The sequence below is a fragment of the Acartia tonsa genome, chromosome 2, assembly GCF_053477335.1.
Source record: "Acartia tonsa isolate MP-2025a chromosome 2, ASM5347733v1, whole genome shotgun sequence".
Classification (NCBI taxonomy): domain Eukaryota; kingdom Metazoa; phylum Arthropoda; class Copepoda; order Calanoida; family Acartiidae; genus Acartia; species Acartia tonsa.
This window is the reverse complement of record NC_137261.1, coordinates 47,914,935-47,987,023: the sequence shown is the minus strand read 5'-3', so window position 1 is coordinate 47,987,023 and position 72,089 is coordinate 47,914,935. Positions and strand designations below refer to the sequence as shown.

General features: G+C 33.7%; 1 protein-coding gene across 1 annotated transcript; it reads right to left on the bottom strand.

Annotated features, from left to right (window-relative positions):
• Positions 1–36,542: 36,542 nt before the first annotated feature.
• Positions 36,543–54,614, bottom strand: LOC145312034 (uncharacterized). Its single transcript, XM_080151136.1, has 6 exons — positions 54,465–54,614; positions 39,919–40,043; positions 39,188–39,290; positions 38,294–38,578; positions 37,462–37,520; positions 36,543–36,810 (listed from the first exon to the last, which is right to left on the bottom strand). Exons 1-6 carry the CDS (start codon positions 54,597–54,599, stop codon positions 36,678–36,680), a joined length of 840 nt encoding a protein of 279 aa, XP_080007262.1. The 5' UTR covers positions 54,600–54,614; the 3' UTR covers positions 36,543–36,677.
• Between the last annotated feature and the right edge of the window lie 17,475 nt (positions 54,615–72,089).

Genomic DNA, 72,089 nt, shown 5'->3' with positions numbered 1-72,089 from the left:
ATCTTAATATATGGAGTAGTAATGTAATAATTTACCTATAGTACTAGACTAGGCTAGGCTGCTTTTTATACTCAATTTATACTGTTTTTAAAAATACTCTAAGCACTTCTCAGTAATATGGCTAATTCTTGTTAAAGACGAAGAAAGTCCCTCAAAAAATTAGCATGTGACGACATAAAAATGAGGGATTATCCATCTTATTTTTAGGTTTTTTTGCTCTCCTTTATAGTGGAGCCTTTTATAGGCCCAGGATGATTTATAAATATTTTGTGAGAGGGTAACTCCACCCTCCTTAGAGAAATCAACCCTAAAAATTGCTCTCCCACTCAAAAAGAAAAATATATTGTAAATAAGGGGGGTGGTAAAATTCACCCTCCCCCCCCCCCTCCTTCCACTCCATCTCAACTGCCCCTAGAGGCTTCTAGAGCCGTAGAAGCTAGGAAATATAGTAAATTTGTTAGATAAAATAATCCAGAATTGACCTTGACTATTCAAGCATACCAACCTAATATTGTTTAATCAAATCAACTCATTCTATTGGTTCTATAACATACATACTCCATACTACAGTGTGTTTTTTTTATGAGAACTTTTTTGAAAGCAATTTAACCCCACTTATAGTTATCAGAATTTAATGATTAATGGCTTATTTTCTTCGTTTTTTAATGCAATTAATAAAACATTAAAAAAATATTTCAGTTTTTAATTTAAAAGTACAGTAAAATCTAACATTCAAAACTTAGGTGACAACATCAAAATGGTTTTAGCGCATTTTTCTTATGCTCAAATCTTCTACCCTTTGCAAGAAAAAAATTGGATTTTCAGTAGTCGACTTTGGGGGGCCAGTACTCCCTCCCTGATTGAGATATGACCTGCAAACTTTGATATATTCTAGTACATGTCCCCAATAGTATCTGTATCAATTGTTAGCTCTAGATCTCAACTTTGAAGCGTTTTGCAGCCACTCTTACTAAAGGTAGAAGATTTGAACATAAGAAAAATTCGCTAAAACCATTTTTAGATGTTGACACCTAAGTTTTGAATTTTACATTTTACTGTACTTTTTAAACAAAAATTGTAATATTTTTTTAATGTTCAATTAATTGCATTAAAAAATGAAGAAAATAAGCCATTAATCATTAAATTCTGATAACTATAAGTGAGGTTAAATTGCTTTTAAAAAAAGTTCTCATAAAAAAAACACACTGTATTATGCTTAATTCATATTAGGTAAAATTATTCCCCGGTTTAAACATCTAATGATTATTAATGTACAATACCTTTATATTAGTTTTCCTTTTCCTCTTGCTAGGATTCAAGTTTGGCTTTCTGGGGATGAATGATATTTGTCATAGGAAAAATTTGTCTTTTAATTAAATAAATACATGTTATTTTTCGAAGGGAAATCTTATAACTGCTCTAGAAAAACGGTAAAAATATAAAGAATCCTTATCTGAAGATAATTTTTCTTTTCATATTCAATTACGTGTATATTAATATACAGGGTGCACAAGAATAAATTTCCTATTTAATTACATGTATATTAATATACAGGGTGTAACAGAATAATTTAATATTCAATTACGTGTATATTAATATACAGGGTGCACCAGAATAAATTTCCTATTTAATTACATGTATATTAATATACAGGGTGTACCAGAATAATTTCATTTTCAATTACGTGTATATTAATATACATGGTGTACCAAAATAATTTTCTTATTTAATTAAGTGTGTATTAATATATTAATTATTCCTTGACCATTATAGCGCACTTGTAAAAGTTATTTAAAGAATAAATGTATAAGTATAGATGTATAACCCAGACAACTACCTGGTTCCAGTGGCGAGGACCTAATTCGTCTGCTAGCAAATTTTCCGCTCTTTTGTAGCTGCTTGGCAGCGTTAATATATTTTCCGACACTGATATTCAAAGACCCAATTGAAATTCGGCACAGGGTCCCCACTCCAAAAACATTAAGTTAGCTAACCCTTGCCCTCTTTATACTTTTAATTTAATGTTTGAAATTTTGAATAAAACTTTTGCCCCACCCTGTTAATATTCGTATATATGGTATTACTAAACCAGCACTGACAAAAACTGAAAAGGAATCAATTAGGGCATACAAAAAAACTTGATTATGAAAACATGGAATGCGATACCATACAGGGAGGATGGGGACATTGTGTTGTTTGATTATCACACTAGTCCCAAAATTTTCTTTATAGTTGGCTGGCTGAAGACTTTGGGGTCCTGCATTAAATTTTGATTGGTTGGTTAATTAAGTTAAGTGTCCAAACATTTAAACCAATAATTGTAATCTCCAGAAGGGATAGTTTAGTGTGCTATCATTGGATATGTATATCAATTTATCGGCCATTGTCTTATCCTTTTAGATCCCTGGATGCCAAGGAATGGACCAACAAGACGTAGACTGATATAAAAGTTGCATCAAAATCTTAACATTTTTTAAATTCATTTCTAACTTACATACCAAATGGTTAAAAAAACGACAAATTTATAATCAACATGCTTTAAAGAATGAATAAAGTAAAAGGTATTTAAAGCTTCGTATTATGGACAGCTTTCCGCAGAAAAAAATAAAAGTTTGTAACCAGGTTTGTTAACCCCGAGGGGCTAAAGGCCCGGTCTAACACAACTGGTATTAATTCAATTATTTCTATTTAGATATTCATGGAAAATTGTCTGTTATACGATTCTATACAAGATTTATTCAGCAGATATTATTCGGTTTGAAGCCATACTGGTAATGATTTGTTTTCTTCTAAAGGCTAAATGATACCAATGAAACTTTTTCGTTCTTTGGTCAGGTTTTAGGCCATAAAAGTTCCCCCCCAAACACTTTGAACCAGAAAATAGGCTTTGTGCGTTTAAAAATGTTAATTTTCTGATGTCAAGGTTATTTATTGATATAAAGTACATACATATATATTTTTTTACAAACACAAAAACGCACACATAATTATATATAAATACATACATGTGCTGCAGAAATATAGAATAAATACAAAGATGCCTACGTCCAAAAATTGCGAAGTATTTTGAGACAATAATCGAAAACAAATGGCATAATTTGATAAAGAGAGGAAAAGAGATTTTTAGAAAGTTGTACTATTTATATTTTCATTAGGTATACCTATATTTTTGGTAAGAAATACCAATATATTCTAGCCTGACCAATACTTACATTATTATTTTTATTTTAGTTAGGTATACCTATATTCTTGATAAGAAATACCAATATATTCTAGCCTGACCAATACTTACATTATTATTTATATTTTAGTTAGGTATACCTATATTCTTGATAAGAAATACCAATATATTCTAGCCTGACCAATACTTACATTATTATTTATATTTCAGTTAGGTATACCTATATTCTTGGTAAGAAATACCAATATATTCTGGCCTGACCAATACTTACATTAGTATTTATATTTCAGTTAGGTATACCTATATTCTTGGTAAGAAATACCAATATATTCTAGCCTGACCAATACTTACATTATTATTTATATTTTAGTTAGGTATACCTATATTCTTGGTAAGAAATACCAATATATTCTAGCCTGACCAATACTTACATTATTATTTATATTTTAGTTAGGTATACCTATATTCTTGGTAAGAAATACCAACATATTCTAGCCTGACCAATACTTACATTATTATTTATATTTTAGTTAGGTATACCTATATTCTTGGTAAGAAATACCAATATATTCTAGCCTGACCAATACTTACATTATTATCTATATTATAGTTAGGTATACCTATATTCTTGGTAAGAAATACCAATATATTCTAGCCTGACCAATACTTACATTATTATTTATATTTGAGTTAGGTATACCTATATTCTTGGTAAGAAATACCAATATATTCTAGCCTGACCAATACTTACATTATTATTATATTTTAGTTAGGTATACCTATATTCTTGGTAGGAAATACCAATATATTCTAGCCTGACCAATACTTACATCATTATTTGCAGTCATATGTGAAGTTTCAAATATTATTTTGACTCTGTAAATGTTCAAGTTAGGGCAATAAACGGCTAATTTTCGTTTTATTTGGGGTCCGTGGGAAAAAGTCTGATAATATCGGGTGTAAGGGGTTTATTATTATATTTCCATATACGAGTATATACTGACCCTTGTCCGAGAGGTGTGAAATAGTCCAAAATATAGGGGATATAAAATATTAAAATTCTGTAATATCTCACTACCCTTCTGGACAGAATATAAAATATTTTTTAGCTAAATATCATGTGATTTGCATGATTAGGAATCACGGAACCTTGGCATATTTTCTAGAACTTTCTTGGCTTTTTTTGTAGCTTAACGTTAATTAAAAAATACCGAAATTATAAGAAGCAAAAAGCGGTGCATATTTTCTAACCCTGTCGGGTAATCATTAAAATTTACTTTACCTAACCTAACCTAATCTTCATAAGCTACTGTGAACGTACGATGAAGCCCGCAACTTCGTTTTTCTTTCCATGATCCTAATTTTCTACTAATACTCCATTTGCAAAATATGCGAATTTCCCAAAACTGCTTCTGATAAAAATTGTTTTAATACTTCTTTTTTATATAAAATAAATATGATTGATATTATTTTGTTTTATTATCTTGATTAATAGCTTTACTAGGGTGATAACAGATATAGTTCAAGGAGCTAAAGGTATAAGACAATGAGCGATAAATTGATGTCTATCCCCAATGATGATACACAAAATTACCCCTTCTGTAGATTAGATTTAGCGGTTGAAACGTTTGGACACTCAATTTAATGAAACAACTAATCAAAATTCAATAAAACTCTAAAGTTGTTAAGCCAACGAATAAGAAAACGCTATTATAAAACTTTGGGAACTTGTGTTATTTTTTTGCTAAAATTATTAATCTTATTATACAATTTTGATTCGACATTTATACATTTATGTTCCGATTTTTCAGTTCATATACTATACAAGTGTTAATGTCCGTTTGTCCTACCGTTTCAGTGCTTCGCTTTTATGGATGTTGTCATCCTTGTTATTTTAGTAATCGTGGGAAAATGTGGAAATTTGACTTTAATACGAAGCTAAACATGATTTTTCAGTATGGCTTAGAACCGGTTCTTATCCAGCGGAAATAAATTGGTTTGGAAGTCATACTGGAATAGTTATTTATTGCATTGTATTATAGACAGCTGTCCACGGATATTAAAATGGAAAATTATACAATTAAAACCAGTTTTGTGGGCTCCAAATGGCCGAAGGCCTGTGCTAAAAAAACTGACATTATTCTTTAGGATTTTTATTTTAGTAATTGTGGGAAAATGTCTGTAATAGAGAAAGTAGAGAAACAGGTGCATATATATTGTTAATGAATTCTGGCGTGGGGGGGGGGGGGTTACAATGATGCATCAGATTCAGAAGTAGCTAATATACCAACCAAAGGTTTTTTTATAATATCTATATGTGATACTTAATTTTTCAAAATATTGCTTGACTTTGGTGTATCAATGATCAGAAATAGCTATTTATTTATCTAATATACCAAACAAAATTTTTTTTTATAATAATTAATATAATATCTATATCAGTTACTTAAGTTCTCAAATTTAAAATATAGCTTGAATTTTCTAAAGAATAATTCTTACAACATTTCTGTACGAACACCTTGGCTGACCGTAATATCATGTTACCAGTTACTTACCACCCCCCCCCCCCCCCCCCATATTCCGAGGGTTAATCCCCATAAATCATACATTTAAATAAATACAGGAGACTTTATAATAATAATACTCGAGTCCCCTCCCTCCTCTTTACTACTTACTAGTAATATAAATAAAGACATCTTCTTAGCTTTAACTTTACCAATTCCGAGCCTAACCAAGGAGAGCGCAAAATCTGTCGGACGACACGAAACAAACAGACCAATGAGAGTTCGAGTTGGGTGGGTTAGCGGAGATTGTTAAATAACAAATTAGCTGTAATAAATAATAGGTTTATTTCATATTGTTCAAACAAAATTGAAAATACAAATAAACCTTAAAAATATTCCTCACCCCCCCCCCCCTTCATATTTATATTTGACTTACAACTTTGGATGGAAGAAAATAATACCCTTTAGGATTTAACTTTCACTTGACCTATACTGAACTCCCCCCCCCCCCCCCCCATCTCTTTTAGCAAAAGTTGACCGATGATCATTCATCATATATCATACATCATAATAGGGGGAGGGGAGGGATCTTTTACTTAGAAAAAAATAACATCCTATTATATAAAGAAGTTGGAGTTTTTTGTCTTAAGCTTTAGATTTCAATAACTGCTAAACAGATTGGGTTCTCTATTCTAGGTAAGCTTCACATAATTTTTGTGATGGTTTTATGCTGTTATATTTTCATATTTAAGGTTTACGATGGTTTTAAGCTATTATTTAGTTCTTTTTTTGCCCCTTCGAATAAAGAGCCTCTAGATGCTAGGGGCGTAGCTGCTAGTATACATATAATAGGATACTAGTTCAGATATTTTTTAAGCTACTGACCCAAAAAAAAACAAAAATAACAACACAGCACAAATTTTGCCGTTGAATGTGTGCGTCTGTTTTGATCTAGCTGAACTTTACAGGTTAGCTTCTAATAGGTAAAACCCTCTCAATATTTTTTACCATTCTTACATAAAGATCATAATAGAAATTCTTTACTGTCCCCAGGGAGGAGGGTGTATTAGACGATAAATTAAATTGGTACCCAAAGTTTTAAAATTACTTTATTTTATTGGTTGGCGCAAAACTTTGGGTACTTTTATTGTATTTTCATTGGTTGGTTTAAGACTATCAGTGTCCACACTTTTCAACCAATAATCTTAATCTACATATGGGGTAATTTTGTTTATCATTACTGGGGATGTACCAGGGGCATCCAAGCTTATTTTTTTTTTTGGGGGGGGGGAGGGTAAATATTTTTTTTAATGGGAGGTTATTTTTAACATATGGTTTTGTTTTCAATTCTAAATATACTACAAACTACGCTTGAAGTTAACCAGTATTTCTTGTAAAAAAAAGTAACAGGATGTCTTTATAACTTATTGTTTCTTTGGATCGATATGATTTTAACCCTATTTTATGGGGGGGGGGGGGGTTGAAAATGTATGAAATCTGAGTACTTAGCTTAAAAACTTTGGGTATAAAATGTAAATGTATTTATCAACTCTGTGATCGTTGCTTAAAGATTATGTGACAATTTAAAACACAATAAAGTTAAGTGTCCAGACATTTTAAACTTAAATTGTAATCTAATGAGGGGTATTTTTGTTTATCATCAAAGTTCCCTTCCTGGGCCCAGCTGAGTAAACAACTGCAACATGCAACATAAGTATTTTATAATATAGCTCTATCAATATCCAGGGAGGGAGGGGACAATGGGCTGTTCATCTCACTAATCATATATTCGTTGGCTTTACAAATTTGGGGACTTTTATTAAGTTTTGAATTTTGATTGGTTTGTTCATTAAGTTGGGTGTCCAACGTTTCAACCACTATAGTAGTAAAAAAAGGGTAAATTTGTGTATTAATATTAGCGATGTACATCAATTTATCGGCCATTGTCTTATCAATTTAGATCTCTGATCAATATCCTTGTCAACATGCAATTTTATTGGTTTATATCGACTACAAGAAGAGAAAAATTTCCTGGGTATGAATCATAGATTATTTGTGTGTGTGTCCATTCCATTTTAGAGGCGCTACTACAACGGAAATATTATTACTTGGATGCTGCATCATATTTTCATGTATTCTGATAAAGTGAAACTCATAGCTGGCTAAAATAACCATACCCCCCACCCCCCAATCTACCCACTCCCCTTCTACTAGATAAACTAATGAACAATAAACGAGTTCTGTGTTAGCAAGCTAAATTAACTACAAATTTTCTTTCTCAGTATATCCATGTATATATTTCATATTATTTCATTGTTTGTCCATTTTTAAAAACCCGGAAGGCAAGTAGGGATTGAATGGACTGTAAAGTGTAAATTATACTGGTACCCAACGTTTTATAATCACGTTTTCTCATTCGTTTGCTTGGACTTATAAATGTATTATTTTTGACAAAATCATACGTCATTTTTTTTTGTAAAATTGTTAAATACAGAATACTGTTTAAAGGACATACCTAACCGTAATTGACGGACATACCGACTCTAATCATAGAAAAGCTCTGCTTTATTAAAAGTAAGGTTTCAAGTTGCCCTTGCTCAAATCAAAACCTCAACTTCTTTTCTATTATAAGAGTCGGTCCGTACGTCTGTAACAGTTAGCTCTTTTCGTTATCAGAATGTCCGTATGTCCATTTCAAACATGTTGATTTTCAAGTTTTTCAACATCAAATTTTTATGCATTATAATTATCTGAATGATATGATTTTTGGAATACAGATTCCTAGAACAACAATGTATAATGTTATTCAGTTCTGACACTCTACAGGTGTTAATGTTTGTTTGTCCTACTATTTCAGAGCTTCCCTTTCATGGATGTTGTCATTCTGTTTTTATAACTTTTATAAATGCTCAAATTAAAATTAAAATTTAGAAAGCGTAACAACTCTATAATCGTTACCAGAATGTCCGTACAACTATTTTAAACATTTTATTACTATTTTATTACATACAAAATGATATTTTATTTTTCTAAAAAAATAGCTGTTTTAAGGCATACAAAAATTATTGCATGAGAATACTGAAGGGGTTGGAAAGACAAAAGTATAAGTACAGATTCTATATATAACATATCTCCGCCCATTTCCCTATCCAATTTAAATTTTAGCTAACAAAAAATAGCTATTTGTTCTGAACGGACGGAACGATCCTAATCATAGAAAGCTTCGCTTTAAAAAAAAGAACTGATAGATTAAGAAAGTGGAACAACTTTATAATATTAACTTATAATTCTGTTTATACTTTATTCTGATTATTCAGTTCTGACAATCTACAAGTGTTACTGTTTGTTTGTACTACTGATTCGCTTTTATGGATGTTGTCATCCTTGTTGATAAACCCTCTGATTTCCTTTATTTGGCTAAAGTTAAACAGAGTTGCCCCCCCCCCCATATCCAATTGAATATGATTTACTACTATTTTCTGCCAAAATAAAGGTAAAAGGTAAAACATGGACAATAATAGTTATTTCTTTCATTGTATTATAAACGGCTTTCCGCGGATATAGAATGTACAATTATAAGATTAAAACCAGTTTTTTTGGCCCCGAGGTGCCGAAGAAAAAAACTAATTCTATATTCTAATCTCCCTCCCCCCCCCCCCATAAAAAAAGTTGCTCTTAAGAATTCATTTGTAGTTCAGGAAGGGAGCAGAGAAAATAAGAACGGCTTGTTTTTTTCCTATGCCTTGTAAAGTAAATCATATTCAATTGAATATGGGAGGGGGGGGGGGGGGTTAAAAAACCCTGTGAACACACCCCACCCCCCATAATCCTATACAATAGGAAGTTTAAATATGAGCATTTATAGAAACAACAAGGATGACAACATCCATAAAAGCGAAGCGCTGAACTGGTAGGACAAACGGACATTAACACTTATATAGTGTCAAAATTGAATAATCAGATTCTAAATGTATAAGAGTCGATGCAAAATTGATTATAGAGTTGCTACGCTTTCTAAATCTTACCTAATTACTGCAGGAATCACTATGCAAAGTTTGAAATCGATAGGACAGTTCTAACATGCCTAAATTAACGAAAAAAGCTATCTGTTACGGACGGACGTACGGAGTGACGGACGGACGTATGGACGGACCGACCCTAATTATAGAAAAGCTTCGCTTTTAAAAATTAACTTTTATGTGAGACAATGTTAGATATACCTTTGTAAGAATGTGTTTCTAAGGACCAATTTTTAAAAGCGAAGCTTTTCTATAATCAAGGCCGCTCCGTCTGTACATCTGGAACTGATAGATTTTTTAGAATTTGGGCATGTTAGTATTGTTCTATTGTACAATTTAGAAAGCATAGCAACTCCAAATATTCACTTATAATTTTGTTTTTACTTAAAAATTTATATTCTGATTATTCAGTTATAACAACAGACAAAATACAAGTGTTAATGTTTGTTTGTACTACTATTTTGCTTTTAAGGAAGTTATCATCCTTGTTTTTTATCTCTCATTTTATTCTTAATCCTCTCCCTCTCCCATATGTTGACCCGTTTAAGATGACCCCTTCTTAAGTTTCATCATTTATGCATCATTGTAAAACAACCCCCCCCCCCCCCTCGCCGGAATTCATTAAGAATATGATATCCTGGACCGGCTTTGTAAAGTCACAGGACACGTATGATATCTATGTTTATAGCCCCCCCCCCCCCAAGGAGTGGAATAAATAAAGTATAGCCGTTTCCTAGTTTAATTTTGATAAGACAATGGCTGATAAATTGGTGTATTAAAGGATGCAAACTTTTTTATTTTAATATCCGTGGAAAATTATGGAAAATGCAGCGGATATTAATTGGTTTCAAAGCCATACTAGAAAAGCTTTTCTTTCATTCAGGGTTCGGCAGCCATAGTCTCTGTGGCTTTTCATATTGAAAAAAAGGCAAACAACAAGTCAAGTCATGACTAACTTTTAAAATCATTGGAAGAAACATTCAAAAAAAATACACTTAATTAAAGAAAAAAGTTACACTTACATGACAACATACAATGGCCGATAAATGATGAGACACAGTCTTGCCCCATCTGTAGATAAAATTAGAGGTTGAAAAGTTTAGACACTGAACTAAATGAACAAACCAATCAAAATTCAATAAAAGTCCCTAAGATCTAAAGCCAACGAAAACATAATTAACAAGGATGACAACATCCATAAAAGCACTGAAACGGTAGGACAAAAAGACATTAACACTTGTATAGTGTCAGAACTGAATAATCAGAATATAAATGTATAAGAGTCGAAGCAAAATTGAACGGAATAAGGAAAAATAGATTATATTTATTTCAGTACTTACGAGATTTAGTGAATATACATCAAAAATATATTCACCAAACCTTATTCTAATTTAGCGGGTATTGAAATATTAAAACATATTTTTTAATATTTGTTGACCATCTGAGAAGGTAACAAGATATTACCCTCTGTTAATATATATTAGTATATTCAGATTTTCAATTTAGATATTCCCCTTCTATGTGTTAGGATATATGCAGAAAGGTGTGAAGTTTGGACTTCCGGGGTACATGGGATATTAAGAAATTTTAATATATTTACGGGAAAATAATATTTACAAAATATTGATAAACAGTAATATTTCACTACGAAATCACCCTAGTTTTGATTTATTTAATATTTTTCAAGAAATATTCAAACTTCAAATATGATTGAAATTTATTTGTATTTTAGTTAGGTATACCTATATTCTTGGTAAGAAATACTAATATATTCTAGCCTGACCAATACTTACATTATTATTTATATTTTAGTTAGGTATACCTATATTCTTGGTAAGAAATACCAACATATTCTAGCCTGACCAATACTTACATTATTATTATATTTTAGTTAGGTATACCTATATTCTTGGTAAGAAATACCAACATATTCTAGCCTGACCAATACTTACATTATTATTTATATTTTAGTTAGGTATACCTATATTCTTGGTAAGAAATACCAATATATTCTAGCCTGACCAATACTTACATTATTATCTATATTATAGTTAGGTATACCTATATTCTTGGTAAGAAATACCAATATATTCTAGCCTGACCAATACTTACATTATTATTATATTTTAGTTAGGTATACCTATATTCTTGGTAGGAAATACCAATATATTCTAGCCTGACCAATACTTACATCATTATTTGTATTTTAGTTAGGTATACCTATATTCTTGGTAAGAAATACCAATATATTCTAGCCTGACCAATACTTACATTATTATTTATATTTTAGTTAGGTATACCTATATTCTTGGTAAGAAATATCAATATATTCTAGCCTGACCAATACTTACATTATTTTTATTTCTATTAGGTATACCTATATTCTTGATAAGAAATACCAATATATTCTAGCCTGACCAATACTTACATTATTATTATATTTTAGTTAGGTATACCTATATTCTTGGTAAGAAATACCAATATATTCTAGCCTGACCAATACTTACATTATTATTATATTTTAGTTAGGTATACCTATATTCTTGGTAAGAAATACCAATATATTCTAGCCTGACCAATACTTACATTATTATTTATATTTTAGTTAGGTATACCTATATTCTTGGTAAGAAATACTAATATATTCTAGCCTGACCAATACTTACATTATTATTTATATTTTAGTTAGGTATACCTATATTCTTGGTAAGAAATACCAACATATTCTAGCCTGACCAATACTTACATTATTATTTATATTATAGTTAGGTATACCTATATTCTTGGTAAGAAATACCAATATATTCTAGCCTGACCAATACTTACATTATTATTTATATTTTAGTTAGGTATACCTATATTCTTGGTAAGAAATACCAATATATTCTAGCCTGACCAATACTTACATTATTATTCTCATCTCTATTTCTCATTACCTACACACAAAGAATGTAGTATGACTGCTAGAGGCATGAATAATTCCTATTTATCCTCTGCATTTATAGTAGTGGAACTGTATATTTGTGGAACCAAAGAATTGGGCCATGTTAGAGTACAGAATCTGGTGCATTAAGTATAAATGTATAAGTATATGCGTATAATCCAGACAACTACCTGGCCCATGAATTGGAGCACCTATCGTCTGTTAGCAAATTACTTTCTGTTCTTTTGTAGGGACTCGGATGTGTATATATTAGCTGACCTAATACAAAATCTGGATAGGGTCCCAGCGCTTTTTTATTCTTTTACTTAAATAATTTGACTTTAATTACATTGGTAACAAAAAATTTTTGCACTTTTGTTGAATTTTGATTGGTTCGATCCAATTTAGTAGAGTTCAAACTTATCAACCAATAATTAAAAAAAAACAATATTAGAATCTTAGATTTAAGTATTTAGCCTCCCTAAAAGCAGAATTTATCATCAAAATTTTTTCTTTAGGTTTAGGGAAGGTATAATACTAAATACCAGCTGTCAATTTTAACCTATAAGGTTTAATAAAACCAAAACCATAATGTTACTTAAAATGTTCCAGGACAAACACAAGAGTGACAAAATGTTTTTTTAATTAAGTATTTCTATACAGGTTAGGCTAGGTTAAGATATAAGTATACAAATAAGCCCCCCGCAAGGGTTAGGCATTTAAAAGCTATAAGACTGTTTTAAATAGTTTTTTCCAATCCGACGTTTGGGACTACTTCGTTTGTCCTAGGACCACTTAAAATATTATAGAAAGATTTTTTGTACTTTGAACTGAACCAATTCTGAGGTACCCATCTGTACATGTTAGACCTTGACAATATAATACTTTTTGAACTAATAAAAATATAACAGAAAGATCAAATACATGAAAAGTGTAATAAGTTACATTAATATCTAACAACTTATATATTTTGTTATCACCAAAAATGGATGTAGAATATACGGTGATATTATGACAGGGGAAATTTGTCATCAATTTAGCTTGCTAACATGAAAATTATTTATGGGTCAGTAACAGTTCATTCAACCAGTAGAATGGGACACTTTATTAGAGTACAAGATAACTTGTGTAAGATCCAAGTAATGAAGATGATTAAATTCCCTCCACAGATTATGACGTCATACGATAGAATATCCAATGAGAGGCCAGCATAAATTTTATCATTGGTCAATTACAGTGTATACTGGCCTCTCATTGGCTAACCTATCGTATAATGTCATAATCTGTGGAGGGACTTTAATCATCTTCCAAGTAATAATCAACCCATTCCAGAAAAACTCATGTGGTAGTTACATTACATAAATGTCAATTTACAAGATCTAAAATGCATATTCACTAATTGTAATTTTAGCCAGCTGCAAGTTTCACTTTTTTGAAAACATGATTAATAACATATCCATTGTACTATCCAACTACACCCTACAATTACCCTTATTCACGATATGAATAATAATCACGCATATTAAAAGCAATGCACCAAGAGGGAAAAACTTGTAACCTATGCAGCTTTTTACCTTATAAGTCTAAGCATTAGAATATATAATTAATGGTAATGTATTAGATTAGGGAATAGATGGAATATTGTTTCTCAAGAAAAAGAGTTTCACCCGAGAAAAAAAAAAATTTTCTTCGTTGTAAATAAGGAGCGCAGTAACAACAAGCCAACAATGTTTTCTATTCGGTCGATGAGAATACCAATGCTACAATGTTGGAAATTTTCTTTCGTGTAATAAAGTTCGGTAGTTTTTGTAAAGAGATACTGCGTAGATTGTATATGTAGGTTGCGTAGGTTGTTTTATTCTACAGTAGTTTGACAGTACATACATTAATGTCTTAATTATAAAATTGTGCGCTCCAATGAAGATTATCTTTAAACCAGTTTTGTTGGCCCTGACTTGTATTCATTTTTATGTTTTTTATTTTGATATTCGTATAAAATTGTTTGTGATACAATGATATACATAATTTCAAGTATGACTGAGAACCGGTTCTAATCCAGCAGTTATTTATCGGATACAAAGCCATACCAGAAAAATAATTATCTTAAAATTCCATATCCCCGTTGCACCTGCCGTTTTGGTGCAGGTACTCAGACAACGGTCTGTGTAGATTCTAGTTGACCTTTTAATTAACATTTATCCTTAATACTATTAAATAAACAAACAATGATATCAGAAAAGCCCAGATACTATATTATATATATACTAGCGGTTTCGCCCCTAGCCTCTAGGGGCTTTGTCCCAAGAGATAATTGAATTTAAAAATATGTACCACTGGTGCTGCCAACACTAATTTTAAAAAAATGAAGGAGATTTTTTGTTTTTGGGAGAGTTGGGGGTGTCCCACCACCCAAAAATAGCCTAAAACCAATACAGGACCAGTAGGTATATTCCCTGAAGAGTATAATCCGATCGGTTAAGTGGTTACCGAGATCTTAAGTTTTGAACCAATCAATCAAATTCAATAAAAGCACCCAAAATTTTTGAGCCAACGCATGAAGTATTTTATTTGTAAAACTTTGGCCACCCAATGTCCCCTTTCTCCCTGGTAAACCGCATATTCACCCCTCCAGAATATTCTTTTCACCCTTCCATGTCTTTTATCTATAATCAGTACATACAAAGTTCATAATTAGGTTAGCATGCTCAAGTAAGAAGAAATCTTTTAAAACACTATTTTACCTGTGATGTAAATAAGTAGGATGTAAAACTGTCTGATCTCGGTTACCATTGGACCGTTTGGGCTCTGTTTTTCTTAATGAATAAACATTCTACAAGTAATTTTATTCTACAATATTCGTTGACATAGACTTCCAAGGTTAGGAGTAAAGGGGTGTTTACCCCCTTAAACTTTTAAACCCCTCATTCCCTCCCCCTCCCCTCTTCAAAAGAAAAGGCTTTGGCGATCCAGGGTTTAATTACCTCAAAAAATTACCAGCTGTTCAAATTCATTAAAACGAATTACTAAGGAGAAACTAATTCAAATGGGTAAAATTAAAATGACAATTAAGCATTTTTTACCCTTTTTCTACTAAACCTGAAAACCACATACACACTCCTATACATTAGGGATAGGGGAGTGGAACAAAGAAAAATAAAATAGAATCAAAGTTGTGTAGATTTTTTACAAAAAAGAATGAATGATAATTACGTAAAAAAGTGATTATATTTCATTTTTTTTCTTTTCTCATACTTTTAAAGGCAGTATATTCAACATTTCAAATTTTATGGTACATCTAAACAGAGGCGAACGTATGGATCTACTCTACCAACAAAATTGGCAAAGGTTTAAACCACCCTAAATCAAACTAAAAGGCATCCACCTACCTCCCTATAATTTTAAATAGGTGCAAACTTAAATTGCACTCCCCTTGTTGATATCATTTTAATCTGCTACACCTCCCTCCTAGGACGTCCAAGCCTTTTTTAAGGGAGGGTAGAAAGAGGGATCTAAAAGGTTAAGGAGGTAATTGTATTTTTTTAATTTTAAGGGAGGTAAATACCCTTTTACACACACCCTTGGACGTCTTTGCCTCCCTCTATTGGGGTTCAAGGGGGGTGTCACTGTCCAAATTTTCTGGTTCTGTGCACTAATAATGATAAGATATTATTCTATTATACTTTTTGTTCCATGTCTGGATGAGGGTGAAAATCAAAGGATAACTTTTCTATTATAGAATCTACATATATTATACCGATGGACGGGGACACTTCTTTATTAACTATTTTAAACAGCCCATCTATCTTAAAATTAAGGCCTGGCCTAAATACTTTACTGCATAATTTGATTTATATTTTTCTAATTAAGCATCCTGAATTTAAGCAATTTTATGACAAATTTAAATCGATATTTTATTACAGACTTTGCAATGTTATTTTCTTTCATCAAGTATTACAATCTATAATTGTTTTTGTTCGTTTGGCCGAGTGTTTTATTTGTTGATATTGTATCTTATTACTCTGCAAGGGGGGGGGGGGTTATTAAAAACCCCACCCTTCCTTAAGGTTTTTCTCTTTTAGTTCAGTTGTTCGTAAGGTGGAGTTTACTATAAAAATGTGTTAACCATTTTACTCTTTTATTTACTCTTATTTGTGAGTTGATATAAGAAACAAGAGAAATTAGAAGTCCCACAAACCTGGCATGATATAAATTGATTAAAATGACTGAGAACTGTCCCCTTTCCTAAATATACCAACCTAACTATAAGCTTTCTATGTATATCTTATTCATGTATTATATTATACTTTCCATTGAGCTCTTTTGCATATTTATGTATGTATTACATTGTTTTTTACTAGTTGATTCGCCCCTAGTCTCTAAGGGAGGGCGAAAAGGGTCAGTAAAATAATTTGAAACCATCTGAGGACATAGATAAAGCTTCCCTGAAGAGGAGTAAGATTCTATCGTAAAATAAATAAAGTTTTAGAATTTTTTAAAGCTTAGCTCTTCATTAATTCTAAATTTTCGTCCGAGCATCAAATCCATAGCTACTTTGACCGTTGTTGGTATTGATTAAATGGAATTATGAATTCCTTTAGGGGAAATTGAAAATTATTAGCTATTCAAGATAGACAGACATAAGTGAAATAAAATAATAATAAAGTATTCATCGAGCCTAAAATTGTATCTGTTTGTCCGTCTAACATTAATGGTATGAAAATTATCTTGTTTCACGATAAATGTAGTTTGTTTCAGCTAATATATATATAATTGATATTTGTTTATCAGTTTGTTTGTTTTGATTTTCATAAAATAAGTGGTGGAAATTGCGAACTTGTTCTGTCATTGGTGGCATAAAATTACTGGGGGGGAAGTTTAAAGATGATAGAAACCAAATAAATATACACAAAAATAATTTCCACCAATAAATATAATCCACCGAAGGAAGATTTTTTGCTTAGATACTTATTGATGTTGTTATCCTTGTTTATCAAATAAGTTTGATAAAACTTAGAAGACAATCAGTAAAAAGTATATTTCAGGGCTCGTCTGCAGCGCTTCAGTTGCTACTAAGCCTTAAATTTAAACCCATTTGGACGCTTTGAATTTATTTATAAACAGAAAAATTCCTTTATTTGGGTCAATTTTAGACTCGAAAATGGTGATTTCCGTAAAGCTTACAGGCGGCTGCCTAGCCCTGATAAAATTGGGCCAACCAAATAGTTGTTGCTTTTTAACAACAAAACCATAAGAACAAAGTCTAATAAATCATCCCAATGAGAACAAGGAAATACATGGATGGGACAATAGGTCATTAATTGATACATCTTACACATGAAATAATATATTTGAATAATTGCATGTAAATGGAAAAGGATTAGTGTGTGGGTTAGATTAACGTCCATAGCCCCACCCCTGACTGACAAAATCGTAAGATTTTGAAAAGGAAAAAGATGATTTTAATTACAGTTGTGTGTCAGGGCTGAAACAAAGGGAAAGTTTTCTCCTTTAATTAATTATAGTTTCAGATTGCATTCTATTTCAACATTAATACAGAAATATAAAGGAATAAGACAATGGCCGATAAATTGGTGTACATCCCCAATTAGGATACAAAAAATTACCCCTTCTGTAGATTACAATTAATGGTTGAAATGTTTAGACACTCAACTTAAAGGGCAAATATAGGTAGAATATGATATGGGATTAAAATTTAGGTGCAATTCTATACTTTTAGAATATCTATGCCAAATTTTCAAAATCAAAAAAAAACTTAAGTAGATATTGCAATTTTTGTGTTCACTTCAACATATAAAAAATCAGATGAACAACAAAATCGGCTTTTTTATCCTTTATAGGACTTTTTTTTGACTATTTTGCTTAAGTTTGATTGACTATTACATTGGCATGCATCTTAAATGATAATTTAAATGTTTATTTTTTTAGATTATATACTATTTTATTCAATTTTTAAAAAGCCTAAAAATAATTTGCGTATTTGTGCGTCATGAGTATTGACTAGGGTAAATAATATGTTTTAAAGTTTATTTTCTGTACAAAGATCATTGATTAATTCTGGATGATATAAATACCCTAAAGTACGCATTTTACAACACACACACACTCGAAGACACACGAATCGGTTGCAAAATTTTCTCCAGAAAAAAGTACAATGTTCACCTATTATTTTTGTCCCCTTTAAATTAATTATAACAATTACAATATAATTTTCATACTGACATGAAATAAAATTTATATACTTTATACTTTGGTGGGGAATATTGTTAAGGAAGTAAAAATCCAAGTTAAAAAAAATACATTGATAACTGGTTTCCACATTTCATTTAACCCATTAGTGCCAAGCGCCACTTTTATGGGCCGATCGAGCTGAAAATCTCAGGGAAGCTTTATATGGTAAAAACGGAATTCTAATTTTTTTGTTTTGCTCTAGTGGCGTGCACAGGAAAGTTGCAAAAAAAACCCGGTTTGGCCTGGCTATAAATACCAACCAGGCATTATGACCCCTTTTGGGCGGTTTCCCCGGGCATTAAAAACCGGTTTTGTAGTAAAAACCCGTTTTTTTTTACCAAAAATCAAAAAATGTAATTTTTGAACGCCCAAAGTGAGATGAACACTTTTTAGAACTTTGATACGATCCGTAATTGAAAACTACACAACCTCATGTAATCTATAGAGCTACAAGTAATATACGAAGCGATTTATTTCAAATTAGTGTTTCGGCTATAGGTACCACCCTTTTCGGTTAAAAAAACCCGGTTTAAAAGACACACACTACAAAAAAAGAACATATAAAATTTGGGTGTTACATATCAGAAAACGAGCATAAAACTATTGGGTGACACATATAAAGATTACTAAGGTTATTAGGGTAGCTCAAACCCTTACTAATGACGTAAACTGTTATTTTTATTGGTTGAAAAGTTAAAACCGGGTAATAAAAACTGGTAATTAAAACTGTCGGGTATTTATGGCCAAGCCGAACCGGGTCATAATAGGGCGTAAAAAAACGATGAAAAAACCATATAAAAAATGATAATTTGAATAAAACGAATTCACAAATAGATGTACCTGTCAATAAACATTAGATTTCACGAAAAAAATCAGCGACTTTACTATAAAAACAAAAAAGTTAGAAGGGGTATTTTGAATTTTCATGATTTTCAAATTTTGTTGATCTATACCAGCAAACAGAAGTAAGCTAAACTGCCTGCTCCAGGGGGAAATGAAAGCCAGGGTAGTAGAGGAGGGATTCATACTGAGAATGATGCAATTATGATGCCGGAAACCGTTTTTTTTTCTATTTTTCGGAACTGGGATTTAATGCCCGGTTCGGCACTAATGGGTTAACGAAAGCTTTTTAATTCAACCTTCCTAAGAATCCTTGTGTGATGCTAGGGTGTTCTTAGGGAACCACACTAATTACATAAAATTATCTTCAGATGTCCAGGTTTTAAGCTATAACAGACTTATACAACTGAATATGTAAATATTTTTAAGTTATTTATAATCTATGGAATGGCACGGTTTTTTTGAGCCCATATCATATTCAACCTATATTCGCCCTTTAAATAATCAACCAATCAAAATTTTAAAAAGTATCAAAGTTGTTAAGCCAACTAATAATTTTTTTGGGGATTAGTGCAATAAACAGCCCAATATCCCCTCCCTCCCTGACATTAATATTTACAAAATAGCTTATATAGCAATGAAAAACAAATTATTTTGTCATAGACGTCCAAGAGTGGGAGTAAAGGGGTGTTTATCCCCCTCAAACTTTGAAACCTCTCATTATAAAAAGCTTGGACGTCCCTGTATTCTGTAGATGAACATCCTGGTTTTAATACAAAACAAGGACGATACGTTCAATAGCAAAGCTGTTTACAAAAATATTTTTTTTTTATTTACGGTAATGGGTCTTCTTAAATTAAGGAATCTACACAGAAAAAAATCAAACTTTTTTAGCAAATGGGAACATTTTTTTCCGTTGACCAATTAATATCCGCTGGATTAGAATTGGTTCTTAGCCATACTGAAAAATTATGCACTGCAGCGTATTACAGACAATTTCTATGAAAACAACACAAATCATTAAACTTTTTTCCAGTATGGCTTCAAATCCGATAAAAGCCACTAAAAAGCTTCGTTCGTATTACAGTAAAAATCATACAATTAATGCCTGTTTTGTTATCTCTGGACTTCGGCCCCATGGGGCTAACAAACCTGGTTTTAATTTTTTAAACATTCAGTTAGAAATCTTTCTTAACAAAATTTAAAGAAAAAAGTATAATTTATCATTCCGAAATATGTTTCAGTAAAAATAATCATTATCAATCGCATCTCTTAGTAAAGTGGATCAAGCAAATGTAGCTTGGCCAGTTTAAGTTTAATATCCACGGAAAGCTGTCTATAATATAATGCCATAAAAAACTAATAATTGACCTAGAAAAACGAACAAACTATATTTGCAGAATAGCTGTGCTACCAAAAAAAAGCAATTAACCTTCATATTTGATAATGTATGGATAAGTATGTCTAAATTAGATTCCAACAATATATTGTATTCCCACATACAATAAAGTGTAAATATATTGTATAATAGGCGTACCATAAGGGTTACAAAATGGGCATGCTAACGAAATGTATATAGGATATACGTGGATATATTGACAATTTAGATTGCTATTATGGACCTCATTTATTGGTCAGTTCGTTCTATCAGTAGAAGGGGAGGGGATTCAGTAAAGTGGGTGGATGGGGGGGGGGGGGGTGTATCAAGCTAGCAGCGACCATCACTTTATCAGAGTACTTGAAAATATGGTGTGACATCCAAGTAATATTAAATCGATTGCTAAAGAAGAAGGAGTTCACACGTACACCCTTTTAAACTTGTGTGATGCTGGTTTTCTATTCAAATGAGATCACAGTCACAAGCCATTGTTATAATCTATAAGAAAAAGTAGAACGATGTATGTCTATATGTCCGTCTAAAGCGTACGATCTTGGTAACCGCTGAACTGAAAAGGCTGTACTCTTCAAGAAATCTATCTACTTGTCCTTCGGTGGATGGTATTAAGCTATTTTCATGGGGGTTGAGATATCCCAAAACACCCCCCCCCCCTTTAAAAAATATACCCCCCCCCCCTAAACAAAAAAAATATTTAAACAAAAACAATAATATAGATTGATGAAGTTATGATGAACTAAATTATCCCTTTAGTAGATTAAAATTTCTGTTTGAAAAGTTTTGATCTTGCTAGCTGTAACCAACCATGATATAATAAAAGTACCCAAAGAATTTAGCCAATTAATTAGGTATCAGTCTAATTTACAGTCCAATATCATTATCTCCCCCCCCCCTAAGAAAAAAAAACTTTTTGTTGATCATATATATGAAGAAAAATTGTTGAAACTAAATAACCAGAAAATGTCAGTTCGGACCAATAGTGCTACTTACACCAAAAGGAATATTTTAATTAAGGAATAAAAGCTGAAACCCAATGTAAAAAGTCATCATCATTGCTGAATATTTCTTTTTAGAACATTGGCCACGCACAATGGTTCTCCAATCTTCTTTAGATTCGGCACGATTTGAGGCATCGCTGAGATATGAGATTTTCTAACCTTCCAGTTCTCGTAGGAGTTCCCTCCTCCAGGTTGTTTTTGGTCTACCTAGTTTTCTCTTTCCTTGAAGATTCTACGTCAAGGCTGGATTGGTTAGAGCCATATCCTTTCCTTAATGTGTGCCTGGGTCATCTCCATTTTCAATGCGCTCTAAAAGTTCAGTATTCGGAATCTTGTAGTATTTTTAGAGGTATTTTTCCCATACAAACAAAACTTCTGTGCACACCCTTGTGTGTAAATACATACTTAATATTCAATTACTACCTATCTCCTCTTTCTCTATAAAATACCAACAGAAAAAGTCCGAAGTACATGTAGAAACTCAGACCCTGAATTTGCCTGTCGATAGTTTGCAGTTTTCTAGTTCTAGAAAATCTTTAATAATTCTTGGTCAGTTGTTACTAGCGAAAATTTAATATGATAAGTAATTACCAGTGATCTAAAGGGATAAGACAATTGACAATAAATTTGTGTACATCCCCAATGATGATACACAAAAGATTACAGTAGTGTTTTTAATATTTTTACACTCAACTCAATAAACCAACCAATCAAAACTCACTAAAGTCTCCAAAGTTGTTAAGCAAACGAACAAGAAAACGTTATTACAAAACTTTAGGGACTAGTGTAATAAACAGCTCATTGTCCCCTCCCTTAAAGGGAGTGTGAACGTAAAAATTTCTCATCTGATTATCAAATCTTAACATTTTATAAGCACATTTCACTACACTGATCAACCAAAAACGTCCTATTAACAAAAATATCCAGCAATAATGCCTTGATTTTATGGTATTTTGGGAGGGGAAAAGGAAAAAACAGGGAAAATCTAAACGTTTTTGTTTCTTATAATGTTTGTAGGGATATATAGTTGAAACAATTTACTTACTGTTAAGGATTTATTTTATGATATAAAATTGCCAATTAGTTTTTTTTAATTATGTAGAAATTAGGTAATAAAGATCTATTTTAAATTCGTATTATTGACAAAAAAATACCTCACTGTCTAAAAGGGTGGAATCTCAGAGGTTATTAAAAAAAATAATATCCTTTTTTATTGTATTGGACACTAAATAACCCACTTGGAGAATTAGTTTACACTTTTATCAGACTGTTTATAAAGAAATATTGAACCTTTATTATTTACAAATTTGTAATTAAAGGTGGGCGAGATATGGGCCATCTAAAGTTACTTGGATACTAATAGAAAACCTGTTTCTAGCTTTGTTATTGTATTTGGTATTCAATAAAAAATATTGCTTATTTTATCAATTTCTAAGTAACTATACAATGGTTTAAAGCATGGATTGTGTTAAAAGTAAGCTTAACTGTTGGGAAAAATAGAGAACTATGTCAAAAAGTTTAGTTTTAGCTATAGAAGGAAAAAAAGACAATTAACTGCACATTTATATAGTCCGAAAATTTTTTCCCAAATCTTGGACATAGTAAAAATCGGCGGAAAAAACCGTTTTTTTAAGGAAACGAGAGACAGTTTTGCCCTATCTATGAGATTGTATGAATGAGATGATGTTAAGGTTTGATAATCTGATGAGAAATTTTCTCGTTCACAGTCCCTTTAAACATATTTATTTACGCAGCTACTCTATAATTAATAATGCTAGTCCAATATATCTGAAGGATGAATTAATGGATATAGAATTAATGGATATAGAATATGTGGATATATTGACTAACCAGTAGTGGTCAGTTCGTTCACTCAGTGGGAGAGGAGGGGATAAGTTAAAGAGAGTGGATGGAGGGGGGGGGGTCGTTATCTTTGCCAGCTGCGAGTATCACATTCTCAGAGTACATGAAAATCTGCTGCAACATCCAAGAAATAATATATCGATTGTTAAAAAAATTGAAGGTTATTGTTCGTAAAGGTGTGCAATGACTTCCACACATGTATTACAAATTCAAATCAGCAAATCAGCATATTACTTCTTTGCTCACTCTTATATTAAAATACACCTTTCTATTTGTTTATAATGCCCCTAGAGACCTTTCAAGGAAAGAATTTAAGAGTAAGTTAACCCTTCACTTTCAATTTAATCAATAACAAAAAAAATTAAGATTTTTTCCTCGGGTTGATTCATCCACCAAAATAGTTTTATTAATGAAATGGTTTTACTGTTCAGGGGAACCATACATGCCCTGCAGTGGTTAGTTTAGCGAAATCCCTCGCTACATACTAGGGTTGGGCCATTTTCAATATCCGGCCGGATACCGGATATTGAAACTATCCGGCCGGATATCCGGCTCTATATTTTTTATACTTTACACCAAAAATCTCTGCTTTTTAAAATTTTAAATGGCTATAATTTTCTTATTATTGAAGCTAGAAGAACATTTTTTCTGAACAAGTTTACCTTTATGTAAATTTATATAAGATTTCTGAAGAAATTTTTTTTTGCTACTTTAGTATCTGGTAATTTGGCCGGTTATCCGGCCGGATATCCGGTAATTTGGCCGGATAACCGGATATGTGCCGGATATCCGGCGTTAGCCGGATATCCGGCGTTTGAAATCAGCCGGATATCCGGTATCCGGCCAAAAAAGTATCCGGCCCAACCCTACTACATACTACAAACCCACGCAGACAGATAGACATTCTTTTACTTTTATGAAATAATCACAATAAAAGGATTGTGCTTTTTCAGTAGCGAAGCTAATCTAAAATACAATTAGTCCATAACGCTACAGGGGAAATATAATTTTCTCGGCTGCCATTTAAGATCAACATCTGAATTTTTTAGTGAACATGCGCATCTAATCTATACATCGTTTGTCTGTGTCTGTCAACCACGCTTCAAAAGATGTAAAGGTTATTTTTAAGGTTTAATGATTTTCTTGAAGTTTTTCTCTATTTTTTAAATTGTTATGAGAACTGAGCATCTGCTCTATAACATACTATGTCTGTTTGTCCCTTCCATGATTTTTGTTCTTCGCTACTTATAGATTTTATTATCCTTGTTGTGAATATGAATCACTTTGCGGATGATATGCACAACCGAGTCCTGAATAGTTTTTGTGTTAAGGTATTGCCTTTTATTTCAGGTATAAGAGAGATGCGATGAAAAGTTCGTAATATCCTCTTAGAATTTTTTTCTTCAATTTTGAAAATTTGAGTCCCCTCACCCCCCCCCCCCCCCCGACAACGAACAACTCTGGCCGCAGCGCTCGGCTCCTTAGCCTGCATAGCCGCAGCGCTCGCCCCCCTTGCCGATGCTGATTTCAAAGAACTAATACAAAATTGGGTCAGGGTTCTCGCCCTGTGGAGAAGGTTAAATAAAGCATATGCCCCCTCTATTCCTTTACTAAACCAATAAATTTGAAATTTGTTAACCCATTATCCGTGGTTCAAAATACCGCAGTTCTATTTATCTTTAGTCTTGACCAATAATACAATAATGACTAGTATATGTATTATTCCCAGGCTATACTCACATCAGGGATAGAGAGGGATATATATTATACATGGTAGATATATTATAATAATAATAACTTTCCTCAATAGGAATTAAGAAAATCACTAAAACTTGAAAATCTAGGACCCCAAATAACAGACAGATGGACAAAACAATGCATAGATTAGATAGGCGTGTGTCATAGGAATCTTAACTAAAAATTTCAGCTGTCTATCTTGAATAGGAGCCTAGAAAACCACATTTCCCCCATAGCGTTACGGACGGACTGGCTGAAAGACAGATAAGGTTAATTATACAGTAGCTATGCTACTAAAAAAAATTATTCGCCGGATATTTGTTAAAAAAAGTTATGTATGAATAGAGATAGAGAAAAGTGTCTTAATAAGAGCTAAGCAAACAATCCATTTGTAGATAATTTTTTATGGAATTCCTTTCTATTGGATATCATAACTAATCCAAAGCTTTTTAATCATTTTGCTCGATTCGCATGTCAGTACGCTAGAAGACAAAAAATAAAATAAACACCTTTAACTGATTTACCTTAGATTTTATAGTAAAAGAAAAATTTTACTACACTTGGAGCTAGTACTATTCAATTTTATTGTACAATAAAAATGTATAAAGTAAAGAAAACAAAAGTCTAGGAAATTTGTGTGTGTGTGTATGTGTGTGAGCTAATTTAGTATAAAATGAAATCTAAATGCCTATTCTTTGTAATTGTGCACAGGAACCAACGTCCATGCAGACTTACACAAGTAAATGCATTATAGCGTAGCTACTAAAGAAAAAAATAGAGGGGCATATGAGCTATATGTAACTCTTCCAACAAGGCGGAGACCCTGTCCCGATCTTGTATTGGGTCTTTAAAATCAGCTAATAGCATTGGAAATGTAAAGACAGACGAGTTCCAACATGAGAGCACAAGCTAGCATACAAAAAAGGTTATCCACCACTTGGGCCTGGTAGTTATCTGGATTATACATCTATACTTATACATTTATTGTGTAGCTAATCTGTTCATCTATGAGATGGGTAATCTATCTGTATTGGTAGATCGTAAAATAAAATCAATTTGGCAAAATCATATTCACTCGCTTACATATGGTAGTAACAATAGTGAAAAAACAGTTTTGTTAGTTAAAGTTATTTTATGTTGTTTTACATGACGTATACTCTCTAAGAAATGCACAAAATTAGATCTCATCTAAATAACAAACATTTTTACTTTTCACAAATACAGCAGCTAGGTACACAAATAGACTGTAGTTTATTAGTTAGTTATTCAAAATTGTAAAACCTTTACTTTCACAAATATAACAGTTAGGTACACAAGTAAACTGCTGTTTATAACAGTTTTGAACTAATTAACAAACCTTTTACCTTTTACAAATACAATTGTTAAATACACAATTAGACTATTGTGTTTTAGTAGGGTATTCAACTTTCATACAAATATATCAGTTAGATACACAAATAGACTTGTTTTTATAAGTGGTTATTCAACTATCAACTAAATAACACCCTTTCCTCAAATACATCAGTTAGATACACAAATAGACTGATGTTAATTAGTTGGTTATCTAACTATCATAATAATAAACATTTTTACTTTTGACAAATTCAATGTCAGATACATGAATAGACTGTTACGTATTGGTTAGATATTTCTCTTCTTATCAACAATTTAATAAGTTAGATACTCAAACAGAATACTGTGTACATTGAAGAGAACTACTAATATATCCTCTAAGTAAAAACCTGTTTTACTAAACGTACTCTTTATATAGATCACTATGAAAAGACAGTTGAGATTAAAAGTAGGTTCTTTCTCCTGTGGGGTGGAAAGCATTAATCAATTTTGCTAAACTAAGTCTATTAGCTTTATCCAAAAAAAAATCAAAAGAGGGTAGTAATACATACCCCATAAAAAGTTAACAACTCGGGGATACTTTAGTCCAATCATTTCTACCGCCAAAACATTTAAGCTCTATCCACTATTTTATCCCAATCATAATTTTTTTATCCCATCCACTTTTTAAAAGTTTGTTTGTTTCTTTGCCCTTCCAATACACAGTGATACATTCATGTGTCTAACTGTATAAAATAAACAAGGGCGAAAACTTACAAATTAATTTGCAACAAATAAATGTAAATTAAGAAAATAGAGTACTAAAAATAATAATTAAATTTGTAAGTAGGGCAGCAATATAATAAGCTAAACAAGCAATATTTCAGAGGTATTTTGAATATATGACTGTTTAAGATGCCTTATATTGAAATTTATAGAAAAAAAGTACCTTAATTATAGAGAAGCTGCGGTTCAAAATCAAATAGAAACATAATAATCAAAATATAGTAAAATATGTACAGTTGGACCCCATATCAATGGATATACTCCACCTCACCGCCTGTTTTAAACACTTTTTATGAAAACTAAAATTTAAAAAAAAAAGATAATTTTGCACATATTATGCTGTGCAGTTTTCAGAAAGACAAACAAATGTTGATTGCGACAGGAAAACATTGAAAATTTTACTTTTCATATTTTTGCAACAATATCACCCAGGTATAGATCAATGAAATACAATTTATCTTCTTCCTATTATTTTTAAATATTGATCCTTGATTTGATATCTTATATTACACAATTCACTGGAAAGTATCAGGATTTAAGTTTTTCTTGAGTCTAAAAAATATAATTGAATAGTTATTTCTCGCATCGTATTATAAACGGCTTTCCGCTGATATAGAATGTACAATTATAAGATTAAAACCAGTTTTTTAGCCGGACATTTTTTTATATTCGTAGAAAACTGGTTATAATTCTATGCTAGACATAGTTTTTTCGTATGGAGGAGAACCGGTTCTTATCCACCGGATTCGAATGAATACGAGAAAAAGTTTTATTTTGTTTAAATGTGCTTAACAAGTAGGTTTTGAAAACAAGATATTTAAGCTACCCGAAACTGATTTTCATTTCAACCTAGGAAATACATTGTTTGTTAACAAAAGCAACTTATTTTTTTGTTTAATGTGCAAAAAAATTGGATAAGAAATGTTTCAATTTTGTTTTTGTGTATTGCAATTACTTGTAGATAGTGTTTTCCAGACATATGAAGAATAATAACCAACAGGTTGAAAAATCAACCCACTACACCCAGACAAGTTATCTGATCTAAAACATATCATAACCTAGGACCATGGTTCCTACTGCTGATATATCAGGCACATGCTATCAAAAGTAAGAGTGGATAAATTTATAAGGCAGCTCATTAATATATATAAAGGTCGAACAATGAATGGGGGGTGTTGAAATCCCTCAACATCTCCCAAATGCACATCACTGATTTGATTTTATCTACGCCAAATAGTTTTGACAGAGGCCTAAAACATTTAGCCAAGGCAAGACCTTGAAGCTTAGTTTATATTTAGAAAATAAAGTTTGAATTAACTCTCTACTCTACTTCATACTTTAGATATGTGCAGGGATACAGGGATAGGAGCGTGCGATATGGGGGTTGTAAAAGGTGTCAACAACCCTCTTTTCAAAAGCGAAGCTTTTCTATAATTAGGGTCGGGCGGTTTTTTCGTTAATTTAGGCATGTTAGAATTGTCCTATCGATTTCAAATTTTGCATGGTGATTCCTTTAATAGTTAGGTACGATTTAGAAAGCGTAGCAACTCTATAATCATCACCAAAATGTCCGTACGTCCATTTTAAACATGTTGATTTTTTAACTTTTTTAACAACAAATTTTTATGTGATCTAATCATCCGATTGATCTGATTTTTGGTATATTGATTCCTGGGACAACAAAGTATGATGTAATAAGCGAAGCAACTCTATAATCAAGTCCTAAAAATGTAAGTATGTCCATAAACATTATCCTGAATCAAGCAGTTTTTCAACAAATTTACTTACAATTTTGCTTTGACTCTTATACATTTATATTATGATTATTCAGTTCTGACAATATACAAGTGTTAATGTCTGTTTGTTCTACCGTTTCAGTGCTTCGCTTTTATGGATGTTGTCATCCTTGTTATATAGTAATTTTGGTAGGGCTACCTTCCAAATTTTTTCATCGGTCATGTCACTGGATACAACAGTTGATTTAAGAGCTGTGGAATCTTTGGAGATATAAGGAGAAGAATTTAAAATCCGCGGAAAGTAGTCTCTAATACGATGCAACAACTAGCGACTTTTTTTTATATTGTTTATTATTACGATCATAGAAATGATTTTTGAGTAAGGATGAAAACCGGTTTCTAGGTATAAAGGCAGAATTTCGCACTATGTAGCTATGGAGAAAATTAATCTATAACTCAGTATTTCCTTAATCTGTGACTGTAAAGATTTATACTTCTCTAAATGCTCTGAACTTTTCAAGTTTTGGTCCTCCATTTAACCTTCTAAAAATACACTTAAAATAATACTTTAGATCGAAACTGTGGGAATAGTCCCTTAAGGGGTGATTTAATGGCTTTTAATAGGTTACTTTAGGTTAGGTTAGGTTATATTGGGTTAGGTGATTGCCCCGCAGGATTAGGCAATTGGCCCCGCAGGGTTAGAAAGGGACTATACACCAGATTTGTTTTCGGAGAAAATGTTGAGACTATTTTGTTTTTCTCTTTTTAAAAGCGAAGCTTTTCTATAATAAGTGTCAGTACGTTAGAGTTGTCCCATCGATTTCAAACTTTACATGTTGATTCCTGTGGTGATTAGGTAGATTTTAAAAGCTTGGCAATTAGAAATAGGAGAAAAGCTACTGTGAAAATACGAAGAATCGCCCCTTAAGGAGCGTTGCCACGAAAGGGACTATACCCAAAACTTGTTATGTTGCATATAGAAACTAACGTCATAATGGCCTGCCTTTGATCAATTAAAATGGCACTTTAAAGAGCTTCCTTTAGATTTTGTCTTTCCAATTAACAAAATATACCATCTATTTTCGAGATCTAAATGAACAAACACACACAAATTCAGCTACTGTGATTCTTATTATAATTTAGTAAGTATAAATCATCTAAATAATACTTGGTGGAAATGAAAATATGTACAATGATAGAAATATATTTTCTACAGTTAACTAATACAGTAAGGTGCATGGTTAGATTGATGTAAATTAGTATAGGTTAGGTAATATTTTTCTTATCTCTACATGTACTTGACTATTTAAATGAATATATTATTACTTTCATTTTACACCAGGTTTCATGTACTCTAATAAAGTAAAACAAGCAAAGGCTAAAAAAACGATTTCCTCCTTTCGCCATTTTACCACATTCCCTCCCCTCCTACCGGATGAACGAACTGACCAATAAACAAGTTACATGTTAGCAAGCTTTATTATTGACGACAATTTTTCCCCTGTACTAATCTCCACTATTAAGGGGTCTTTATGTTGATCTAAGGAAAATCAAATTGGACTTCTTATGCAGTTTATGTTAAGGACACAACATATATCTGTATAATTTCAATGAATCGTATAATGTCATCTATGCCCAAATACAGACATCTATTATTTAACTCAACTATAGAAGATAGTTTTGCTGTAGGCCTTTCAAAATATTTCCATCTCTTTCTCTCTTCAAAACTATCATTTTCACGGTTTCCATTTTCTAAAAATAATTTAAGTCATAACATATTTTTGAATAAATGGGTAACAAATTTTTTTTAAAAATAGTCCAATTTAAGATTTAAAAAAATGATATTATTTGCATGAATGAGATAAAAATAACAATTAAAATTGAAACAATAAGCCTACCAAATTTTACGATAAATCTCAATTTAAATGTTTGTTTTCATGGTAGATTCAGTCTTTTTTGGACATCTTGAGTTTGGTTGTTGTTTGTTGATGTAGTGGTATGTATTTACAGGTGTGCCCCCACTTCAGTTGTTGTGTGTTGATGTAGTGGTATGTATTCACAGGTGTGCCCCCACTTCCGTTGTTGTGTGTTAATGTAGTGGTATGTATTCACAGGTGTGCCACCACTTCCGTTGTTGTGTGTTGATGTAGTGGTATGTATTCACAGGTGTGCCCCCACTTCTCTGTTGTGCGTGATGTAGTGGTATGTATTCACAGGTGTGCCCCCACTTCCGTTGTTGTGTGTTGATGTAGTTTAATGTATTCACAGGTGTGCCCCCACTTCCGTTGTTGTGTGTTGATGTAGTGGTATGTATTCACATGTGTACCCCCACTTCCGTTGTTGTGTGTTGATGTAGTGGTATGTATTCACAGGTGTACCCCCACTTCCGTTGTTGTGTGTTGATGTAGTGGTATGTATTCACAGGTGTACCCCCACTTCCGTTGTTGTATGTTGATGTAGTGGTATGTATTCACAGGTGTGCCCCCACTTCCTCTGTTGTGTGTTGATGTAGTGGTATGTATTCACAGGTGTGCCCCCCACTTCCGTTGTTGTTTGTTGATGTAGTGGTATGTATTCACAGGTGTGCCCCCACTTCCATTGTTCCATGCCCCATCAAAAACTCTAAACATGGGGTGTATCTCCAAGATTTTAACTACTAAAAACTAATTTTTTTAGCTAATATCGATATTTTCAGTCATGAAACTTTTGCAGAAGGTAAGATACACTGAATTCACATTCAGGTATAATATTGGAAAAGTAATATTGAATCCACCTGCCCCCTCCTCCCCCACATTAACCCCCTCTGCAAATATATATATACCTTTGCAGCCCTGGCCCTGCAAATATATTTATATACATCCTCCCCCCCCCCCCCCTTATTCAAATCTATATACACCCCATGCAAATTTTCCCATCACCCCCACACAGATGTATATTAGCGGAGGATATGATAAATATTACCCTAACTAAATAAGTACCAAATCTTTCCAAAAAAAATAATGGTGCTTATAATTGTTTTTCTCGTATTCACTCGAATCCGGTGGATAGGAACCGGTTCTCATCCATACGAAAAAACTATGTCTAGCATCGTATTATATCCAGTTTTCTACGAATATAGAAATTTACAATCATAAGATTAAAACCAGTTTTTTTAGCCGGTGCCTCCGGCACCTCGGGGCTAAAAAAACTAGTTTTAATCTTATAATTGTACATTCTATATCCGCGGAAAGCCGTTTATAATACGATACGAGAAATAACTATTATCGCATCGTCTTATAGACAGCTTTCCTCACATATTGAATTTTAAAAAAATACGATTAAAACCAGTTTCGTTAGCTGGTATTAGCTTTATGATTTTCATTTTAATATTTCTAAAAATTGTCTATGATACGATGCTATACATATTTTTTTTAGATAGCTGATCAGAACCGATACAAATCCAGCGGATATTACTTAGTTTCAAAGTCATTATAGAAAACCAATGTCTTTATTCCCTACGCTGGGAAATCCCTATACTCATAAATGTTCAAAACGGCTAAATGGCAACAACTCAATGCAATTCACAAACAAAATTAGAAAGGTTCAATGGTCTCATTATTTAAAGTTTATTAATTTGTTGGCCATTAGGTTTAAATATTCCAACTTCATATTTATTTCCACTGTGTACTTTGCCCACCAACCAAACTTGTTCATTTAAATAAATTTTGCAGATGAAAATATCAATACATGAATACATATGTATATTCAAGATAAATGACGAGAATTTACAGATACCTACCCTGGGCATACATTCATATGGTAAGATCCATGAAGCATCAACTGTCTTAGTATCTAGCTCAACTCATAAGCATGCATACGTCAAAACCAGGGAAATTGGCCGATAAATTGGTGCACATCTCCAAATGATGATACACAATATTACAACTACAGTAAGTTAAAATTTGTGGTTAAAACGTTTTAACCATCAACTTAATGAACCAATCAATCAAAATTCACTAAAGTCCCCAGAGTTATCAAGCCAACAAATAAGAAAACGTATAAAACTTTGGGGACTAGTGTAATAAACAGTCAATGTCCATACCAAGGTTGTGCAATCAAAGGAATGTTGCCTCTATTGTATATAGTACACTTATATATGTATTTATTAGCTGCAGTAGTAAATAGTAATCATTTCATGGATCTTACTGGACAGCTATTGTATATAGTACACTTATATATGTATTTATTAGCTCCAGTAGTAAACAGTAATTATTTCATGGATCTTACTGTACAGATATTGTATATAGTGCACTCATATATGTATTTATTAGCTCCAGTAGTAAACAGTAATTATTTCATGGATCTTACTGGACAGCTATTGTATTTAGTGCACTCATATAAGTATTTATTAGCTCCAGTAGTAAACAGTAATTATTTCATGGATCTAACTGTACAGATATTGTATATAGTGCACTCATATATATATTTATTAGCTCCAGTAGTAAACAGTAATTATTTCATGGATCTTACTGGACAGCTATTGTATTTAGTGCACTCATATATGTATTTATTAGCTGCAGTAGTAAATAGTAATCATTTCATCGATCCTACTGGACAGCTATTGTATATAGTACACTTATATATGTATTTATTAGCTCCAGTAGTAAACAGTAATTATTTCATGGATCTTACTGTACATATATTGTTGTATTTAGTGCACTCATATATGTATTTATTAGCTCCAGTAGTAAACAGTAATTATTTCATGGTTCTTACTGTACAGATATTGTATATAGTGCACTCATATATGTATTTATTAGCTCCAGTAGTAAACAGTAATTATTTCATGTATCTTACTGTACAGATATTGTATATAGTGCACTCATATATGTATTTATTAGGTCCAGTAGTAAACAGTAATTATTTCATGTATCTTACTGTACAGATATTGTATATAGTGCACTCATATATGTATTTATTAGGTCCAGTAGTAAATAGTAACTATTTCATGGATCTTACTGTACAGATATTGTATATAGTGCACTCATATATGTATTTATGTGTATACATTTATATCCATTCAAAATTTGACTTATATGCTTTTATATATTTACTTTAAACCTAAAATTTAAAACGTTTTGTGAATTTAATGAAACAGTGGGTGTATTGGTTGGATGGTTAGGGTGCTCTAAAACAGTCATGGGGGCAGATTGTTTCATATTATTACTGGTGGTTTCGCCCCCTATTTAAAGGGGCAGATATGGGCCTTAAGCCTTAAATCTAAAAGTGAAATAGCCTAAAATCATAACAGGACCTATGTGAAGCTTACCTAAAAAGAGAACCATATCGGCCGTGTAGTTGAGATCTTAAGCTTCAGAGAAATAAACTACATTATATAATAGGACTAGCAGCTACGTCCCTAGCATATAAGGTGGTATTCGAAGAGAAAGACTTAAATCTTAAAACCATATAGCATAAAACCCTATATAGGACCTAAGTAAAGCTTACAAAAATCAAGTTTCTAAGCAAAAAAAAACTAAAATAGAATATATATATATATATATATTTACAATTATAATAAATTTCTTGAAGAATAATAATAATATGGCAAGAATAAATAAATCACATAAATTATAATAATATAAATTTTAGTCTTAAATAGACAGGAATATTTCATCAGAAAATAAAACTTTTTGCCCTTAACTTTTTTTGCCAGCATAATAACTAAATAAAAATGATAGGATGTCTTTACGATTAGTTTATGTTCAAAATAATCGCCCTAACCACTGAACCAGTATGACTCTACTTTACAGGAGTGCTTCTTATATATACCAACAAAGGTTTCTATCTAATCTAGGGAGATGTACCTCCAACATAAAAAAAAATCGTCCCTAAAAAACTCATTCCCATACAATAGTGTACTGAAGAAATTAATAAATTTTGTCCTAATGATGATCATATTACCTGAAAAAAAATTGATGCATGACATTTTTAGATGAAATATACCTATACGAATTTAACCTTTAAAAAAATGTCTTTTTTTTTTAAAAAGCAAAATATAAACTGAGCTATTTTGTTAATATACAACCATTAATAAGCGAATTAGTTCATTTTAACATGTATGAGGAAGGAAGAGGACAATGGACGTTAAATAAATCTTCCAACCAAACATTTTGTATTAGTTTGGTAGCTTAAAATTATAAATTTAAAACAACGACTTTACAGGTTTGAAATACTAAAAGTGAACCTATTCTATATTTATAGAGAAGGCAAATTTACCGTACATTGTCCTATGCCTGACAATAACACAGTATCAAAGTGGCAGGGGCCGTGATTCAGAAAATTAATTTCTTATAAAAACTTTTTTAAAACTTTGATATATTTGTGGTTAAATATTTTGTACTGAAATAAAGAGAAGTGGGTAAGAAGGGGGGAGGAGAAGAAAGGGGGTTGTGTGGAATTTTTGTGGTTTAATATTTTGTCCTGAAACTAAAGAGAAGTGGGTAAGAAAGGGGGGGGGGTGAAGAGGAATTGGGTTGTGGGAAAATTCCACAAAGAATCCTGGTCCCTTGTACCTCCATAGTAGATACAATTTTTTATAACACATTTTTAGGTTTAATTGTATGTTGCATAACGTTTTTATATGTTGCATAGCTTATAATATCTAGAGCAAGACAAATCATTAACATTTCAAATTTTGTCGATGTTTCAATTATTTTTGGAAATATTCAATTTCTTCAAGTTTTCAAAATGATTTAAATTGTTAAATATCTGCCCTGTTCATTTTTGCATAGATATGTATTTTTTTAATAAATGCAAGTGAACATAAAATATGATAGTTATTTATAGCATCGTATTATAGACAATTTTTCGCGTATAAAAAATGAAAAATGATTACAGTAAAACCAGTTTTGTTACCACCAAGGGGCAGAATGGCCGATTCATGTTAGGATTTTTATTTTAATATTCGTGGGAAATTGTCTATAATACGACGTTATACATGACTTTTCAGTATGACTAAGAACCGGTTCTAATCCACCGGATATTAATCGGTTTCTAAGCCATACTTGAAAAATGTTTCTAAGATAGGGAACTTGATTACGCGCTCCAAACTATTTCATGTGAAACAGAATATCACAGGTTCGTCGTTCTGTCAGAGATAAATTTGGTCAGAATTTTCTTAAACTTTCTCCTGTTCTCTGGCGAATCAAACACACTGTTGTTGAGAATTATGCCGGCTAGGAACTGGCGGGTAGAATCCTCGTCTAGTAAGAAATAATTTTCTCTTTTTATTTATATGTTTTATTAAAATTTCTGGTAAACTGGTTTTCAAAAACATTTTGTAAAGTATCAACAATGCTTTGAGTTTAAGAAGTTTATATTGACTGTGTAACATTAAATAATAGACCTATTACCCTATATGATCCATCAAAAACAATAATACGTCCAACTTAAAAAAGATCTTTATATAGAGTAACATATAATCCATTTCAATAATACGAGCGACAAAATTTTAGACTATAAAATTTCCCAAAAACTTGACTTATCCTAAGAAATTCAGCAGATGGTTGAAATGAAAAAAATACTGCCCTTTTGAACCAAAATGTGTTCACGTTCTAATCAATTATATACGCGGATTTTTCATGTGTGGCTTTGTTGCTTTTAGTAGAAAAATCAGGGAGGGAAGGGACAATGGGCTGTTTATTGTCCCCAAAGTTTTATAATAACGTTTTCTAATTCGCTGGCTTCATAACTTTGTGAACTTTTATTGAACTTGGATTAATTGGTTCATTAAGTGTCCAAACATTCAAGAAATAGTTGTAAACTACAGAAGGGGTAATTTTTGTAATGCAAATTGTTTTATCAGCCATTTTCTTATCCCTTTAGATCCCTGGGAAAAAGATAAAATTCTCTTCCTTGATCAGATGTTGGTTTGGAGAAAGTATTGGCCAGATTTCTTTCAGCTGCTACAGGAATCTAAACAAATAAATTCTTTTTCAGTATGGCTTCCAAACCGATTTAAATCTGCTGGATAAGAACCGGTATTGCAACGTATTACAGTCAATTTTTTACGAATATCAAAATAAAATTATAAAAATAAATCCAGTTATGTTAGCCCTTCGACCCCTTGGGTTTAACAAAACTGGTTTCAATCTTATAATTATCATTTAAATATCCCCGGAAAGCTGTCTATAATACGATGCGACAAATGACTATATGTATCTTTGAATTTTAAAATTATGAAATAAAAGTAAAACAAGAGTATATAAAAATAGTCTTATATTCTATTTATTATTTTCATGTTTATGTAATTTATGCAGCTTAAACTATCCTAAAATTTGTATATTTTAAAACTATATACATCAAGCGATTTTACAGGAATACTAAATAACTTTGTGACTTTGCAATTGTATTACATATTATCCAACAGACAAATATACAATATTAATTTAGCTTTTAACAGAAAATTAATCGCTTATGGATTGGAGTAAAAGAAGAGAGGGGGAAGGGGTTAAAAAAACTGTATATCCCTACCCCGACGACCCTGTGCCGACTTATAATATTGTCTTATTCAACCAATAGCGTCAGGAATATTAAAACATCTAAGTCGCTACAAAAGAGCAGAAAGCAATTTGCTGGCAGTAGAAAAAGGTCCCCAATAGGGGGATCCAGGTAGTTGTCTGGGTTATTTATAGATTTATTGCTTATAGCAATAAATTAAATGAAAGTACAGAGCTCGATGGTTTTACCTTAATTTCATTATCTTCATTCTTTTGACCATTTTCATGACCATTCTTGTCGCCAAGATCGTTTTTATGACCATTCTTTTCATTGTCCTCATGCTTATGACCATTACTATCATGATCTTCATTCTTGTGACCATTTGTATCAGATTGGTTCTTGTGACCGCTCTTGTGTCCGTTTTTGTGATGACCATTTGTGCTTTCATCTTCTGTCTTTTCATCATTTTCTTTGCCATTACCATTTTCAGTTGCTTCTTTCTTCCTCTTAAATTTGGGATAACTCACTTTAGCCTAAATAATTTTTATTTTAGATTTCATAGGTGTACCATGTTTAAAGTAAAGGATTAGAGGGAACAAGGGTTAAAAAAATTATGTTCACGGGGTGGAGACCCTGTGCCGACTTTCAATTGGGTCTTTGTATATCAGCCAATAGCGTTGGAAATATTAACACAGCCAAGTCGCTGCAAAAGAGCAGAAAGCAATTTGCCAGCAGACGAAATAAAGTTCCCAACAGTGAGGCCAGATAGTTGTCTGGGTTATGCATCTATACTTATAAATTTATTATACTATGAACAGTTTCAACTATGTAGTGACAAGCCCTGACAATAAAAAAAAGTAAATATCCTAAATCCTAGAAATGTAGGTTACACTAATCGATATACTATCACTTGGATGTTGCAACAAATTTCCATGTAATCTAATAAAGTGAAATTCGCAGAAGGTTAAAATAACGATAACCCTTATCCACCCCCTTTATCCCATCCCTTCCCACCTTACTGAATTAACTATTTAACCAATATATGAGCTTAATGTTATTAACCTGAATTTATGACAATTTTTCCCCAGTCATAATATGCAAGTATATTCTATATCCATTGGTCAAGATAACAATTATTTTACCTGCTGTTTAGAAGTATAAGTAGTTTCTTTGTCATGTTTAATCATGGGATTGTGGGCTGTGCAAGACTTCTGATGCCGTTCCAAAGAAGCAGGCAGAAAAGTTCTAGGCAAAATTGTTTACACAAAATAATAATCTAAAATGCTTGCTTGAATTTTAAATCATTTAAAAAAAACTATACAGAGTGTTCATAAAAAATTGTAATTTCAGGTTTTTGAACCAACCAGAAGTAGTTTGAAAAAGACTGAAAACACATTTTTTAGGAACACCGTGTATTAATAAGAGATCAAGGAATATGTAACTAATTCTCCTTTTTAATTTAGAAGAAACCCACTGTTATTTCTAACAAATGGCGAAGAGAATCCTTAGACAAAAGTAACAGGATCTTTGTGTGTCTGTGTGTACCTAAGGATCTCGATAACCGCTGAACTGATTGATATAGTTCTACTTTACATTGTAGCTTCACATAGGTCCTGGAAAGGTTTATAACATTTTGGGGGGATTTTACAATTACCTTCCCGAGAGAAATCGCTCCTCGAAAAAAATTTCTCCCCCAAAAAAAATTTTTTTTAAAGAAATGGTGGATGGTTTACTACCAATCCCCCCCTCCCTCCATTTTTATTCTTCTTAAAACTAAAATATCAACCCCCCTCCATCTCAAGTGCGAAGTCGCTAGTAAAGGATAAAGGGAAATAAACTTTATCCTGTCAATTGACTTTAGTTAAAAAATTACCTTTTGCAATGTTCGCAGGGCACAAGAGCAACATCATTCCAATCCTTGAGAGCAGCTGCATTGAATTTATTCAGCTCGTCACCTTTAATCTCGCCCTTGATCACCCTTTCAAGATCTACGGGAGCCTGAAAATATATTTGGTTCATTCTATTTTATTAGATGGCTAAGCATAAGAAATTGATGTCCCTATAATTTTAATTTCTTAAACAATTTAGGCAGATAGATAAGAATAAGGATTACAATATCAATAAGTGGCTAAGCAAAAAAAATCATGCATGGTTAAACGGACAAAGTGGGTTATAGAGCAGACGTTTAGGTATCACAAAAAAGAGAGATAATATTTGATTATCAAAAATTAAAAACAATCCCATCTTATTTACAAGTATAAATAGAACAAAATAATATTAGTAAGACCTATCCCTACCCCTAGCTCTATCCTTGAGAAACCTATCCTATCTTATTTACCCGTAAATATAGAAGAAAATAATATCAGTAAGACCTATCCCTACCCCTAGCTCTATCCTTGGGAAACCTATCCTATCTTATTTACCCATAAATATAGAAGAAAATAATCTTACTAAGACCTATCCCTACTCCTAGCTCTATCCTTGAGAAACCTATCCTATCTTATTTACCCATAAATATAGAAGAAAATAATATTAGTAAGACCTATCCCTACCCCTAGTTCCTTGAGAAACCTATCCTATATTATTTACCTATAACTATAGAAGAAAATAATATTAGTAAGACCTATCCCTACCCCTAGTTCCTTGAGAAACCTATCCTATATTATTTACCTATAACTATAGAAGAAAATAATATTAGTAAGACCTATCCCTACCCCTAGGTCTATCCTTGAGAAACCTATCCTATATTATTTACCTATAACTATAGTAGAAAATAATATTAGTAAGACCTATCCCTACCCCTAGCTTTATCCTTGAGAAACCTATCCTGTCTTATTTACCCGTAAATATAGAAGAAAAAATCTTAAAAGGTTTGCATTGTTTGAAGAAAATACAAGAATAAACATATCCATTAGTACTGCCAAACTTTGTCAAATTTGAAACTTGTAAAATAAAAAAATTTGGATGTATATGTTTTAGTCTGTCTGTTGGTTTCTGTATTTAATATCTAGTCACCTGTTTACCACGAGATAAACAAACCGACATCAAGGAATACATGTTATAACATAGCTTTACTACTTACTTTAAACAACAGCCAAATTAATTTTAAAAACTAAATGTTTTAGGTTTCGTGATTTTATCTGTCTTAGGGTTTTTTTTCTTAACAGTAATGAAGACCTTTTTATCTGGCCCCTCATATATTTATTGTGCTTGTTAGTTATACTTATTCCTGATAAAACCTACTTTACTAAATGTTATTCTAAGCAACCACGAAAGTATTTTACACACACACGAAGGACCAACGAACCATCACAGATGTATTGTAGCGTTGCTTCGCTACTAAAACTACTTTACTTGAGGGGATATTCCAAGGTTTGTGCACATTTTAGGTATTGATTTATTTTATACTAGGCATTACATGAATATTTGGATTTTAACATTTATTTATTTCATCATTTGCTTTAGAAGAATATTTTTAATATTTTTTTTTTTTGGTGGAGCAGCTCATAGTGTCTTCAAAAAAAGAGGACAAAGGTTCCAACGCAGAACTATGCTAATTGAAGTCATATTCCCTTCTAAAATGACGTCAATTGGGATAGTTTGGCCAGGTGTTGTAACATTTGTAAACTATAAGCTGTTTTATTTTTTAAAGTTTTTGAAGACTATTTTGTGTTCAATGTTGATTTATGTGTGTCAAATATCATTTTTTTGGTTCAAACTGAATTTTTAGAAAATTACCGAAAAAACTAAATTTTCTATATTTCACATATTTTTTTAATTAAGGTACTCTTTAAATATGATAAACAATTATTTGTTAGAATGAAGGATCTTCACTTATAATTTAATGAATTAATTTAGCTGTACTTTTACTAGCTACTATTTTTAACTAAAGAACACAGTCATCGTTATTTATATAAATTCTTTAGTCCTAGTTTAAAAGCGTTTCATTAAAAATCCTATTGAAACAGCATAAATTACAATGGGTCAATTACAATGTATACTGGCCTATCATTGGTCATTTGTATAGTAAGATGTCATTTTTTATTGGACACTATACGCTGTTTCAAGCCTATTTACATAGACGACACAACTATGATTTTTAAAATTTATATTATGCTGCTAAAATGAACCAACCAGGTGTCTTCTTTCTAAAAGACATCCAATGATATGTTAGAATTTTGACAAGAAAGTATGTGATTGGTTAATTAGAAAATTATCCCTAATTCAGTGAAGAGGGGGGGGGGGGTGAAGTTAAAGATCCCTCCTTAGGTTTTTGCCTCTCATTTTAATTGTATAAAAAGTATAGTTACTTTGAACGCCACACCTTCCACAGAAAAAGCGAATTTTTAAGAGCCACCCCCCCCCCCCCTACCCCATTTATAATTGGCCATAATTATCTTGTTAATAATAAATTTTAGCCTAGTACAAAAGTAAACTCTAAGCAGGAAAAGATTTGGAATGCATTTATTTCAGAATATCAGTTTATTTTTGGATGTGCGAGAAACTGGCAAAACAAGGATAATAGTGGACAAGAGTATCGCAGCTAGAACAAGCCAATTATATTTTTATTAAATTCATCAGTAGGGTCTTTTTGTCAGTCCGTCAGTAACGGGTAGCTCTTTTCATTAAATTAGACATTTTAGAATCGATAACAAACTTTGCATGATGATTCCTATAACAGCAAGGGAAAATTTGGTGTAACTATTTTATCAGTTTTTACCAATAACGAAATTAATTGGGATAAAAATCACGAAACCTATACGTGTTTTTCAGCTGTCGTTGGGGGATAATGCATCGTAAATTTGACGACCTCTCCATTTGCCCCCAAAATATTTTATTTTTGATTTATTTCGCTTATTGGTTATACCTTGTTCTATAATCGTTACCACAAAGAAATTGGAAAAAAAAAATAATTTGTATGACATTTTTTTCTGTCTTTTTTCTGATTGTGTAAATAGTTACCCTCAAATAATCTGACCAACTGTAATACACAGATTACTAGAGTAGGTGCGATACCAGAGAAAGCATTTCTCTGCTATTTGCATCTATTCGCACTCAAAGTAACATTTTAGATTTTTCGTTCTTTCCTTTTTTTCTGCATAGCTTTTCCGCAAATTGATGCTTGTCCATAAATCTATGCTGAACAGCTTTTACGTAAAATTAGGCGTTAAATATATTACTTCTAATACTTTTAATATGTTCTCTTCTTTTTTCCCTTCATTCTCTTTGTCCATTTGTCAACCCATTGTTTTTTTGTGCTTTGCTACTTATGTATGATGTCATCCTTGTTTTCCACATCTCTTTGGTAAATCTGGTGAAATGGAAGTTGTGAGTTCTGACTTACTTTACAATAAGATTTAGACATTTTATGCGTTTAGATATCAAAATATACAGGTTGAATCACTTAAATAGAGGATGTAGGACAAGTAACCAGCCCCTCCCCACAAATTCACTTATCTTAAAAAACTCTCTAGAAACTTACCTTAACCATGTCACCATGTAAACTTTCTTGTTGTTATTGTATCAACATAAAACTAAACTTATAATGTCAATAGAAGTGTCGATTATGTTTCAGTAAAACTCACTTTTATTTAATGTTATAAAGTCGATATTAACAAAGAATATGCATAATACTTTCTAAACTTCATTAGGGTCCTTTCTTGTAAAGACTTTCCACCCGCAAATAGATTAAAGCCAGGACAAATGCCAATGGTTTACTTGAATTTAAGGGAAATTTTGTAGTAGAATATATCCTTTTATGCTCTATATTTATACACAGCAGATATGGCTAAAAATAATACACCTAAAGTAAACGAAATTGTAAGTAGAAAGCAAACAACCAACGACTAATTGGAAGTGAATTAGAACTAACTTAGAAGTGAATTGATTCTCTTTATATTATAAGCAATGACTAAATTTTAGTATATTTGTGGTATCCGCCTAGGATAAATGGCAGACACCAGAGTTCGAAAAGACTACGGCAGTGTGACAGACGTGGACACCTTACTATAGAGAAGCTACGCTTCTCTAACAATCACTAAATAACAAACAGCATCTATTCAGTTGTTCCTTTATTGAAGGTCTAAGAGTTACTAAAGTTATATACAACAAACAATAGCTACACAGATAGGAATAAATAATCATAACATAAAAAGCATTATAATACACATACAATAGTCAGTTTGGGCAATAATGATCCCCCATCCCTGGAAAGGGTGGGGGGGAATTAACAATGCAGCTTAACCATAATAAAGCTTGTCAGATTCAATCATTAATTTTAGGTATAGGGAGGGGGTCGGCAGACCCCTTCCCCAGGACTCGGGGGAGGGCCTGTGGCCCTTCCCCGAACCCCGGTCAGGGGTGCCATAGGCATGGCTCACGGTTGCCGAATACCACAACTCTCCCCTCGGAAGGCTGGGAGAGGGTTTCCCTACCAGACTTCCGACAGTGGTTGAGGCCTTCGGCCCGCTCCTTAGGGCTAAGATATATACAAATGATAATGATTCAATGGAATCCTAGTGGTGAGTTTTTCAGGGCTGATGGGCTCCCAACGTGGGATAGAAGGTAGAGGCTGACTTTGGTTGGACACGTAGCTCGGCGCCGGCAGGTGTCAGGTTGGCGTGGGGCACAGCCGCTACGGGGCCGGTCAGCAGCGGGGCACTCTGGTTGTTGTTGGCAGCGGCTGGGGCACTGGCTGCCAAGTTGACCGTCTGAGCGGCAGCCTGGCCTCCCGAGGGGCCGCGGGGTCTTCCAGAGGGCGGTCCAGGCCTGCCTGGGCGGTCATGCCCGCTATCGGTCGATTGCATGGACACCATTTCCTCGGCGGCTTCCCGGCCAATGGGAATGGCATCCCAGTCTACTGAAAAGTCCCGGGACTTGGCATGGGTGAGCCGGGCTCTGGCCAAGGCCTTCCTGTACAAGGTTGGATGGTACAGGAACACTTGTGACATCGCATTCATGGCGGCCCGTACACCTCCTTGTGCGGCTGCCAGGGAAATAATGGTCAGATCCCCCAGCAGTTTGAGGATCAACAACAGTAAGCACAGTATGGCTGCGCCATCTCCCCACTCGTGAATAGCTTGTCTGAACCCAGCCCAGACATCCAGGGCGGCCTCTCCTTCCTCTGCCAGTCGGTCGATATTGTAGGACACGATCCCATGGTCTCCAGCGGCCGAACAGCTACCTTGCTGAACGCACGAGCCATAGGACAGGCCGGTCAGCATGGCGCTTTTATACGCTGGGAATGCTAGCAGCTGCTGCCAGTCGTTCAACTCAGCCTGTGAATACAAGCCTCCTGAACTAAAGTCATCCAAGGGTTCTGTCAGCAGTTGCTTGGGCGTATCCAGCGGGGGTGGCCTCTTCTTAGGTGCGGGGGTTAGTTCTATCCAGCCTTCCTCCGCGTGCACAGTCAGGGGGTAGGTGGAGGAGCAGGGAATCTTGGTGGCGTGGCCGCTATACACCCGTGTCACGGCGTCTACAAATCCTGTGGGTTCCACTGGTACTTTGTCCCAACATTCCTTGCTTTCACGGACAACGTATTTGTTGCGTTGGCAGGTAAGCTGGAGCAGGACATCTCCCCTCAGTACAGAGAACGTGCTCCCCTGGACACGCACCGGGTGGGCCGGGTCTAGTTGCTGGAGCTTCCAGCAGTTGGCCGCTACTTCTTCTGCCGCTGTGCTTTTCATGCGTGTCTCCAGGGTGAATCTAATGTAACCTGCATGTATCTGGGCCTGCAGGGGGACATCCACATCCCTGGCCGATACTCTGGGCAGCGCTGCCGCGGCCGGGTCAGCTGCCACGAACAATGCTGGGTGGTTGGTGGCATGGGCCTCAAAGTCGCAGTTCACTATTGAGGTGGGGTTGGTCATGTTGATGAAAAACTGGGCTTGATGGTCAACCAGGAACGCATCCATCACTAGGCTAGGCTGGAGGCTGCGGATCAGCCTCAAGGGGCAATCTCTCCCCAGGTGGTCCCACACGTAGGTTGCTTCTCCAGTGATGCAAGACAGCTCAGAATGGGGACATTCTAAGGCCAGGTGGTCAGATTGGGACTCCACCCGTCCATCCTCTACTACGTAGGTCTCTTCCTTGACCAGCAGCCGTCGTTCCTGGAGCACTAATTCATTGCGGTACAGCTGGCCCTCGAAGTGGACGTCCTCCCCTTCACAACCCACCCCCTCGGGGCTGTTGAAGAGGGCGCCCACCATATCGAGGGTGAAGAACAGGGGATGGTTCAGCTGGAACGTCAGTGGCTGGGTCTTGCCTGGCAGCGTGTAGACTCGGTTCCTGGCCAGGTCTCGGCACGTTTCTGGATCGATCTTGGTTGGCCTCATGAGGGTGGGGACCGAGGTCACCTTGAGGTGACCCCATACCCCACACCTGAATGTCCACTGGGACACAGTGAGCTGACAACTGTATCCTGTTGTTTCCCTAATCTTGACTTGTTGCAGGACGTGTACTTCATGGCCCAGGGGCACCTCCTGGTGTAGCGGTTCCGTGCTACACATCTTTTCTTTATTGTAGGCTGTGACGTGGGTGGGGTTGGCGCAGTCCCACCCCACCAGGACGTAGCTGGTTGTAGGCCACACAGGACCATCCACCAGTGTGAGAAGCTACCAGACAGCCATCTACCTCGCGCACGCGGCTGGGGATCTTCGGCTCGGGTCACGGCTGCTTCTCGGGGCTGGACACGGCTGGGCTGCTCCTGGCTAGATACAAATTTCCATTGAGCGTTATCTTTGTGTGTCCGGGGCACCCCGATACCCTCCCCAATGACAGACTGGCAGGCGACTGGCGCTTGCCTGGGTGTCGGCTCCCCTAGCCCCAAGGGGTCCCTTCCCTTGTCCATGGCATGCCTAGTGGCATGGGGCTGAAGTGCGTGTGGCACAGGCTCGCCCTGACTCACGTCCCTCCCCTGCCCTAGGAACTCAGGTGCATGTGGCACAGGCAAGTCCTTATATCCCCAAATTTCAATCTCCCCAGCCTCTGGTGCAGGGGGCACAGGCAAGGTTGGGGTTTTACAATAGTTTGGATACAACACATTTGTTAAATTTAACTTATCCTGGCTCGACTGGAAGTGCTGGGCAGCTGGGTTCCTTCGGCTGGCAGGGGGCGCTGGATGGTGTATAGTTGGGCTCTCCCTACAGGCTGGTGGCGCTGGCTGGCTGGGGGTGACGGGTGTCACCCCTTCCTCTGGGACTGCTGGCTCGTTCCAGGATCCAGGTATCTCGGTGGCGGCGACGGTTGTCGCCCCAGGCACCAGGTTGGAGGCTGGCTCGTTCCAGGATCCAGGTATCTCGGTGGCGGCGACGGTTGTCGCCCCAGGCACCAGGTTGGAGGCGCTGGATAGCACCCCCCAGTCATCGCAGGTGGCGGCGCCGGGTGGCGCCCCATACATCGACTCTGATGCGCTGGCTAGCGCCTCCTGCCTCTCTCGTTCAACGGCCGCCAGGGCCTCCCCGTACGCCGTCTCAGTGACGCTGGGTAGCGCCCCTCCACTCTTGCTGGGTAGGCTCGGTCGAGCAGGCTCCATCATGTTTAGGCTAAAAGGCTGGGGCCTCAGAACTTCTGGCTCGGCGATGTTGTTGGGTTGCACAAACTCCGGCCCCAGGTGGTTGAGACTGAAGCCCAGGCCAACCCGGTTGGGTTCAGCCGCGCCTCCCAGTACGTTGATCCTGGCTGGAACGGTCCCAAACTGCGGCATTCCGTCGGCTCGGCCCGCTGCGTTGGGGGCGGCTGCTTGCTGCGGTGGTGCTGGGGGCGCGCTCCCTTCCATGTGGGCTACTCTGTTGGGCTTTCCTGGGTGAGCACCCTTGTCTGCGGTGCGCCTACGGCCGGCTACCTGGTCCCAGTCGGCTCTGCACTCGGCCGCCGTATGGCCGGCATAGTGGCAACGCTCGCACTTGGCAGGACGGTCACGGCGTGGCTGGGTGCGTCTCTCCTCTAGGCTGACTTCCATAGGCGTCGGGCAGTCTCGAGCTCGGTGGCCTTTCCCTTGGCAGCGGAAACAGCGGCCTGGAACCTTGTCATCTGGAGCGACCTTCCCCATCTGGTGGAGACCCGGAGCCAAGGCGCCAATCTCCATTGGCTCCGACTCGTCGTAAGTGGGCAACTGGATGCTGGCTGATCCCGTGAGCCCGTCAGTGGCGTCCACTAGGCACACACCCTCCTTCAGCTGCTTGGTAATCATTGTGACGGTGAACATGGCTCGCCTCGTGTACTCAGGTACAGAGGCGATCTCATGACTCATCATTTCACGTTTCACATTAGCGTTACGAATGCCACGATTTAATTCATCGACTAATAATTCGAGATCCTCATGGCTGTAGGCGTCCCTATACAAGGCACACTTTGTGGATATGTATGCTTGTATAGGTTCTGTCGAGTGTTGCCTGTAATCCCTGAAGGCTTGCTTCAAAGTCTGGGATTCAAAGGCGGGACGAAATAACATTTCACACTCGGCCTTGACTTGTTCGTATGTCAAGGCTTGGCCTGCCTCGCCAAACAGATGAGAAGCCATTTCCGCCGCTTGCCCTACCAGTGACAGTAAAAGGGCGTTGCGGCGGTTGAGGGTGTCATGGGGCGGCACGCGGTAAGCCGCCCATGACATCTCGAGTCTGCGGATGTGGGAACTCCAGGATTGCTTGGGCGGTCCTCTATACTCCGGCAGGTTACTCAGCATCAGCTTGCGGTACTCGGCTGGAGCCGGCTGGGGGTCATCCTGGAGCCATCCTTGGGCTTGGTCGCCTCCTGGCGCTTGCGGCTGCTCCATCGGGTCAACGGTTCAACGGCGGGACACAAAGTTATAAGGCAATATTATAAATGGTTTGTCACTTGAGGCTTTCTAGCCTAACAGCCAACACTGTTTTATCACTAGGTTGGTAGTTTAGTTACAAAGATATAACTTAGCTGGACTTGTCACTAGTTTTATTCTGAGGGTGTAGAGTAGGCTGGTAGGGGTAGATAGTTGTTGAGGGTCTGAACTGCTGTCAGGAACTGATTGGGTTTTCCTTTATCACACTATAGATAGGAGGGAGAAGCTTGTAATGCTTTATTTTCTAAAAATACCTCTGTTAGATGCTATGGAGTAGCTCCGCTCCTGTGTGTGTGTGTGTGCGTGAAATCTCCTTTCCTTGCAGCGCGCTTACGCACCGTCAAATCCGCGCACACAGGTAAAACGCGCACTTATCCCTCAACTCGCTCTCTCATTGGTACGCTTTGTCCGTTGAATTTTATGATATTTCCCGAACTCCGTTGTGCGACCCGTAAATGGCGCTCTGTTTTCCCGGTCGCTAGCTCCACACCGTGGGCGGACTTAGTCAAGTGTGGGTAGGAGGGGGGAAGCGCGTGAGGGGACGGGGTAAATCCATCCGTTCCCCCTGTGAGGAAGGGGGGAGTGCTGTGGGTTTGAGGTAACTGTGTGATGAGGTAATGGTGCCCTTTCTCCTTAATCCTAGGCTTTATTGTTATGTCACCTTGATTGTATTGTCTTCAATGGAGAGTGGGCCCCTCCCTTTCCTCTGGAATAAGGGGTGTATTTTGTTGTGCTGGAGGCTTGGGTGGTTAGATTGTTTATCAAGGCATTGTTATATTACATCTAGATTCTATTTTTGGCCTTATCACAATACATAACAGATTTGCTTACCAAGCCTGTTCTATTTTTAGTTGTTATCACAATACACAACAAATCCAAGCCTGTTCTATTTTTAGTTTTATCACAATACACAACAGATTGTTTGCCAATCCTTGCTCATAAATCTATTGTTTAACCATCACACTAGGGTGGTAATCCCTGCAATGTGATATAATATCTGCTTTTCTAGATGGGTGGCTGCGCTGTAGCCTCTCAGGATACTTGGAGTTGACGTAGTTTTCTCTGCTTTGGTACACTACACTCGTATGTTGGCTCGCAGCTCGCAGCTATGTGGCGTGTTTCAGCCTATCGGCGGCAGGGAATGTCCCGTCCTGCTAGCGCCGTATATCCGAATCCGGCTGATGGCGGCAGGGAATGTCCCGTCCTGCTAGCGCCGCTGGTTCGGATCCTGCTATCTCTTGCAGTAAATGTTGGCCTATTTTCAGCCGTTTGCACTTATTTGGCCTGTTTCAGCCAGTCCGCAGGCCTGTTTCAGCCCTTTGAGCGCTCAATTCTCCGTTAGATGTCGGCGCTTCTCGCGGTATTCCGTCAAGTTTCGCTGTTTCACTTCCACAACTGCCGGATGCAGAGTTAGACCTTGCTATCCAGGGTGGGTAATTCAGGTTGCTTGTGTCAGTTTTGCCAGTTTCACTGCTGGGAGTACCTTAGCCTCAGCTGCGCGTCTGCTCTACACTTGTGGTTTGCCGTAATCTCACACAGCTGTCACCAAAAGTTGTGGTATCCGCCTAGGATAAATGGCAGACACCAGAGTTCGAAAAGACTACGGCAGTGTGACAGACGTGGACACCTTACTATAGAGAAGCTACGCTTCTCTAACAATCACTAAATAACAAACAGCATCTATTCAGTTGTTCCTTTATTGAAGGTCTAAGAGTTACTAAAGTTATATACAACAAACAATAGCTACACAGATAGGAATAAATAATCATAACATAAAAAGCATTATAATACACATACAATAGTCAGTTTGGGCAATAATGATCCCCCATCCCTGGAAAGGGTGGGGGGGAATTAACAATGCAGCTTAACCATAATAAAGCTTGTCAGATTCAATCATTAATTTTAGGTATAGGGAGGGGGTCGGCAGACCCCTTCCCCAGGACTCGGGGGAGGGCCTGTGGCCCTTCCCCGAACCCCGGTCAGGGGTGCCATAGGCATGGCTCACGGTTGCCGAATACCACATATTACCTGCCATAAAGTCGCCCATAAAATTTATTTTCTGATTGACATTAAAGTAAATCTTCTTACTAATTCTATTTCATGAAGTAGTCATATTTTTTGTCTGTATCTTAAGATTTCGATGACTACCAAACCAATAAAGTTGTCCCTTTTAGGGAAGCTTCGCATAAATGCTAGGGCACAGCTGCTAGTAAATAAAAAAGAAGAAAAATCCGCGAATCTTACTTGTAAACATTTCAGACTGATGGTTTGTTTGACTTAAACGTCCTTGTTTAAAATTCAAATAAAAGTTTTGAGAAACTTTGTTGTATGTCAATAATATTTAGAATTTTCCAACTAAACGTCCTTCCACGTGAAATGTGCCTGTCTTATCCAAGAAATTGGTTACAGAAACAGATACAATTCCAATAATTTTTGTGAAGATCCAGTTTTATTGCACCGATATATTTTTCACTTTTAATTAGTTTCTATAGATATTAGGCAGCCGCCTGTAACCTCACTGAAATCAACCTTTTAAAAGGTTAAAAAAACAGCTGGACGTCTAAATCTGAACAAAATATGGCAATCTCTCTTTTTTTAAAATTCAAAGAAACCAAACGGGTTTAGATTTTTATCTTAGTCGTGGCTGATTTTCGGCTGGCGAGTCCTGATATCGAGACTTAAATATAAGCTTAAAAATTAATACTATATCAAAATTCAACTTTTTAATGGCTACTTAAAACATCTTACAAAATTTTTTATCACTAAAAGCTAGTTGAAGTTGCATTTTTTCAATTTATGGTACAAATTTTTTGGCAGTGACTATAAAAATACTTTTATATCTTCACTAAAATTTGTAAATATTTAACTTGTTCTTTGAAGCCACTCGCCTATCAAACAATGCAAAGTTTAGATAAATTAAAATTTCAATCACAGCCCTTGTCCCTGAATTAATTCAAAGTAAGAAAGGGATTGGTAAAAAATAGGCAACAAATTAGATTTTCTTCGGGAATAAGGCAGAGACGCAGAATCAACTAGCAAAATAAATCTGAAATAAAATTTTGGATGTCAGATAGACACAAACCCCAAAACAGCTGAAGTCACGAAATAATTATGAATTAATTCAGTTGTTTGGTTTTGATTTGAGGTTTTTTAGCTCTTTAATTTTCGTTCTCTCAAACTTGTCCCTATGGCTGGCAATGTCAAACAAATCCCAAATTGTAAAAGTTGCAAAGTTTTTGTGATTGACAAATGTGTGCAAGAAGAAGAACAAAATTTGTGCAGTGGAGTCTATTTAATAGAGCTTTACTAGAGTATACAATGGAAATTTTGTGCAGTGCAGTCTATTTGATAGATTTATACTAGAGTATACAATAGAAATTTGTGCAGTGCAGTCTATTTAATAGAGGTAAACTAGTGTATACACTAGAAATTTGTGCAGTGCAGTCTATTTAATAGAGGTTAGCTAGAGTATACAATAGATTATAAAAACCATGACACTAACGGGTCGGCTTGCTGAACCATATTGCGTCATACTAAAGTCATTAAAAATGGTAACTAATGCTGCTATGTTAGGCGCGTGACATCAATAATAAGAATATTGGGAATGACCTGGCCAATTAAAAGGCGCAACTCATTGCCATGCACAGTTAGGACTTCCAGAATGGGAATGCAATCAAATGGTGGGTTGCCTGATGGGTAAAATTCAGGGGTCATACAAAATTTAGAAAGTAAAACATTGAATGATGATTGGTTCATTTATTAAGTTGAGTGTTCAAACGTTTCAACAACTAATAGTAATCTACAAAAATGGTGTATCATCATTAGGGATGTACATCAATATATCAACCATTGTCTTAACCCTTTTGATCCCTGTAAAATACAGCTTAACCTAATATGTTAAGTTTTTACTTACGACTAGTCTATAATTTTTATCTCTATTGTTTCTGGGCGGGTAAAATACTGTTAAACTGAGATGGATAACAGAGGATAAAAAGATTATAATTTTAAGTAAATGATAAAACGATATATGCGTTTAGCAAAGAAAAAACAATAACTAAAAAAATGTTTAGCTTTAAAATATAGAAAAAAAGAAAAGTTTACCATAAATTGTTGTTATTATAATAAGAAACTTTTAGTTTTTGCTCTGATTGCAAATAATTTATGTTTTCTTGCTATTTTTAACTAAAACTGCATTATATAAGCATCTAAAAAAAGAGAAAAACAACAAATACAAAGCAAGATGAAAATATCATTGTAAAGCTTAGAAAATTAGAGTAAAACACTAGAGGGAGAAATTGTTAATTAACTGTATCTCCCCATAGCATCAACATTGTGCAACCTTTGTATTGGGTCATTGAAAATCAACCAATGGTGTTGCATATATTAACACAGCTAAGTAGCAGAAAATTATTTAGAAGCAGACGAAAAGAGTCGTTGAAATAGGAAGGGAGGTAGTTGTCTGCATATACATCTATACTCCAGATCTGTTCTTAGAAACAAATCAGACTAAATGAGACTGGCAGACAAAGTGACTTATAAAAAAACTGATGACCAACAACTTCTTTTGGGTAAAACTTGATAGATAAAAATTCCAATTTCACCAATTACATCTTTTCAAAAAGATAAAAAAACATCCTGTTGTTTTTCATTAAGGTCTGTAAGTAAATTTTATATGCTTAAAAGCGTAGCAACTCAATGAACATGTATTTCCCAATCATTGTATCTTAAAAGTCCGAAATATTGTAATCAATTTTCCAGTATGGCTGTGAAACCGATTAATATCCGGTGGATTAGAACCGTATATAGCATCGTATTAAAAATAGCTATTTATCGCATCGGATTATAGACAGCTTCAAAAAAATTGCATAAAATGAATTACTTACAATTTCAATTTTAATACCCGCGGAAAGCAGTATATAATACGAAGCGATAAATAACTATTCATTTTATTTTATATTAATAATATATGTATGTATAGTAAAGAATGATAAACTAGCCAACATTTAGACCAAACTTTAAACTTTGAAAATTTATATTTTCGAGTGTCTAGCTTCAGCTTTGTATATGCATTGTTGAGACGGCATCATTAATCTTATCTAAGTATATTTTAAAAACATATTTTCATATCTTTAGAAATTGTACATAGAAACATGCTTACTGTTTTTACAGGGTGGTTCCAGGTTTTATTTTTCATAATGGTTGTTGAAAAGTTTTACTCCTTTTATGATATTTTTTTATAAAAAACGATTTCTGAACCCGAATGTACGGATGACAGACTGATATTACCAAAAAATTAGTTGACCTACGTTGTCGGGAAGGTTTAAGGTTCAAGAAAAAGTGAAACGTTGTTCCTACTGCTGCTATGCCAGATGCAGACATGCCTTTGTCCAAACAGGCGCAACTCATTACCATGCACAGTTAAGATTTCTTGACAAAGATCGTGTTATAAAAGGGTTAGTTTACTAAAGGGCATGTGAAAATATAATAATGCACAGCAATTAAGCAAGATGTGGTTTTGGGAAGCACCAAAATAAGATCTCGTGGTGTATCCCGTCCTCTTAGGTCATCTTCAGGCTACCAGAAAGTTAAGCTTTAAAACTTCCTACCTCTGGAGGGGGACGGCGCTGATTTTTAGGCAGCTTTTTCTGTTCCAACTCCCATTTCTTTATACAATTAGGGATGTGGATGGATATGCTCTTGGTACCAAAATCTCTGCCACAAATATAACATGATACTGGCATTTTATTTACAACCTCTGAAACAAATAACATGGCTGTAAAATTTGTTAAATAGCAAGATTCAATGCATTCATAGAAGCTCTTTATATTAAAAAAAGGGATGCATTTAAAAAATAACTTTTGGCCGAAAAATCCAGAATGACGTTATATTAGAATAATGGACTATTCTAATATAACCTCATGGGGGATACTTTAGTCAAAAGTTTTTTAATTAATCCCTTTTTTATAGGCAATATGAAGAGCTTTGCATTCATAACATGGTATACAAATTAAATTATCAAATAAGTGCTGTTCAATTTTTGGGCGTCGGTTGTCGAATAGTTAATTACATTTTATGTATCTTTTTTTTTTAAATTTTAAACTTTTTTGATAAGTCAATAAGTTTATTTAACGCATAGTTGACTTTGTAATTAAATTGTAGAGTAGCTGCGCTTTAATCTTTGTGACAAAAAATAGTTATTTATCGCAAATTATTATAGACAGCTTTCCGAGAATAATATTGATTTATAAATTTTATTTTAAATTCATGGAAAATTGATTGTAATTCTAAGCTATACATGATTTTTCCATATGATTAAGAACTAGTTTTAATTCACCAGATATTTATCGGTTTCGAAGCCATACTGGAAATACCAATCCATCCAGATAAAAAAACTCAAATAAAATCTGACTTTCCTTTGGATCCAAGTGTTTTAGGTAGGAATTGTATAATTGCACATTTTTTACAAATTGCCAAAATTAAATGTTTCAAATCCGATTTATAAAATTATTTTGTAATAATCATTCAAATTCTTATCAACAGGATATTTTTAAAATTATAAATGAATATAACTTTATAAAAACAAAAGTTGATATCTGAAAGATAATTATTAGTTAGGAATAGTTTGTTATACTTGTTTAACTTAGGAGTATTTTATTGTTATTTTAGTGTTGATTGTATGCCATTTTAAAAAAGAAATTAATCCACTACCTAACATGTATTCTGTGAGGGTTTAATTTAAAATGGTGCCACCAAACATGGACGTCTAAGCTTTTTATTTTTAATGGGTTAAAATGAGAAGTTTCAAGGGTTAGAAGGGGTAATATAATATAAATTTTGAGGGGGTAAACACCCCCTTAACCCCACCCGTGGACGTCTATTTATGCCAACAAGACAGTAAGCATTTAAACTTGACCCTATGCCAAACTTAAAACACTTTTCCAATTATCAAATATTGTAACAATATTCTGTAGACATAACAATAGCACACAAATATAATAGGGATAAATCTAACAGGGTTCTTAAGAGATAAGACAATGGCCGATAAATTAATGTACATATAATTACCCCTTTTGTAGATTACAATAAGTGGTTAAAACATTTGGACACTCAACTTAATAAACCAACCAATTAAAATTCAATAAAAGTCTACAAAGTTGTTAAGCCAACGAATATGAAAACGTTAATCTTAAAACTTTGGGGTCTAGTGTAACAAACTACCTAATGTCCCCTCCCTCCCTGTAAATTAGTTTAGGATAGTTATTAATTGTATTGAAAGTTACACAGACCTACATTGCACAAATCGCAGAATATTTAAGTTTTCAGCCAGTCAAAACCATTTTTAGACAAATAAAAATTAGCATGAGTTTGAACAAAAAATCATAATGTAATTAAAATTAAAGTTTTAAAATATCCATGTAATAGAGGAAAAGAATACAAGATAAATTACCAACCTAATAAAAATATATAAAAATAATATTACATAATTTTAAAATTAATATGCCTAATGAAATCTATTGTTTTTGTATAAAAAAAAATTGGCGTGGTTGGTTTCAATTTTGTTAATTACAGAAATTAAATATTTGAACTCGAAATAAAAACATACAATAAAACATAAACCAATTCATTAGTTCTATAAAATTATTTAATGCGTAGCTTATTGTACAATTAAGACGCGTTTGTGTTCTTTTATTATAATTAGTTATTATCCTAATTTTGGCTAGTTAGAATCTGCCTATTAAATTCAAACTTCGCAAGGAGTTTCTTGTCACAATTGGAGGCAAAGTAACTGACACTCTACAAGTTCGTTATTGTTTTTTTCTTCCATCTGATTTTAGAGCATTGCTTTTATGGATATAGTCATCCTTATTTAATTAAGAAAACAGTAAAAACTTTGCAGTATTAAAATATAAAATCCAGTATTTACAACTTTGTCGCTACAGCTCTAAGGTGTAATTTTAATAATTCAATAACAAGGACAATTATTTTTCATAGATGCGAAGCACTTCGATCAAAAACATACTTTTCCTGCCATATAAATAAAAAAGGTTTTTTGTCCGTTAAAATGTATTATACCACTGTACTGGTTGAGCTATCTCTTTTAGGTAAGGTTCATATAGGTCTCGGGATGGTGGTAGACTTGGTATATTTATGTAATCACTAGCCTTCCTACCCCTTTGAATAAAGAGCACCGAAATGCTAGGGGCACATCTACTAGTTTAGAAAGGAGAAGATGAAATAACTTAAAGTCTTCAATTTTATAACGTAAAAATAATATCTTTGTCACAGCAAAGTAGTCGAACATTATAAGGACTTATAAAGCAGTTTCGCTGTTTTATGGTAAATAGAAAGCAATCCTTTGACGCATGAAGTTAGCTCAAATTAAAACTGTCATCAAAAAGAAACTAGGAAACAACTAGGGATATGACAATTGAAGATAAATTCTCCCTCCTAGTTAGGAAGATGGAAATAGATATAAAACTCTAATAGACTAAAACCATCCTGGAACCTATATGAAGCGTCCCAATAATAGAAAACTGAATCGTTTTAGTAGTTAACAAGATCTTAACGGACAACCAAAAACTTTACTTCTATTAGAACATTTTTCATAGTTATAAAGCGAAATATTGACTTCATTCTATTTTCAATCAAGTATACGTGAATAATAGTATAATAATAGTAATATCCTATGATATTGGGGAAATTAAATTGATCATAGTTTATTAAAGCGACTAATGCGCCCTCTTAGAATTCACTTTTTTCATATTTATGTATCTAAAACAGCTACATTGAAACCCTAATCTTCATAGGAATCGCTAAAACTTCATATTGCGTGTAAATATTGAAATCTCAAAACATTGAAAAGACATTAAAAACCTAATCTTCACGAGTTCGATAATAGTTATTTCTTTCATCGTATTATAAACGGCTTTCCGTGGATATAGAATGTACAATTATAAGATTAAAACCAGTTTTTCAGCCCCGAGGTGCCGAAGTCACGGACTAAAATAACTGGTTTTAATCTTATGATTGTACATTTTTATATTCGTAGAAATCCGTTTATAATACGATGCGAGACATAGTTTTTTCGTATGGATGAGAACCGGTTCCTATCCACCGGATTCGAATGAATACGAGAAAACTTTATATTGCTTGTAAAAATTTTCTGTTTCCACCACTAGAAAAGCATTACCATAATGTTTTTTTTTATAGGATCGTTTAAGAATTAAATCAACCCAAAATTAATGTGATCTTATCGATGTTTAAGAAAATTTATTTTCATATTTATTATGAAATAACATCCAATATTACTTATGCTATACCTTCTATTGCTTCGTGTCAGAACGACCATTCCAGAACACTAGAATAATTTTATGGATCTGACTATGTTTCAGGGAGGGAGGGGTCATTGAAGTGTTGATTACACCAGTACCCAAAAATTTAATATCAAATTTTACTATTCGTTTGCTTAAAAACATGAGGTACCATTGGTTCCATTGACTAGCATTGTCCAAAAGTTTTAACCAGTATTTGTGATGTATAGAAGGGGTAATTTTGTGTATAATCATTGATTATGACATAAATTTTCGTTCATTGTCTTATCCCTTATGCTCCATGATGAGAAATAAGAGTGGTGATCAAGAAGGAAGCAAAGTAACCACAAAAACTTTTTCTGCAACGCTCAAACTTTTCCCAAAATTTCAAGGTTAATTTTCCTACTGAAAAATGATTTAGATTCTAAAACTCCTTTCGTTTGCTCTTTTCTAGGAGCGAAGCTTCTCTTCAAGTTATTTATTGTTGTTATGTGACATCAAATGGACTTATATACTGTCCTTCTTAAAGGAAGGGAGGGGACATATTACACTAAATCATACTTGTACCAAAACTACAATAAACCCCCTTTCTCATTCATTGGCTTCAAATTTGATTAGTTCAAACTATCAGTGTCCAAACTTTTCTACCAATAATTAATTCAAGTAAGTTAAAATCATTTGAGATGTACAGACATTTATCGTTTATTCAGGCTTATAAATAATATTTTGTTGCTTTCACTCTAAAATTGTTATTTTTATTTGTCCATCAGTTTGCTTTTGTTGGGTTTCGTTGTAATGAATGTTTTAATACTTGTCAAATTCAGGGATCTTAAAGGATAAGAACATTGGCGATATATTCATGTACCAATACAAATTAAAGTTGTGTGTTTAAAAGTTTAAACAAACCAATAAAGATATTAACCAAATAATGAGTGAAATGGTGTATAAAACTTTGGGTTCAAGAATAATTTAAAGTCCCATGTTCCCTCCCTCCCTACCTGTTTAAATTGCAACTTGCGAAGGAAAAGAGAAGAAGTAAAAAGGAAGAATCAAGAAGAGTATCAAAAAGTTTTTTGTTGATTTTCCTAATGAAGAAAAACCATATGTTCGTGTGATTTGCTTTAATTAAGGATGATTGTATTTTTGAGTACTTTCACACAAAGCTCCATGTTGAACACTATTATTGTTAAGATTAATTGAACTTCCATATTATACATGTTTTGGTTTTACAAACTAATAAAACCCAACTTTTTCCACCAATGATTTTATTTAATTTTCTCTATATACAAAAGGATTTTAACATTTGATCATATCAATAAGTTGAAATTTAATCATAGATGATTTATTGAAGATACCAGCACATAAAAATAGAATTCGCAATTGATGTTGTCAGCTAGTTCAGCTGCAGTTATTTGTGTACAAGGAAAGAGTTGCTGTCAATTATTTAATCCAGAATTGTTTAATTTTCAGGTGATACAGCCATCTCTGTGTATCATAGCTCTCAGACCCAATCCTTACAATAAAGTAACAGGATGTTTGTCTTTAGGCCGCTAGTATTACAATAAAGAGGGAAAAATACCAGTCTCCAGGGACTATGCCTGGAGTTTTACCTGGCAGGATTCTGTAAAACTTTGATACTCGTATTTTATCGATAGCACACTAAAATTATAGAAAATCCATAACATTTTTTAAAATATTAATTTTGTGTCAAAACAGCTAAAAGCTTCAAACGAAAGTACAAACTTTCTGACAATTGCTTTAGAAAAACTACGCTTCCTAATTATTTAAGGTTTAAGATAAATAAATCAATTTAAACATTTAGAAAAACGCTGCCTTTAAACTGTTATTAGGAATTAGGATACCATTTTGGATATTGAACTACATTGAACAAAAAAGTGTGGATATTCAACTATTAAATACTCAGTTTGGGAAATTCTAATAAATACAATTTTGAAGTGTCATAATGTTAACATTAATATCAGACAAATTGACAATGGTAATAAACATATCAATTGTATGTCATTCCTGTGCTACTTAGGCCAACATGCTAGACATTTTACAATATGCCATAACCATGAATATTCATTTTCTTTCAAATAACATTAACTATAAGAAGGTAAACCAACATATATTAAAAATCTATGCATATAAAATAAATATCAAACAATTAACAAATGCGGAAAAAGGTTGTAAGTGAAAAAGTAAAGCTTAATACGGAAAAAACGTGTTTATTAAAAAACCTATAATAAATTGATCCTTAATGCCATAAGGAAAAGTGTGGTTGTAGTGAACGAATAATTAAGATTGGATAGTCTAACAAGATTAGTATGAATGAAAATTTATGCCTTTTTTAACAAAAAAATACTGTACTTTAATGTATAGACATGCAATTACCACATGGAACACATAGAAATTATTTTCCAATATGGCTTCGAAACCAATTGAAATCCAGTGGTTCGCAGCCATACTCAAAAATCATGTTCAGCTTTGAATTACAGAAAATTTTCCTTCGGCTCCTCGTTGCTAACAAAACTTAATTTACTCTTATAATTTTTCACGGAAAGCTGTCCATAATACACGCAATAAATAACTATTATGATGATGAAAAAAAGAAATCTGAAGAAAAATGGCCAAAACAAGCAAAATTTTATTTAGACACATTATTTCCTACTACTTTTGCAGATAGGCTTCCAATTACTACATAGAACAACTAGAAAAGATAAAAACTTTATGCCTTCATAAAAAAGGCAACAAAGCAGAAAAAAGGAGAAATTACAAAAACTTTCAAAAATCAGTTTCAAAACACAAAAAAAATAATAGGACACTGAATATATTTTTGTATTGTAAATTTCAGGGCTCGGCAGCTGCGACTAAGCCTTAAATTTAAATCTGTTTGAATGCTTTGAAATTATTTTTGACAAGAGGGCTTACCATGCTTGGGTCATGTTTAGACTTCCAGCTGTTTTTTAGATTGTGAAAGGTTGTGAGGCTTACAGGACGCGGCTGCCGAGCCCTGGTAAATTTACATCTGCAAAAAATATATTAGTCGGCCTTGTTGCATCTAAACCAAGGATATTGCTTCTGAAGATTTAAAATATTATACCTTTAATATTACTCTTTTTGGCTAATAAAGACATTAAAGTAATAGGAATATTACAATATGGAGATTAATTTGATATCACTGAATAATTAAGTTAAATAATAGAGGGGGCATGAGCTATAAGTATCTCAAATCACGAGGTGGGGACCCTGTGCCGACTTTCAATTGGGTATTTGAATATCAACCAATAGCGTCGGAAATATAAACACAGCCAAGTATCCACAAAAAAAACAAAAAGCAATTTGCAAGTAAATGAAAAAAGTCCCTGACACTCGGGTCAGGTAGTTGTCTGGGTTATACATATTTATATATATGAATACTTAAACATTTATTATAAAGAGTTCAGTATCTATGACTATTTTAATTTAAATCGGTTTAAATTAATTTCAGCGTTCCAATACATATTTGAAATCTGGAATATATTGCATTTTGTATGACCAATGACTGATTTAGACTGTCAAAAATTCTTCCGTTGTCAAGTCCCTGTCCCTAGATGCATCAACAATTGGTCAATTACACAGACTTACAAAATTGTGCATTACACAAAAGTTCGTTAGGATCCTCAAGTCTAAGTCACAAATTGGATAATGAAAAAAAATGAGAGGTTGCGGGTTTCGTTGTATTTTCACAGTAGCTTTTGATAGATTATTTAAGGTTAGGAAATGTTAATGAATACCACGCAGGGTTAGAGCCCCCCGCAGGGGCTAGAAATAGTAGAAAAACTACTGTGAAAATACGACGCAACTACTTTCCATGATCCAAGTATTTTTATTAACGAAGCTACTGTTTAATTCACTTTGTATATTCGTTCTTAATACTAAAGGGAGAATTTGATTTTCTCGGCTGCTATTTAAAATGGACTGCTGATTATTTTCTGATGAAGATACCCTCTGCAAAAGAGCATTAGGAAACAAAATACTCCGTCAGTCCTTCTGTCGGTAATGCTATAAAATGCGTGTATTTATTTAGCTTTTTAATTTCTTTTACTCTTTTCATCCCAATCTAATAATCTTTAGATATACTGTTTTTCAACATTGAAATTGACAGGGTAGGCCTTTTCTTTGATTTGTGACTTGTGCATTTCTTTGTGTGTGTTTGTTTGTTTATATGTGTGCGTGTGTGTGTATGTTTGTTAATGTACATATATGGCGTTTGAAAGTAGTTATCTGTGCATAATTTTATGCATATCAAAATGATAATTTTGTAGTGTACAAATTATTTATGGCTTGTGCTTTCAGATAGTGAGCGGCTCCACCACTAACCCTTAAGGGGCACAATTCCAACCAAGTCGACCAATCAAAATTAATAGATAGTCCCCAATATTGTGCAGCCAACGAATAAGAAACGTAGAAAAGTTTGGGGACTAGTGTAAAACAGCCAAATGTCTCCCCCCCCCTCTCCCCCTCCGTGTTTAAATACCCTTAACAGAACCCTATGAGCAGCATAAAACAAAATTATATCTAAAATGGTTTACAAAAGCTGAATTAACAGAATTAATATGCACATAATGGATTTATTATTAATTGGATCTTACACCAGATTATCATGTACTCTAATAAAGTGAAACTTGTAGCTGCCTAACATAATAATCTCCCCAATCTAACCCCTTTGACCCACCCCCTCCCTTCCTACTGAATTAAGGATAAATCAATGATGTGTATGTTAGCAACCTAAATTTACGACAATTTTCCACTGTCATAATATCCACGTACATTCTATATCCATTATGCACATATTGGTTACAATTTTATAAAGAAAGGATTAAACAAAAAACTTGACAGTTTCTGTTTTAGTGTGTATGTGTGAGTGTGTATGTGTATGTGAGAGTGTGTGTGTGTGTGTGAGTGTTTGTTCTTCACCTTTAATCCTGATTAAGTTTTTGAACAACTACTTTCTGAATGCAGATATTTGCATGTCAGGGGCGTAGCAAAGAGGAGTTTCATATTAGAGTCGTATCCACGGGGTGGTGTAAGTAAGGGGCGTAGGCAGAGGGGTGCAGTAGGATGGGGGTGCTGCTTTTTAGAACCTTAGACAGTAGGTGTCTCATGTCAGGAACATACGAGGTGCAAGAGGCGTAGTCACTGGGTAGTGTATGTCATATTAGAGATGTATCTTTTAGGTGGTGTAAGTAAGGGGTGTAGGCAGAGGGTGTTTCATGTTAGAAGTTTAGACAGGGGGTGTTTTATGTCAGAGGCATAGGCAGGCTGTGTTCTTATCAGAAACGTAGTCACAGGTGGCGCATTTGTCAGATAGTAGAGGGAGTCTAAATTATAAACTTTATTTGGTTAAGGAATTTCTACAAAAAAAATCACTTAGAAAAGGATTAAAAATGTTTACTTGCAATATTTTCTTGCAATTTTTAATAATGTTATATTTCATATTCAATATCATTAGTTTGGATTCTACTAAATCTTGGGATACCATGCTAAACTTGGAGGCAGTGAGTTGACATACAATAACAATATCTTGTGATGGATATATGACACCTGAAAAACTGTCATTAAAACGCAATTTAATTGATTTATGAATCATGGAAAGAAAACGAAGTAGAGGATTTCGTCGTATTTTCACAGTATATTTTTTCCTATTTCTAGCCTATTTTCTAACCCTGCAGGGCAATCATTATCAATCGCCTAACCTAACTTAAAATCAAAAGCTACTGTGAAAACAGCTACTTCTATTTTTTTCCATGGTCCATTTATTTTACTAAAAATGATCATATTTAGCATTTTATCGTAATAACTATATTTCTATAACGTTATGTCTACATTTTTATGTTAAAATTTACCGTTTATTTCACATGAAAGTCATGCTTTAACAATCTTTAATAAGTTGCATGATTATTACGTCAGCACTGTGTCCAATGACAGGTATAAAAACCAGCAATATGCAAATAATAACTTTGTACCGTTAATAATAATATGACCAGAGGTCTAAAGGGATAAGACAATAACTGATATATTTTTGTACATCTCAAATGATGATACACAAAATTACCCCTTCTGTAGATTACAATAAGTGAACCAACCAATCAATATTCCATAAAAGTCGTTAAAGTTATTAAGCCAACGAATAAGAAAACATTATTATAAAACTTTGGGGATTAGTGTATGCCTACAATATTATGTTGATAAAATGCCAGTATACAAAGCTTAACAGAGTGGTAGAGTGAGGCAAATAAATCTTTGAACAAAAAATAAATAGGAAAAGAAAATCCTGTTAATATTTCCATCATTTATATCCAGGGAGAAAGGGACACAACAATTGGAGACAAATTATTATTCCTTTAACTTCGATATATGTTTGTAGCTGAAACAAGATTTTAACATTCATAAAATTAGAAGGAAGGTCAAAACAAAAATAACTCTTGCACAGTGTCAGAACTAAATATACAGGAAATTAATTTGTAAGTCTAAATGAAATTGTGCATAAATATTTGCAAAATTACGTAAATACAGAATACATTAAAAGGACATACTTTCACTTTTATGATTTGATTAAAGATATTTCACGTTTATAATACTGTACCTTGTTGTTCCAGTAATCATTCCCAAAATCATCAGATGAGTAAGACAATTGTAATCGTACAAAAAGTTATTGTCTAAAAAGAAAAAAAACGCATTATTCTAAATTGACGAATTTACTTTCTGGTAATGATTACAGAAATGCTACGCTTTCTAAATTATACCTAATTGTTTAAAGAATCAGCATGCAAAGTTTTAAATCGATAGGAAAATTATTTTCTGTCTAAATTAATGAAAAAAAATACATCTTTCCTTTCATATAAAGTTTCATAATTTTAATAATAAAATTTTAGTGATATCTCCATTGACCTATTCCTGAAGTCTTGGTTTCCAAAGGAAAATTTATAGCCAATACAAAACAGAACCAACACAGATAAAGACAATTTATCTCTCAAAGAGAAATCCAAATATTTTTGTAAATTTATTTTCCAAATGGATTTATTATTACTTGGATCTTACACCAGATTTTCATGTTCTCTAACTAATTGTACATTGTAGCTGGCTAACATGTGATCTTCTCCTCCCCTTTACCATATCCCCTTCCCTCTTTCTGGATAAACATGCTCAAGCTCAATTGGCGACAAATTTTTTCCTGTCTTAATATCCATGTATATTCTACATCCATTATTTTCCAGTATCGCTTCGAAACTGATTAATATCTGCTGGATTAGAACCGGGTTTCAGACATAATGAAATAATAATCAACATTTTTTTATTTTAATATCCTCGAAAGTTCTCTATTATACAATGCGATAATAGTTATTTCTTTCATCGTATTATAAACAGCTTTCCGCGGATATAGAATGTACAACTATATGATTGTACATTTTTATATTCGTATAAAGCTGGATATAATACGATGATAGACATAGTTTTTTAGTATGGATTAGAACCGGTTCATATCCACCGGATTCGAATGAATACGAGAAATAACTATTCAAATATTTTTTTTATAAACCTATATCTCTACTAAAATAGATAACCTAGTAATTTTATTTTTTTAAAGTAAAATATAAATTGAAAAACCTAAATATCCAAAAAATCATACATAATTGGGTTTTATCCATAAAAATTTTTAATTCATAGAACCTTCTTTGATTAAATTAATTCTTGTTTAAATTAAAACAAGCAAAAAAATTGTTTAATTGTCTGTTTTTTAATGTAAATTGTAAATAGCAACCCACAGTAAAACATTTAATCTGTAGTAAAAAGTAAAAATGAACGTTTCTTTTTACATTTTCAGACGCGTATCTGCTATATAACGACTGTTTTATACGTTCGTTCCACAGTCTACAATTTTTCAATGAAGATTCTTTTTCATAAATAAATGCAATTTAAACATTACAATTAGTAAATTTTGATAACATTTTTCGTCAATTTCCCTTCAAATGCAAAGCAGACAAAAACGAAATTTCTAAATAAAAAACCTATTTTGGGTGCTTTATTTTGGGTGGGTAATAGACATCAATAAGAGTTGGGGGTTAAAGTGTCCAACTAACAGGTTTTGGGAATTATATCAAATTAAGTACTGTATTACATTTAATTGTTCTTTTTAATCAAACATATTGATAGCATGTAAGCTGTGCCCTGTTTATAAGGACTCAATCTTAAGCTCGGATAGCATTGGATAGTGATACACCACGAGATCGTATTTTAGTGTATCTCTACTAGTGAATCGTAATGAGATGCGCTTGTTTTGGGCCAAGGCATTCCCCCTACTCTAACTGTTTATGTCGCTCACCTAAGATAGCATCAGTATGATTCATTTTTAACGTCTTTATGCCGAAATTCGAACCTATTACCTTCCCGACAACTAGCGGGTGCGCTACGTGTAACACAGAGTTGCAAATATGGAATTAATCTTACTTGTTTATAATGAAATTGTTACAAGAGGACGGATTCAGTAATTTCCTAATTTAATTTATTCACAAAAACAAAAATAAAGAAAAAACAATAAAAAGTATTTTGTATTTTTCGAGATCATATACACAAATACAGCAATCTAAAGAGATAAGACAATTTACTATAAATATGTGTGTAACTTTAATGAGGATACACAAAATTACCCCTTTCTTTAGATTACAATTAGTGGTTAAAACGTCTGGACATCGATCAAATTTCAATAAAAGTACCCAAAAATGTTAAGCCAATGAATAGGAGGAGATCATTATAAAACTTTGGGGACAAGTGTAATTAACAATACATTGTCCTTTCCTTCTGGTTACAACTAAGCAACTGAACATTTATGAAGAGCGAAGCTTTTGAGTGTATTTGTCTGTACGTTGGTGCAAGGGTATTTCTGATATAAAACTTGAAAGTAAGCACATTTACTAAATGATAATCAATAATATTTTTAAAAGCGAAGCTTTTCTATAATTAGGGTCGGTCCGTCCGTCCGTCCGTAACGGATAGCTCTTTTCGTTAATTTAGGCATGTTAGAATTGTCCTATCGATTTCAAATTTTGCATGGTGATTCCTTTAGTAGTTAGGTACGATTTAGAAAGCGTAGCAACTCTATAATCATTACCAAAATGTCCGTACGTCCAATTTAAACATGTTGTTTTTTACTTTTTTAACAACTAATTTTTATGTGATCTAATAATCCGATTGATCTGATTTTTGGTATACTGATTCCAGGGACAACAAAGTATAATGTTATAAGCGAAGCAACTCTATAATCAAGTCCTAAATATGTAAGTATGTCCATAAACATTATCCTGTATAAAGCAGTTTTTCAACAAATTCACTTACAATTTTGCTTTGACTCTTATACTTATATATTCTGATTATTCAGTTCTGACACTATATAAGTGTTCATGTCCGTTTGTCCTACCGTTTCAGTGCTTCGCTTTTATGGATGTTGTCATCCTTGTTAAAAATGCATTTAGGGTTAAATATAATTAACTAAAAACCACACTATATTCATCTTTAATGACTCAAAAATCAGGGAAAAACCATTTATCACTTATTAGGTTTTACCAAGTATGGACAAGCACTTGATTATACCAAATATTTAATATGTCATCATAATTAGCTATACCTAATATTTGATATCACAACATTTATCTAAAAGTAGTAATTTTTTCCTATTCGATATTACAACTTGGGATCCATGTCCAAAAACTTGGAGTATTAGTAAGGTAACGCCCTACAGACAACTAACTCGTTAATCTTTGTCTCGTTAATTTTATAATGACAAAGACATTACCACCACTCTTACTATTAATGTGCTGTGCCTGACATAGCAGCAGTAAGTATCACTATGGACGTCTCCAGTATGACGCAGTCTGGTTTAGCAAAAATGTTACCAATTATGCTAAAGACCCCTTACTTAAGTAAGTCTTGAAAAACAGTTAAAAGTAAATATATTTAATTTGAATCATGCTAAAAATAACGCATTTCACTTAACGTAAAGAAAATAAGTCACTAAGTGGTTGAAATCAAAGTTCAGTTACTTCATGGGATGCAGGGATAAAACAATCGGAGATCAAAAAAAAAAATTCCCCTCCATTCTTATACCGCCGAATGCTCTTTAAGAATTTGAAAACAGGGGGGGGGGAGAAGATTATATTTTTGTATTTGCCCGTTCCCTGCCTGAATAAGCGTTAACCATGTGTTTTACTAGAATTTTAGGTTGACTAATTAGTTAATCTGCCAATTTAAATATGCAGACACCATAGAAAACTACAGATTAATAGACTGGTAGCAACATTTAACTATTTTTCCCAGGGATCTAAAGAGATAAGACACTGGCCGATAATTTGATGTATATCTGCAATGATGATACACAAAATTACCCCTTCTGTAGATTACAAGTGTATGGTTGTAATTGGTTGGTTCAACTTATTCCCCCTCTTTTTCTGTAATTTTCTTTCAAAGTGATAAGATTCTTAAAAATAAAATTTTTGTCTTTAAAAACACCAAATTATTAGCGATTTGTCAAAATACAATTTTAATATTTTTTTGTCTGGGCTGACGTTGTCATTATGACGACAATGGCATTGGATATACAATAAATACCCCATCCCCTCCTATTTTGATGGATGAACAAACTGATCAATAAAAGATGTTAATGCTAGGAATCAAAATTGACGACAATTTTTCATAACATTCACGTATATTCTTCATCCATTTTCGCAAATAAGAGTTGATGTTCGTTTGCCTACGGTTTCAGAGCTATTCTTTCATGTATGTTGTCATCCTCGTTTTTTTAACAATTGCTAATTCACAATCTATGATTATCTATGGCACAGCTTGGTAAAAAGTATTTGTTTACATAGTGTGTGTGTGGACACAACTATTTCAAGAACAACCTTTCACAACATTAAGTCAGGTAGTAAAAATATTCCACTTTCTACTCATACTGAAAGGATACATTTCTGATTAAAACTTATAAAAATAAAGCTTAAGGTTGTGTGTTTATCCAGTAAGTCGAAAATGTCTGTCTGTCTGCTGGTACCAAAGTATCTTACTGGACCGATTTGGTTCTCCTTTACAGTGAAGCTTTTCATAGGTTCAGGAGAAGGATAACATCATCATCCTACGAGAAATTACCCATACAAAAAAATAACCTCCCTTGAAAATTGGGGGGGGGGGACTACCCCTTTCAACCTCCACCTCAAGAGGTCTTAAGGGGCGTAGCCGCTAGTTTAGTATAAACAAAATAAAACTAATAACTTTTATTACTTTATTTGATTATTATAGTTGTGCTCATAGAGTTTTAATTTATAATTTTATGATTATAAAAATATCTTTTTTTAAAATTTTAATGCTAAAATCAATTTCCTTTTTTCTTCATGAATGAATCATTGCAAAAAAAATTATTGTCATCTTTAATAAAATATGATGACAATTTTAAATGATTTCAATTAATCATTGTTAAAAATTTTTAAATAAGTTTGAGTCAATTGATTTTATCTGTGTATTTTAAATTAATTTGTAAAGAAATTTTTTTGCCGTTACTTGAGCGTGCTTAGAATAGTAAAATAATCGAAAAAAATAGTTGCTTGACTAAAAGATTATGAATCAATTTTCAATAGTGGCTTCGCCCCAAGAGGTAAAATTTATACCAAAATCTCAAGCCTCGGACAGACGGACGTACAATAGAAATATGCAGACCTACGAAAAAGTTATGAAAACAATAGTCTTGAAATGATCGGTGAATTGTTTCATTTGTAGCTCCTCTAAATAAAGAATTGTAGTGAAATAATTGTAAAAAGAAAAGTTGTTGCTGGACAGAAAGCTATAAGGATATTGGCATGGATGTAGAATATACGTGGATATTATGACAGGAGAAAAATTGTCGTCAATTTAGCTTGCTAACATGAAACTCATTTATTTGTCAGTTCGTTAATTCAATAGCAGGGAATGGGTAAAGGGGGAGGATAGGGAAATCGTTATTTTAGCCAGATACAAGTTTCACTTTAATTGAGTACATAATAATCTGGTGTGAGATCCAGGTAATAATAAATCCATTGTCAGGATGGCACACAGTCACACAAATGGTATATTCATAGATACTAACAGGGGAATATTTCAAAGTGTTCATACAAAACGATCCGCCATAAAAATATAGCAAATATGCAAGTTTTTGTGGCAAAATCTATAAAAAGATTATTCCATATATCCGCTCATAAAACTGTAATTCGTCGGCCCATAGATTATGTAACTAAGATTTTTATGGGTTAAAAAAAGATTTTTTTTTATAAAACCCATAAGGAAAAAGGATAAGAGGATAAATACTCACCCCCTTTTCATGGTAAAATACTACTTCCCAATCCCTAAATTTTAAAAGAAAATTTAGCAGACGAAAATCAAAAGCCGCCCAGGGCTTTTTGTATGTCAATCATAAATAATAATGTGAATAAAAAGAAAAGCGATATTTAGCAAACAGCCATGGGCAGTCAGGATCAGCTGAATGTTTATTATGAAAAAAATTTCCCCCTTTTTAGAAATGAAAGGATTCATCTTTCATGCACAAATTCTTTTAAATAAAAATAGATTCTTTGTAATTTTTAATTAAAACATTAAAACGACAATATCTAAAAGTAAAAAGTAAAAAAAAAATATTTATTTAGATGTTGTTATTTTAGTATTTTTTATATTTAATAACAAATTTTTTTTTATTTTTAATTAAAATATTATATTCTAATTATTTTGTAATCCTCCCACTTGAAAAGTGGTGGAATAGCAATAAAATTTAGCGTGGCAACAGCGCTAATTAGGCCTCTAGGCCCAATGCCTATTTTCGTCTTCTAGTTGCTTCGATTCCTCTCTTTTATTTTTTTCTCTATGATAAAACCGCACTTTTTTTTTTTCTTTTTTTATGTGTTATTTTCTTACTAGATAAAAACACTACCTGTTTCTTTGTTTAAGTATGTTATATGTTTTTTTATGCACTTTGCTGCAATTGTATTTATGCTATTATGATCAAAATAAAATCAGAACCATCACATAAACACCGTATTTGAAGCCTAATATCTTTTGAATAAATATTAATGTATTTTGGCACGAAACATCATTTCTCTTATTCAGAACATTTCAAGATTTTAACAGAAAAGGGATATTATATAAATATATCATTTTGTCAAAAATTTTCTTCTATACATTGATATATCATTACTGGGATGTTGCAACAGATTTACATGTACTCTGATAAAGTAATGCTCGCATCTGTCTAAAGTAACGACCCATCCCCTTTACCACATACCCTTCCCTCCTACTGGATGAACGAACTGAACAATAAAAGATGTCTATATTAGCATGCTAAATTTACGACAAAATTATCCGTTCTTCTGTAAACTGTTCTTATTGCACAAATATCAAATTGATGCTTACAATTTAAAAAAAATTTCTTACTTTCTAATTTTGTCGCTAATATGATAATATTTCTGAAGCTAAATGTACATTATCAATATTGTCGGTTGATATTTCTCCTGTTATTTATTCAGTTCTGTCATTCAGTAGGAGTTGAGGGGATTTGGTATAGGGGATGAAAGGGTAAAATTGTTATTTTAGCCCGCTACGTGTTTAACTTTATCAGAGAGAATGAAAATCTGGTTTAAGACATATATAATACATCCAGTGCAGTCCCTGAATTTGAATACAACTGAAATTCATACATATCTCTATATGTAAAGTAGGTAATATCCCCTCAAGGTTTTTTGTGTGTAATTCTAACTTTGGTAGCTGGTAAGCATTGGGGGGGGGGGGAGGTTGGTATAATATTTTAACGACAAAGACCAAACTGCTGTAAAATTGTGTCAAAATGGATCATTTTTGACACAATTTTGCAGC

Excerpts from the sequence above, each read along its gene's own strand:
- LOC145312034 (XM_080151136.1), bottom strand. The coding sequence starts at position 54,599 with ATGCCAGTATCATGTTATATTTGTGGCAGAGATTTTGGTACCAAGAGC. Across the intron at positions 40,044-54,464 it reads AGCGCCGTCCCCCTCCAGAG|GCTCCCGTAGATCTTGAAAG; the intron begins GTAGGAAGTTTT and ends ATATATTTTCAG. Across the intron at positions 38,579-39,187 it reads CTTATACTTCTAAACAGCAG|GCTAAAGTGAGTTATCCCAA; the intron begins GTAAAATAATTG and ends AAAATTATTTAG.